Below are 69,956 nucleotides of genomic sequence, written 5' to 3' on the forward strand. Positions count from 1 at the left end.
TGCACACGTGGTGGGAGTCGATCCTCGGCTTGACCGTCAAGGCAGTGCAGGGAAAACAGGTTCCTCTGGAATGGACTGACACATCTGGGGGACTCTTGGAATGGTGGCACGACCCTGGAGTTCCTCTCGCCTTTCCTGTGGAGAGCGCCTCCTCTTGAGATGCGACGGGAACGCCGGGAATTCTTTCCCTACGAAACAGGGAAAGGATCCCTCATCTCGAGCTAGGAGGCGGAAGCGGGGCTCCCCTGGATGTGTGCGGGACACCACGTGCTTCCTCTCGAGTGGAGACGGGTATGTCGGGGAACTTCTTGAGTTGCAGCAAGGGTGTGAAGGACCCTTTGGAAGGTCCAGTGGTTAGACGTGATTGGCCTCGAGAAGCCTCAGCGGAAATGGGCCTCATCTCGCCTGGAGGGCAAAACCTCCTGGATTTTCTCGAGTTGCGGCAGGTGCTCTCGACTTACGACGGGGACCTCAGGGACCCGCTCTGGTGGCCTCAGGAAAGGCCAGTCCCCATGCGAGTTCCTCGGGGGCCTCTCGGGATTCTTTTCCCGTCGATTCCGTTGCCTAAGACCTTGTGTGGAGTCGGGGCCGAAACCTGAGGATTCCTCTCCAGTGCTGACATGGATCTTGGGGTACTTCTGGAGTCTCCCCAGGGGAGTCAGTCCTCGTCTCGAATGCGGGCATGCACTTGCGCTTTCCTCCAGAGCGGTTGCAGCAGTGTCACGCAGTCCGCCGCGTGGATCAAAGGATCTATGGTTTTCCTTCGTGTCTTTCCCACGAGGCTTTCCCACGAGGCTTTCCCACAGGGCTGTCCCACGTGCACACGTGGTGGGAGTCGATCCTCGGCTTGAACGTCAAGGCAGTGCAGGGAAAACAGGTTCCTCTGGAATGGACTGACACATCTGGGGGACTCTTGGAATGGTGGCACGACCCTGGAGTTCCTCTCGCCTTTCCTGTGGAGAGCGCCTCCTCTTGAGATGCGACGGGAACGCCGGGAATTCTTTCCCTACGAAACAGGGAAAGGATCCCTCATCTCGAGCTAGGAGGCGGAAGCGGGGCTCCCCTGGATGTGTGCGGGACACCACGTGCTTCCTCTCGAGTGGAGACGGGTATGTCAGGGAACTTCTTGAGTTGCAGCAATGGTGTGAAGGACCCTTTGGAAGTTCCAGTGGTTAGACGTGATTAGCCTCGAGAAGCCTCAGCGGAAATGGGCCTCATCTCGCCTGGAGGGCAAAACCTCCTGGATTTTCTAGAGTTGCGACAGGTGCTCTCGACTTACGACGGGGACCTCAGGGACCCGCTCTGGTGGCCTCAGGAAAGGCCAGTCCCCATGCGAGTTCCTCGGGGGCCTCTGGGGATTCCTCTCCCGTCGATGCCGGGGCCTAAGACCTTGTGTGGAGTCGGGGCCGGAACATGAGGATTCCTCTCCAGTGCTGACATGGATCTTGGGGTACTTCTGGAGTGTCCCCAGGGGAGTCAGTCCTCGTCTCGAATGCGGGCATGCACTTGCGCTTTCCTCCAGAGCGGTAGCAGCAGTGTCACGCAGTCCGCCGCGTGGATCAAAGGATCTATGGTTTTCCCTCGAGTCTTTCCCACGAGGCTTTCCCACGAGGCTTTCCCACAGGGCTGTCCCACGTGCACACGTGGTGGGAGTCGATCCTCGGCTTGAACGTCAAGGAAGTGCAGGGAAAACAGGTTCCTCTGGAATGGACTGACACATCTGGGGGACTCTTGGAATGGTGGCACGACCCTGGAGTTCCTCTCGCCTTTCCTGTGGAGAGAGCCTCCTCTTGAGATGCGACGGGAACGCCGGGAATTCTTTCCCTAAGAAACAGGGAAAGGATCCCTCATCTCGAGATAGGAGGCGGAAACGGGGCTCCCCTGGATGTGTGCGGGACCCCACGTGCTTCCTCTCGAGTGGAGACGGGTATGTCGGGGAACTTCTTGAGTTGCAGCAAGGGTGTGAAGGACCCTTTGGAAGTTCCAGTGGTTAGATGTGATTGGCCTCGAGAAGCCTCAGCGGAAATGGGCCTCATCGCGCCTGGAGGGCAAAACCTCCTGGATTTTCTCGAGTTGCGGCAGGTGCTCTCGGCTTACGACGGGGACCTCAGGGAACCGCTCTGGTGGCCTCAGGAAAGGCCAGTCCCCATGCCAGTTCCTCGGGGGCCTCTCGGGATTCCTCTCCCGTCGATGCCGGGCCTAAGACCTTGTGTGGAGTCGGGGCCGGAACCTGAGGATTCCTCTCCAGTGCTGACATGGATCTTGAGGTACGTCTGGAGTCTCCCCAGGGGAGTCAGTCCTCGTCTCGAATGCGGGCATGCATTGCGCTTTCCTCCAGAGCGGTAACAGCAGTGTCACGCAGTCCGCAGCGTGGATCAAAGGATCTATGGTTTTCCCTCGAGTCTTTCCCACGAGGCTTTCCCACGAGGCTTTCCCACAGGGCTGTCCCACGTGCACACGTGGTGGCAGTCGATCCTCGGCTTGAACGTCAAGGCAGTGCAGGGAAAACAGTTTCCTCTGGAATGGACTGACACATCTGGGGGACTCTTGGAATGGTGGCACGACCCTGGAGTTCCTCTCGCCTTTCCTGTGGAGAGCGCCTCCTCTTGAGATGCGACGGGAACGCCGGGAATTCTTTCCCTACGAAACAGGGAAAGGATCCCTCATCTCGAGCTAGGAGGCGGAAACGGGGCTCCCCTGGATGTGTGCGGGACCCACGTGCTTCCTCTCGATTGGAGACGGGTATGTCGGGGAACTTCTTGAGTTGCAGCAAGGGTGTGAAGGACCCTTTGGAAGTTCCAGTGGTTAGATGTGATTGGCCTCGAGAAGCCTCAGCGGAAATGGGCCTCATCTCGCCTGGAGGGCAAAACCTCCTGGATTTTCTCGAGTTGCGGCAGGTGCTCTCGACTTACGACGGGGACCTCAGGGAACCGCTCTGGTGGCCTCAGGAAAGGCCAGTCCCCATGCGAGTTCCTCGGGGGCGTCTCAGGATTCCTCTCCCGTCTATGGCGGGGCCTAAGACCTTGTGTGGAGTCGGGGCCGGAACCTGAGGATTCCTCTCCAGTGCTGACAGGGATCTTGGGGTACGTCTGGAGTCTCTCCAGGGGAGTCAGTCCTCGTCTCGAATGCGGGCATGCATTGCGCTTTCCTCCAGAGCGGTAGCAGCAGTGTCACGCAGTCCGCCGCGTGAATCAAAGGATCTATGGTTTTCCCTCAAGTCTTTCCCACGAGGCTTTCCCACGAGGCTTTCCCACAGGGCTGTCCCACGTGCACACGTGGTGGGAGTCGATCCTCGGCTTGACCGTCAAGGCAGTGCAGGGAAAACAGTTTCCTCTGGAATGGACTGACACATCTGGGGGACTCTTGGAATGGTGGAACGACCCTGGAGTTCCTCTCGCCTTTCCTGTGGAGAGCGCCTCCTCTTGAGATGCGACGGGAACGCCGGGAATTCTTTCCCTACGAAACAGGGAAAGGATCCCTCATCTCGAGCTAGGAGGCGGAAGCGGGGCTCCCCTGGATGTGTGCGGGACACCACGTGCTTCTTCTCGAGTGGAGACGGGTATGTCGGGGAACTTCTTGAGTTGCAGCAAGGGTGTGAAGGACCCTTTGGAAGGTCCAGTGGTTAGACGTGATTGGCCTCGAGAAGCCTCAGCGGAAATGGGCCTCATCTCGCCTGGAGGGCAAAACCTCCTGGATTTTCTCGAGTTGCGGCAGGTGCTCTCGACTTACGACGGGGACCTCAGGGACCCGCTCTGGTGGCCTCAGGAAAGGCCAGTCCCCATGCGAGTTCCTCGGGGGCCTCTCGGGATTCTTTTCCCGTCGATTCCGGTGCCTAAGACCTTGTGTGGAGTCGGGGCCGAAACCTGAGGATTCCTCTCCAGTGCTGACATGGATCTTGGGGTACTTCTGGAGTCTCCCCAGGGGAGTCAGTCCTCGTCTCGAATGCGGGCATGCACTTGCGCTTTCCTCCAGAGCGGTTGCAGCAGTGTCACGCAGTCCGCCGCGTGGATCAAAGGATCTATGGTTTTCCTTCGTGTCTTTCCCACGAGGCTTTCCCACGAGGCTTTCCCACAGGGCTGTCCCACGTGCACACGTGGTGGGAGTCGATCCTCGGCTTGAACGTCAAGGCAGTGCAGGGAAAACAGGTTCCTCTGGAATGGACTGACACATCTGGGGGACTCTTGGAATGGTGGCACGACCCTGGAGTTCCTCTCGCCTTTCCTGTGGAGAGCGCCTCCTCTTGAGATGCGACGGGAACGCCGGGAATTCTTTCCCTACGAAACAGGGAAAGGATCCCTCATCTCGAGCTAGGAGGCGGAAGCGGGGCTCCCCTGGATGTGTGCGGGACACCACGTGCTTCCTCTCGAGTGGAGACGGGTATGTCAGGGAACTTCTTGAGTTGCAGCAATGGTGTGAAGGACCCTTTGGAAGTTCCAGTGGTTAGACGTGATTAGCCTCGAGAAGCCTCAGCGGAAATGGGCCTCATCTCGCCTGGAGGGCAAAACCTCCTGGATTTTCTAGAGTTGCGACAGGTGCTCTCGACTTACGACGGGGACCTCAGGGACCCGCTCTGGTGGCCTCAGGAAAGGCCAGTCCCCATGCGAGTTCCTCGGGGGCCTCTGGGGATTCCTCTCCCGTCGATGCCGGGGCCTAAGACCTTGTGTGGAGTCGGGGCCGGAACATGAGGATTCCTCTCCAGTGCTGACATGGATCTTGGGGTACTTCTGGAGTGTCCCCAGGGGAGTCAGTCCTCGTCTCGAATGCGGGCATGCACTTGCGCTTTCCTCCAGAGCGGTAGCAGCAGTGTCACGCAGTCCGCCGCGTGGATCAAAGGATCTATGGTTTTCCCTCGAGTCTTTCCCACGAGGCTTTCCCACGAGGCTTTCCCACAGGGCTGTCCCACGTGCACACGTGGTGGGAGTCGATCCTCGGCTTGAACGTCAAGGAAGTGCAGGGAAAACAGGTTCCTCTGGAATGGACTGACACATCTGGGGGACTCTTGGAATGGTGTCACGACCCTGGAGTTCCTCTCGCCTTTCCTGTGGAGAGCGCCTCCTCTTGAGATGCGACGGGAACGCCGGGAATTCTTTCCCTACGAAACAGGGAAAGGATCCCTCATCTCGAGCTAGGAGGCGGAAACGGGGCTCCCCTGGATGTGTGCGGGACCCCACGTGCTTCCTCTCGAGTGGAGACGGGTATGTCGGGGAACTTCTTGAGTTGCAGCAATGGTGTGAAGGACCCTTTGAAAGTTCCAGTGGTTAGATGTGATTGGCCTCGAGAAGCCTCAGCGGAAATGGGCCTCATCTCGCCTGGAGGACAAAACCTCCTGGATTTTCTCGAGTTGCGGCAGGTGCTCTCGACTTACGACGGGGACCTCAGGGACCCGCTCTGTTGGCCTCAGGAAAGGCCAGTCCCCATGCGAGTTCCTCCGGGGCGTCTCGGGATTCCTCTCCCGTCGATGCCGGGGCCTAAGACCTTGTGTGGAGTCGGGGCCGGAACCTGAGGATTCCTCTCCAGTGCTGACAGGGATCTTGGGGTACGTCTGGAGTCTCCCGAGGGGAGTCAGTCCTCGTCTCGAATGCGGCATGCATTGCACTTTCCTCCAGAGCGGTAGCAGCAGTGTCACGCAGTCCGCCGCGTGGATCAAAGGATCTATGGTTTTCCCTCGAGTCTTACCCACGAGGCTTTCCCACGAGGCTTTCCCACAGGGCTGTCCCACGTGCACACGTGGTGGGAGTCGATCCTCGGCTTGAACGTCACGGCAGTGCAGGGAAAACAGGTTCCTCTGGAATGGACTGACACATCTGGGGGACTCTTGGAATGGTGGCACGACCCTGGAGTTCCTCTCGCCTTTCCTGTGGAGAGAGCCTCCTCTTGAGATGCGACGGGAACGCCGGGAATTCTTTCCCTAAGAAACAGGGAAAGGATCCCTCATCTCGAGATAGGAGGCGGAAACGGGGCTCCCCTGGATGTGTGCGGGACCCCACGTGCTTCCTCTCGAGTGGAGACGGGTATGTCGGGGAACTTCTTGAGTTGCAGCAAGGGTGTGAAGGACCCTTTGGAAGTTCCAGTGATTAGACGTGATTGGCCTCGAGAAGCCTCAGCGGAAATGGGCCTCATCTCGCCTGGAGGGCAAAACCTCCTGGATTTTCTCGAGTTGCGGCAGATGCTCTCGACTTACGACGGGGACCTCAGGGAACCGCTCTGGTGGCCTCAGGAAAGGCCAGTCCCCATGCGAGTTCCTCCGGGGCGTCTCGGGATTCCTCTTCCGTCGATGCGGGGGCGTAAGACCTTGTGTGGAGTCGGGGCCGGAACCTGAGGATTCCTCTCCAGTGCTGACATGGATCTTGGGGTACTTCTGGAGTCTCCCCATGGGAGTCAGTCCTCGTCTCGAATGCGGGCATGCACTTGCGCTTTCCTCCAGAGCGGTAGCAGCAGTGTCACGCAGTCCGCCGCGTGGATCAAAGGATCTATGGTTTTCCCTCGAGTCTTTCCCACGAGGCTTTCCCACGAGGCTTTCCCACAGGGCTGTCCCACGTGCACACGTGGTGGGAGTCGATCCTCGGCTTGAACGTCAAGGCAGTGCAGGAAAACAGGTTCCTCTGGAATGGACTGACACATCTGGGGGACTCTTGGAATGGTGGCACGACCCTGGAGTTCCTCTCCCCTTTCCTGTGGAGAGCACCTCCTCTTGAGATGCGACGGGAACGCCGGGAATTCTTTCCCTACGAAACAGGGAAAGGATCCCTCATCTCGAGCTAGGAGGCGGAAACGGGGCTCCCCTGGATGTGTGCGGGACCCACGTGCTTCCTCTCGAGTGGAGACGGGTATGTCGGGGAACTTCTTGAGTTGCAGCAAGGGTGTGAAGGACCCTTTGGAAGTTCCAGTGGTTAGACGTGATTAGCCTCGAGAAGCCTCAGCGGAAATGGGCCTCATCTCGCCTGGAGGGCAAAACCTCCTGGATTTTCTCGAGTTGCGGCAGGTGCTCTCGACTTACGACGGGGACCTCAGGGACCCGCTCTGGTGGCCTCAGGAAAGGCCAGTCCCCATGCGAGTTCCTCGGGGGCGTCTCGGGATTCCTCTCCCGTCGATGCCGGGGCCTAAGACCTTGTGTGGATTCGGGGCCGGAACCTGAGGATTCCTCTCCAGTGCTGACATGGATCTTGGGGTACTTCTGGAGTCTCCCCAGGGGAGTCAGTCCTCGTCTCGAATGCGGGCATGCACTTTCGCTTTCCTCCAGAGCGGTAGCAGCAGTGTCACGCAGTCCGCCGCGTGGATCAAAGGATCTATGGTTTTCCCTCGAGTCTTTCCCACGAGGCTTTCCCACGAGGCTTTCCCACAGGGCTGTCCCACGTGTACAAGTGGTGGGAGTCGATCCTCGGCTTGAACGTCAAGGCAGTGCAGGGAAAACAGGTTCCTCTGGAATGGACTGACACATCTGGGGGACTCTTGGAATGGTGTCTCGACCCTGGAGTTCCTCTCGCCTTTCCTGTGGAGAGCGCCTCCTCTTGAGATGCGACGGGAACGCCGGGAATTCTTTCCCTACGAAACAGGGAAAGGATCCCTCATCTCGAGCTAGGAGGCGGAAACTGGGCTCCCCTGGATGTGTGCGGGACACCACGTGCTTCCTCTCGAGTGGAGACGGGTATGTCGGAGAACTTCTTGAGTTGCAGCAAGGGTGTGAAGGACCCTTTGGAAGTTCCAGTGGTTAGATGTGATTGGCCTCGAGAAGCCTCAGCGGAAATGGGACTCATCTCGCCTGGAGGGCAAAACCTCCTGGATTTTCTCGAGTTGCGGCAGGTGCTCTCGACTTACGACGGGGACCTCAGGGAACCGCTCTGGTGGCCTCAGGAAAGGCCAGTCCCCATGCGAGTTCCTCGGGGGCCTCTCGGGATTCCTCTCCCGTCGATGCCGGGGCCTAAGACCTTGTGTGGAGTCGGGGCCGGAACCTGAGGATTCCTCTCCAGTGCTGACATGGATCTTGGGGTACTTCTGGAGTCTCCCCAGGGGAGTCAGTCCTCGTGTCGAACGCGGGCATGCACTTGCGCTTTCCTCCAGAGCGGTAGCAGCAGTGTCACGCAGTCCTCCGCGTGGATCAAAGGATCTATGGTTTTCCCTCGAGTCTTTCCCACGAGGCTTTCCCACGAGGCTTTCCCACAGGGCTGTCCCACGTGCACACGTGGTGGGAGTCGATCCTCGGCTTGAACGTCAAGGCAGTGCAGGGAAAACAGGTTCCTCTGGAATGGACTGACACATCTGGGGGACTCTTGGAATGGTGGCACGACCCTGGAGTTCCTCTCGCCTTTCCTGTGGAGAGCGCCTCCTCTTGAGATGCGACGGGAACGCCGGGAATTCTTTCCCTACGAAACAGGGAAAGGATCCCTCATCTCGAGCTAGGAGGCGGAAACGGGGCGCCCTTGGATGTGTGCGGGAACCCACCTGCTTTCTCTCCAGTGGAGACGGGTATGTCGGGGAACTTCTTGAGTTGCAGCAATGGTGTGAAGGACCCTTTGGAAGTTCCAGTGGTTAGATGTGATTGGCCTCGAGAAGCCTCAGCGGAAATGGGCCTCATCTCGCCTGGAGGGCAAAACCTCCTGGATTTTCTCGAGTTGCGGCAGGTGCTCTCGAATTACGACGGGGACCTCAGGGAACCGCTCTGGTGGCCTCAGGAAAGGCCAGTCCCCATGCGAGTTCCTCGGGGGCGTCTCGGGATTCCTCTCCCGTCGATGCCGGGGCCTAAGACATTGTGTGGAGTCGGGGCCGGAACCTGAGGATTCCTCTCCAGTGCTGACATGGATCTTGGGGTACTCCTGGAGTCGCCCCAGGGGAGTCAGTCCTCGTCTCGAATGCGGGCATGCACTAGCACTTTCCTCCAGAGCGGTAGCAGCAGTGTCACGCAGTCCGCCGCGTGGATCAAAGGATCTATGGTTTTCCCTCGAGTCTTTCCCACGAGGATTTCCCACGAGGCTTTCCCACAGGGCTGTCCCACGTGCACACGTGTTGGGAGTCGATCCTCGGCTTGAACGTCAAGGCAGTGCAGGGAAAACAGTTTCCTCTGGAATGGACTGACACATCTGGGGGACTCTTGGAATGGTGTCTCGACCCTGCAGTTCCTCTCGCCTTTCCTGTGGAGAGCGCCTCCTCTTGAGATGCGACGGGAACGCCGGGAATTCTTTCCCTACGAAACAGGGAAAGGATCCCTCATCTCGAGCTAGGAGGTCGAAACGGGGCTCCCCTGGATGTGTTTGGGACACCACGTGCTTCCGCTAGAGTGGAGACGGGTATGTCGGGGAACTTCTTGAGTTGCAGCAAGGGTGTGAAGGACCCTTTGGAAGTTCCAGTCGTTACATGTGATTGGCCTCGAGAAGCCTCAGCGGAAATGGGCCTCATCTCGCCTGGAGGCAAAACCGCCTGGATTTTGTCGAGTTACGGTAGGTGCTCTCGACTTACGACGGGGACCTCATGGACCCGCTCTGGTGGCCTCAGGAAAGGCCAGTCCCCATGCGAGTTCCTCGGGGGCCTCTCGGGATTCCTCTCCCGTCGATGCCGGGGCCTAAGACCTTGTGTGGAGTCGGGGCCGGAACCTGAGGATTCCTCTCCAGTGCTGACATGGATCTTGGGGTACTTCTGGAGTCTCCCCAGGGGAGTCAGTCCTCGTCTCGAATGCGGGCATGCACTTGCGCTTTCCTCCAGAGCGGTAGCAGCAGTGTCACGCAGTCTGCCGCGTGGATCAAAGGATCTATGGTTTTCCCTCGAGTCTTTCCCATGAGGCTTTCTCACGAGGCTTTCCCACAGGGCTGTACCACGTGCACACGTGGTGGGAGTCGATCCTCGGCTTGAACGTCAAGGCAGTGCAGGGAAAACAGGTTCCTCTTGAATGGACTGACACATCTGGGGGACTCTTGGAATGGTGGCACGACCATGGAGTTCCTCTCGCCTTTCCTGTGGAGAGCGCCTCCTCTTGAGATGCGACGGGAACGCCGGGAATTCTTTCCCTACGAAACAGGGAAAGGATCCCTCATCTCGAGCTAGGAGGCGGAAACGGGGCTCCCCTGGATGTGTGCAGGACCCACGTACTTCCTCTCGATTGGAGACGGGTATGTCGGGGAACTTCTTGAGTTGCAGCAAGGGTGTGAAGGACCCTTTGGAAGTTCCAGTGGTTAGATGTGATTTGCCTCGAGAAGCCTCAGCGGAAATGGGCCTCATCTCGCCTGGAGGGCAAAACCTCCTGGATTTTCTCGAGTTGCGGCAGGTGCTCTCGACTTACGACGGGGACCTCAGGGACCCGCTCTGGTGGCCTCAGGAAAGGCCAGTCCCCATGCGAGTTCCTCGGGGGCCTCTCGGGATTCCTCTCCCGTCGATGCCGGGGTCTAAGACCTTGTGTGGAGTCGGGGCCGGAACCTGAGGATTCATCTCCAGTGCTGACATGGATCTTGGGGTACTCCTGGAGTCTCCCCAGGGGAGTCAGTCCTCGTCTCGAATGCGGGCATGCACTTGCGCTTTCCTCCAGAGCGGTAGCAGCAGTGTCACGCAGTCCGCCGCGTGGATCAAAGGATCTATGGTTTTCCCTCGAGTCTTTCCCACGAGGCTTTCCCACGAGGCTTTCCCACAGGGCTGTCCCACGTGCACACGTGGTGGGAGTCGATCCTCGGCTTGAACGTCAAGGCAGTGCAGGGAAAACAGGTTCCTCTGGAATGGACTGACACATCTGGGGGACTCTTGGAATGGTGGCATGACCCTGGAGTTCCTCTCGCCTTTCCTGTGGAGAGCGCCTCCTCTTGCGATGCGACGGGAACGCCGGGAATTCTTTCCCTACGAAACAGGGAAAGGATCCCTCATCTCGAGCTAGGAGGCGGAAACGGGGCTCCCCTGGATGTATGCGGGACACCACGTGCTTCCTCTCGAGTGCAGTCGAGTATGTCGGGGAACTTCTTGAGTTGCAGCAAGGGTGTGAAGGACCCTTTGGAAGTTCCAGTGGTTAGATGTGATTGGCCTCGAGAAGCCTTAGCGGAAATGGGCCTCATCTCGCCTGGAGGGCAAAACCTCCTGGATTTTCTCGAGTTGCGGCAGGTGCTCTCGACTTACGACGGGGACCTCAGGGACCCGCTCTGGTGGCCTCAGGAAAGGCCAGTCCCCATGCGAGTTCCTCGGGGGCCTCTCGGGATTTTTCTCCCGTCGATGCCGGTGCCTAAGACCTTGTGTGGAGTCGGGGCCGGAACCTGAGGATTCCTCTCCAGTGCTGACATGGATCTTGGGGTACTTCTGGAGTCTCCCCAGCGGAGTCAGTCCTCGTCTCGAATGCGGGCATGCACTTGCACTTTCCTCCAGAGCGGTAGCAGCAGTGTCACGCAGTCCGCCGTGTGGATCAAAGGATCTATGGTTTTCCCTCGAGTCTTTCCCACGAGGCTTTCCCACGAGGCTTTCCCACAGGGCTGTCCCACGTGCACACGTGGTGGGAGTCGATCCTCGGCTTGAACGTCAAGGCAGTGCAGGGAAAACTGGTTCCTCTGGAATGGACTGACACATCTGGGGGACTCTTGGAATGGTGGCACGACCCTGGAGTTCCTCTCGCCTTTCCTGTGGAGAGCGCCTCCTCTTGAGATGCGACGGGAACGCCGGGAATTCTTTCCCTACGAAACAGGGAAAGGATCCCTCATCTCGAGATAGGAGGCGGAAACGGGGCTCCCCTGGATGTGTGCGGGACACCACGTGCTTCCTCTCGAGTGCAGACGGGTATGTCGGGGAACTTCTTGAGTTGCAGCAAGGGTGTGAAGGACCCTTTGGAAGTTCCAGTGGTTAGATGTGATTGGCCTCGAGAAGCCTCAGCGGAAATGGGCCTCATCTCGCCTGGAGGGCAAAACCTCCTGGATTTTCTCGAGTTGCGGCAGGTGCTCTCGACTTACGACGGGGACCTCAGGGACCCGCTCTGGTGGCCTCAGGAAAGGCCAGTCCCCATGCGAGTTCTTCGGGGGCGTCTCGGGATTCCTCTCCCGTCGATGCCAGGGCCTAAGACCTTGTGTGGAGTCGGGGCCGGAACCTGAGGATTCCTCTCCAGTGCTGACATGGATCTTGGGGTAATTCTGGAGTCTCCCCAGGGGAGTCAGTCCTCGTCTCGAATGCGGGCATGCACTTGCGCTTTCCTCCAGAGCGGTAGCAGCAGTGTCACGCAGTCCGCCGCGTGGATCAAAGGATCTATGGTTTTCCCTCGAGTCTTTCCCACGAGGCTTTCCCACGAGGCTTTCCCACAGGGCTGTCCCACGTGCACACGTGGTGGGAGTCGATCCTCGGCTTGAACGTCAAGGCAGTGCAGGGAAAACAGGTTCCTCTGGAATGGACTGACACATCTGGGGGACTCTTGGAATGGTGGCACGACCCTGGAGTTCCTCTCGCCTTTCCTGTGGAGAGCGCCTCCTCTTGAGATGCGACGGGAACGCCGGGAATTCTTTCCCTACGAAACAGGGAAAGGATCCCTCATCTCGAGCTAGGAGGCGGAAACGGGGCTCCCCTGGATGTGTGCGGGACCCACGTGCTTCCTCTCGAGTGGAGACGGGTATGTCGGGGAACATCTTGAGTTGCAGCAAGGGTGTGAAGGACCCTTTGGAAGTTCCAGTGGTTAGATGTGATTGGCCTCGAGAAGCCTCAGCGGAAATGGGCCTCATCTCGCCTGGAGGGCAAAACCTCCTGGATTTTCTCGAGTTGCGGCAGGTGCTCTCGACTTACGACGGGGACCTCAGGGACCCGCTCTGGTGGCCTCAGGAAAGGCCAGTCCCCATGCGAGTTCCTCGGGGGCGTCTCGGGATTCCTCTCCCGTCGATGCCAGGGCCTAAGACCTTGTGTGGAGTCGGGGCCGGAACCTGAGGATTCCTCTCCAGTGCTGACATGGATCTTGGGGTAATTCTGGAGTCTCCCCAGGGGAGTCAGTCCTCGTCTCGAATGCGGGCATGCACTTGCGCTTTCCTCCAGAGCGGTAGCAGCAGTGTCACGCAGTCCGCCGCGTGGATCAAAGGATCTATGGTTTTCCCTCGAGTCTTTCCCACGAGGCTTTCCCACGAGGCTTTCCCACAGGGCTGTCCCACGTGCACACGTGGTGGGAGTCGATCCTCGGCTTGAACGTCAAGGCAGTGCAGGGAAAACAGGTTCCTCTGGAATGGACTGACACATCTGGGGGACTCTTGGAATGGTGGCACGACCCTGGAGTTCCTCTCGCCTTTCCTGTGGAGAGCGCCTCCTCTTGAGATGCGACGGGAACGCCGGGAATTCTTTCCCTACGAAACAGGGAAAGGATCCCTCATCTCGAGCTAGGAGGCGGAAACGGGGCTCCCCTGGATGTGTGCGGGACCCACGTGCTTCCTCTCGAGTGGAGACGGGTATGTCGGGGAACTTCTTGAGTTGCAGCAAGGGTGTGAAGGACCCTTTGGAAGTTCCAGTGGTTAGATGTGATTGGCCTCGAGAAGCCTCAGCGGAAATGGGCCTCATCTCGCCTGGAGGGCAAAACCTCCTGGATTTTCTCGAGTTGCGGCAGGTGCTCTCGACTTACGACGGGGACCTCAGGGAACCGCTCTGGTGGCCTCAGGAAAGGCCAGTCCCCATGCGAGTTCCTCGGGGGCGTCTCAGGATTCCTCTCCCGTCTATGCCGGGGCCTAAGACCTTGTGTGGAGTCGGGGCCGGAACCTGAGGATTCCTCTCCAGTGCTGACAGGGATCTTGGGGTACGTCTGGAGTCTCTCCAGGGGAGTCAGTCCTCGTCTCGAATGCGGGCATGCATTGCGCTTTCCTCCAGAGCGGTAGCAGCAGTGTCACGCAGTCCGCCGCGTGAATCAAAGGATCTATGGTTTTCCCTCAAGTCTTTCCCACGAGGCTTTCCCACGAGGCTTTCCCACAGGGCTGTCCCACGTGCACACGTGGTGGGAGTCGATCCTCGGCTTGAACGTCAAGGCAGTGCAGGGAAAACAGTTTCCTCTGGAATGGACTGACACATCTGGGGGACTCTTGGAATGGTGGCACGACCCTGGAGTTCCTCTCGCCTTTCCTGTGGAGAGCGCCTTCTCTTGAGATGCGACGGGAACGCCGGGAATTCTTTCCCTACGAAACAGGGAAAGGATCCCTCATCTCGAGCTAGGAGGCGGAAACGGGGCTCCCCTGGATGTGTGCGGGACACCACGTGCTTCCTCTCGAGTGGAGACGGGTATGTCGGGGAACTTCTTGAGTTGCAGCAAGGGTGTGAAGGACCCTTTGGAAGGTCCAGTGGTTAGACGTGATTGGCCTCGAGAAGCCTCAGCGGAAATGGGCCTCATCTCGCCTGGAGGGCAAAACCTCCTGGATTTTCTCGAGTTGCGGCAGGTGCTCTCGACTTACGACGGGGACCTCAGGGACCCGCTCTGGTGGCCTCAGGAAAGGCCAGTCCCCATGCGAGTTCCTCGGGGGCCTCTCGGGATTCTTTTCCCGTCGATTCCGGTGCCTAAGACCTTGTGTGGAGTCGGGGCCGGAACCTGAGGATTCCTCTCCAGTGCTGACATGGATCTTGGGGTACTTCTGGAGTCTCCCCAGGGGAGTCAGTCCTCGTCTCGAATGCGGGCATGCACTTGCGCTTTCCTCCAGAGCGGTTGCAGCAGTGTCACGCAGTCCGCCGCGTGGATCAAAGGATCTATGGTTTTCCTTCGTGTCTTTCCCACGAGGCTTTCCCACGAGGCTTTCCCACAGGGCTGTCCCACGTGCACACGTGGTGGGAGTCGATCCTCGGCTTGAACGTCAAGGCAGTGCAGGGAAAACAGGTTCCTCTGGAATGGACTGACACATCTGGGGGACTCTTGGAATGGTGGCACGACCCTGGAGTTCCTCTCGCCTTTCCTGTGGAGAGCGCCTCCTCTTGAGATGCGACGGGAACGCCGGGAATTCTTTCCCTACGAAACAGGGAAAGGATCCCTCATCTCGAGCTAGGAGGCGGAAGCGGGGCTCCCCTGGATGTGTGCGGGACACCACGTGCTTCCTCTCGAGTGGAGACGGGTATGTCGGGGAACTTCTTGAGTTGCAGCAAGGGTGTGAAGGACCCTTTGGAAGGTCCAGTGGTTAGACGTGATTGGCCTCGAGAAGCCTCAGCGGAAATGGGCCTCATCTCGCCTGGAGGGCAAAACCTCCTGGATTTTCTCGAGTTGCGGCAGGTGCTCTCGACTTACGACGGGGACCTCAGGGACCCGCTCTGGTGGCCTCAGGAAAGGCCAGTCCCCATGCGAGTTCCTCGGTGGCCTCTCGGGATTCTTTTCCCGTCGATTCCGGTGCCTAAGACCTTGTGTGGAGTCGGGGCCGGAACCTGAGGATTCCTCTCCAGTGCTGACATGGATCTTGGGGTACTTCTGGAGTCTCCCCAGGGGAGTCAGTCCTCGTCTCGAATGTGGGCATGCACTTGCGCTTTCCTCCAGAGCGGTTGCAGCAGTGTCACGCAGTCCGCCGCGTGGATCAAAGGATCTATGGTTTTCCTTCGTGTCTTTCCCACGAGGCTTTCCCACGAGGCTTTCCCACAGGGCTGTCCCACGTGCACACGTGGTGGGAGTCGATCCTCGGCTTGAACGTCAAGGCAGTGCAGGGAAAACAGGTTCCTCTGGAATGGACTGACACATCTGGGGGACTCTTGGAATGGTGGCACGACCCTGGAGTTCCTCTCGCCTTTCCTGTGGAGAGCGCCTCCTCTTGAGATGCGACGGGAACGCCGGGAATTCTTTCCCTACGAAACAGGGAAAGGATCCCTCATCTCGAGCTAGGAGGCGGAAGCGGGGCTCCCCTGGATGTGTGCGGGACACCACGTGCTTCCTCTCGAGTGGAGACGGGTATGTCAGGGAACTTCTTGAGTTGCAGCAATGGTGTGAAGGACCCTTTGGAAGTTCCAGTGGTTAGACGTGATTAGCCTCGAGAAGCCTCAGCGGAAATGGGCCTCATCTCGCCTGGAGGGCAAAACCTCCTGGATTTTCTAGAGTTGCGACAGGTGCTCTCGACTTACGACGGGGACCTCAGGGACCCGCTCTGGTGGCCTCAGGAAAGGCCAGTCCCCATGCGAGTTCCTCGGGGGCCTCTGGGGATTCCTCTCCCGTCGATGCCGGGGCCTAAGACCTTGTGTGGAGTCGGGGCCGGAACATGAGGATTCCTCTCCAGTGCTGACATGGATCTTGGGGTACTTCTGGAGTGTCCCCAGGGTAGTCAGTCCTCGTCTCGAATGCGGGCATGCACTTGCGCTTTCCTCCAGAGCGGTAGCAGCAGTGTCACGCAGTCCGCCGCGTGGATCAAAGGATCTATGGTTTTCCCTCGAGTCTTTCCCACGAGGCTTTCCCACGAGGCTTTCCCACAGGGCTGTCCCACGTGCACACGTGGTGGGAGTCGATCCTCGGCTTGAACGTCAAGGAAGTGCAGGGAAAACAGGTTCCTCTGGAATGGACTGACACATCTGGGGGACTCTTGGAATGGTGTCACGACCCTGGAGTTCCTCTCGCCTTTCCTGTGGAGAGCGCCTCCTCTTGAGATGCGACGGGAACGCCGGGAATTCTTTCCCTACGAAACAGGGAAAGGATCCCTCATCTCGAGCTAGGAGGCGGAAACGGGGCTCCCCTGGATGTGTGCGGGACCCCACGTGCTTCCTCTCGAGTGGAGACGGGTATGTCGGGGAACTTCTTGAGTTGCAGCAATGGTGTGAAGGACCCTTTGAAAGTTCCAGTGGTTAGATGTGATTGGCCTCGAGAAGCCTCAGCGGAAATGGGCCTCATCTCGCCTGGAGGACAAAACCTCCTGGATTTTCTCGAGTTGCGGCAGGTGCTCTCGACTTACGACGGGGACCTCAGGGACCCGCTCTGTTGGCCTCAGGAAAGGCCAGTCCCCATGCGAGTTCCTCCGGGGCGCCTCGGGATTCCTCTCCCGTCGATGCCGGGGCCTAAGACCTTGTGTGGAGTCGGGGCCGGAACCTGAGGATTCCTCTCCAGTGCTGACAGGGATCTTGGGGTACGTCTGGAGTCTCCCGAGGGGAGTCAGTCCTCGTCTCGAATGCGGGCATGCATTGCACTTTCCTCCAGAGCGGTAGCAGCAGTGTCACGCAGTCCGCCGCGTGGATCAAAGGATCTATGGTTTTCCCTCGAGTCTTACCCACGAGGCTTTCCCACGAGGCTTTCCCACAGGGCTGTCCCACGTGCACACGTGGTGGGAGTCGATCCTCGGCTTGAACGTCACGGCAGTGCAGGGAAAACAGGTTCCTCTGGAATGGACTGACACATCTGGGGGACTCTTGGAATGGTGGCACGACCCTGGAGTTCCTCTCGCCTTTCCTGTGGAGAGAGCCTCCTCTTGAGATGCGACGGGAACGCCGGGAATTCTTTCCCTACGAAACAGGGAAAGGATCCCTCATCTCGAGATAGGAGGCGGAAACGGGGCTCCCCTGGATGAGTGCGGGACCCCACGTGCTTCCTCTCGAGTGGAGACGGGTATGTCGGGGAACTTCTTGAGTTGCAGCAAGGGTGTGAAGGACCCTTTGGAAGTTCCAGTGGTTAGATGTGATTGGCCTCGAGAAGCCTCAGCGGAAATGGGCCTCATCTCGCCTGGAGGGCAAAACCTCCTGGATTTTCTCGAGTTGCGGCAGGTGCTCTCGACTTACGACGGGGACCTCAGGGAACCGCTCTGGTGGCCTCAGGAAAGGCCAGTCCCCATGCGAGTTCCTCGGGGGCGACTCTGGATTCCTCTCCCATCGATGCCGGGGCCTAAGACCTTGTGTGGAGTCGGGGCCGGAACCTGAGGATTCCTCTCCAGTGCTGACATGGATCTTGGTGTACTTCTGGAGTCTCCCGAGGGGAGTCAGTCCTCGTCTCGAATGCGGGCATGCATTGCGCTTTCCTCCAGAGTGGTAGCAGCAGTGTCACGCAGTCCGCCGCGTGGATCAAAGGATCTATGGTTTTCCCTCGAGTCTTTCCCACGAGGCTTTCCCACGAGGCTTTCCGACAGGGCTGTCCCACGTGCACACGTGGTGGGAGTCGATCCTCGGCTTGAACGTCAAGGCAGTGCAGGGAAAACAGTTTCTCCTGGAATGGAATGACACATCTTGGGGACTCTTGGAATGGTGGCACGACCCTGGAGTTCCTCTCGCCTTTCCTGTGGAGAGCGCCTCCTCTTGAGATGCGACGGGAACGCCGGGAATTCTTTCCCTACGAAACAGGGAAAGGATCCCTCATCTCGAGCTAGGAGGCGGAAACGGGGCTCCCCTGGATGTGTGCGGGACCCCACGTGCTTCCTCTCGAGTGGAGACGGGTATGTCGGGGAACTTCTTGAGTTGCAGCAAGGGTGTGAAGGACCCTTTGGAAGTTCCAGTGATTAGATGTGATTGGCCTAGAGAAGCCTCAGCGGAAATGGGCCTCATCTCGCCTGGAGGGCAAAACCTCCTGGATTTTCTCGAGTTGCGGCAGGTGCTCTCGACTTACGACGGGGACCTCAGGGACCCGCTCTGGTGGCCTCAGGAAAGGCCAGTCCCCATGCGAGTTCCTCGGGGGCGTCTCGGGATTCCTCTCCCGTCGATTCCGGGGCCTAAGACCTTGTGTGGAGTCGGGGCCGGAACCTGAGGATTCCTCTCCAGTGCTGACATGGATCTTGGGGTACGTCTGGAGTCTCCCCAGGGGAGTCAGTCCTCGTCTCGAATGCGGGCATGCACTTGCGCTTTCCTCCAGAGCGGTAGCAGCAGTGTCACGCAGTCCGCCGCGTGGATCAAAGGATCTATGGTTTTCCCTCGAGTCTTTCCCACGAGGCTTTCCCACGAGGCTTTCCCACAGGGCTGTCCCACGTGCACACGTGGTGGGAGTCGATCCTCGGCTTGAACGTCAAGGCAGTGCAGGGAAAACAGTTTCCTCTGGAATGGACTGACACATCTGGGGGACTCTTGGAATGGTGGCACGACCCTGGAGTTCCTCTCGCCTTTCCTGTTGTGAGCGCCTCCTCTTGAGATGCGACGGGAACGCCGGGAATTCTTTCCCTACGAAACAGGGAAAGGATCCCTCATCTCGAGCTAGGAGGCGGAAACGGGGCTCCCCTGGATGTGTGCGGGACACCACGTGCTTCCTCTCGAGTGCAGACGGGTATGTCGGGGAACTTCTTGAGTTGCAGCAAGGGTGTGAAGGACCCTTTGGAAGTTCCAGTGGTTAGATGTGATTTGCCTCGAGAAGCCTCAGCGGAAATGGGCCTCATCTCGCCTGGAGGGCAAAACCTCCTGGATTTTCTCGAGTTGCGGCAGGTGCTCTTGACTTACGACGGGGACCTCAGGGACCCGCTCTGGTGGCCTCAGGAAAGGCCAGTCCCCATGCGAGTTCCTCGGGGGCCTCTCGGGATTTTTCTCCCGTCGATGCCGGTGCCTAAGACCTTGTGTGGAGTCGGGGCCGGAACCTGAGGATTCCTCTCCAGTGCTGACATGGATCTTGGGGTACTTCTGGAGTCTCCCCAGGGGAGTCAGTCCTCGTCTCGAATGCGGGCATGCACTTGCGCTTTCCTCCAGAGCGGTAGCAGCAGTGTCACGCAGTCCGCCGTGTGGATCAAAGGATCTATGGTTTTCCCTCGAGTCTTTCCCACGAGGCTTTCCCACGAGGCTTTCCCACAGGGCTGTCCAAGGTGCACACGTGGTGGGAGTCGATCCTCGGCTTGAACGTCAAGGCAGTGCAGGGAAAACAGGTTCCTCTGGAATGGACTGACACATCTGGGGGACTATTGGAATGGTGGCACGACCCTGGAGTTCCTCTCGCCTTTCCTGTGGAGAGCGCCTCCTCTTGAGATGCGACGGGAACGCCGGGAATTCTTTCCCTACGAAACAGGGAAAGGATCCCTTATCTCTAGCTAGGAGGCGGAAACGGGGCTCCCCTGGATGTCTGCGGGACCCCACGTGCTTCCTCTCGAGTGCAGACCGGTATGTCGGGGATCTTCTTGAGTTGCAGCAAGGGTGTGAAGGACCCTTTGGAAGTTCCAGTGGTTAGATGTGATTGGCCTCGAGAAGCCTCAGCGGAAATGGGCCTCATCTCGCCTGGAGGGCAAAACCTCCTGGATTTTCTCGAGTTGCGGCAGGTGCTCTCGACATACGACGGGAACCTCAGGGACCCGCTCTGGTGGCCTCAGGAAAGGCCAGTCCCCATGCGAGTTCCTCGGGGGCGTCTCGGGATTCCTCTCCCGTCGATGCCGGGGCCTAAGACCTTGTGTGGAGTCGGGGCCGGAACCTGAGGATTCCTCTCCAGTGCAGACATGGATCTTGGGGTACTTCTGGAGTCTCCCCAGGGGAGTCAGTCCTCGTCTCGAATGCGGGCATGCACTTGCGCTTTCCTCCAGAGCGGTAGCAGCAGTGTCACGCAGTCCGCCGCGTGGATCAAAGGATCTATGGTTTTCCCTCGAGTCTTTCCCACGAGGCTTTCCCACGAGGCTTTCCCACAGGGCTGTCCCACGTGCACACGTGGTGGGAGTCGATCCTCGGCTTGAACGTCAAGGCAGTGCAGGGAAAACAGGTTCCTCTGGAATGGACTGACTCATCTGGGGGACTCTTGGAATGGTGTCACGACCCTGGAGTTCCTCTCGCTTTTCCTGTGGAGAGCGCCTCCTCTTGAGATGCGACGGGAACGCCGGGAATTCTTTCCCTATGAAACAGGGAGAGGATACCTCATCTCGAGCTAGGAGGCGGTAACGGGGCTCCCCTGGATGTGTGCGGGACCCCACGTGCTTCTCTCGAGTGGAGACGGGTATGTCGGGGAACTTCTTGAGTTGCAGCAAGGGTGTGAAGGACCCTTTGGAAGTTCCAGTGATTAGACGTGATTGGCCTCGAGAAGCCTCAGCGGAAATGGGCCTCATCTCGCCTGGAGGGCAAAACCTCCTGGATTTTCTCGAGTTGCGGCAGGTGCTCTCGACTTACGACGGGGACCTCAGGGACCCGCTCTGGTGGCCTCAGGAAAGGCCAGTCCCCATGCGAGTTCCTCCGGGGCGTCTCGGGATTCCTCTTCCGTCGATGCCGGGGCGTAAGACCTTGTGTGGAGTCGGGGCCGGAACCTGAGGATTCCTCTCCAGTGCTGACATGGATCTTGGGGTACTTCTGGAGTCTCCCCATGGGAGTCAGTCCTCGTCTCGAATGCGGGCATGCACTTGCGCTTTCCTCCAGAGCGGTAGCAGCAGTGTCACGCAGTCCGCCGCGTGGATCAAAGGATCTATGGTTTTCCCTCGAGTCTTTCCCACGAGGCTTTCCCACGAGGCTTTCCCACAGGGCTGTCCCACGTGCACACGTGGTGGGAGTCGATCCTCGGCTTGAACGTCAAGGCAGTGCAGGAAAACAGGTTCCTCTGGAATGGACTGACACATCTGGGGGACTCTTGGAATGGTGGCACGACCCTGGAGTTCCTCTCCCCTTTCCTGTGGAGAGCACCTCCTCTTGAGATGCGACGGGAACGCCGGGAATTCTTTCCCTACGAAACAGGGAAAGGATCCCTCATCTCGAGCTAGGAGGCGGAAACGGGGCTCCCCTGGATGTGTGCGGGACCCACGTGCTTCCTCTCGAGTGGAGACGGGTATGTCGGGGAACTTCTTGAGTTGCAGCAAGGGTGTGAAGGACCCTTTGGAAGTTCCAGTGGTTAGACGTGATTAGCCTCGAGAAGCCTCAGCGGAAATGGGCCTCATCTCGCCTGGAGGGCAAAACCTCCTGGATTTTCTCGAGTTGCGGCAGGTGCTCTCGACTTACGACGGGGACCTCAGGGACCCGCTCTGGTGGCCTCAGGAAAGGCCAGTCCCCATGCGAGTTCCTCGGGGGCGTCTCGGGATTCCTCTCCCGTCGATGCCGGGGCCTAAGACCTTGTGTGGATTCGGGGCCGGAACCTGAGGATTCCTCTCCAGTGCTGACATGGATCTTGGGGTACTTCTGGAGTCTCCCCAGGGGAGTCAGTCCTCGTCTCGAATGCGGGCATGCACTTGCGCTTTCCTCCAGAGCGGTAGCAGCAGTGTCACGCAGTCCGCCGCGTGGATCAAAGGATCTATGGTTTTCCCTCGAGTCTTTCCCACGAGGCTTTCCCACGAGGCTTTCCCACAGGGCTGTCCCACGTGTACAAGTGGTGGGAGTCGATCCTCGGCTTGAACGTCAAGGCAGTGCAGGGAAAACAGGTTCCTCTGGAATGGACTGACACATCTGGGGGACTCTTGGAATGGTGTCTCGACCCTGGAGTTCCTCTCGCCTTTCCTGTGGAGAGCGCCTCCTCTTGAGATGCGACGGGAACGCCGGGAATTCTTTCCCTACGAAACAGGGAAAGGATCCCTCATCTCGAGCTAGGAGGCGGAAACGGGGCTCCCCTGGATGTGTGCGGGACACCACGTGCTTCCTCTCGAGTGGAGACGGGTATGTCGGAGAACTTCTTGAGTTGCAGCAAGGGTGTGAAGGACCCTTTGGAAGTTCCAGTGGTTAGATGTGATTGGCCTCGAGAAGCCTCAGCGGAAATGGGCCTCATCTCGCCTGGAGGGCAAAACCTCCTGGATTTTCTCGAGTTGTGGCAGGTGCTCTCGACTTACGACGGGGACCTCAGGGAACCGCTCTGGTGGCCTCAGGAAAGGCCAGTCCCCATGCGAGTTCCTCGGGGGCCTCTTGGGATTCCTCTCCCGTCGATGCCGGGGCCTAAGACCTTGTGTGGAGTCGGGGCCGGAACCTGAGGATTCCTCTCCAGTGCTGACATGGATCTTGGGGTACTTCTGGAGTCTCCCCAGGGGAGTCAGTCCTCGTGTCGAATGCGGGCATGCACTTGCGCTTTCCTCCAGAGCGGTAGCAGCAGTGTCACGCAGTCCTCCGCGTGGATCAAAGGATCTATGGTTTTCCCTCGAGTCTTTCCCACGAGGTTTTCCCACGAGGCTTTCCCACAGGGCTGTCCCACGTGCACACGTGGTGGGAGTCGATCCTCGGCTTGAACGTCAAGGCAGTGCAGGGAAAACAGGTTCCTCTGGAATGGACTGACACATCTGGGGGACTCTTGGAATGGTGTCACGACCCTGGAGTTCCTCTCGCCTTTCCTGTGGAGAGCGCCTCCTCTTGAAATGCGACGGGAACGCCGGGAATTCTTTCCCTACGAAACAGGGAAAGGATCCCTCATCTCGAGCTAGGAGGCGGAAACGGGGCGCCCTTGGATGTTTGCGGGACCCCACCTGCTTTCTCTCCAGTGGAGACGGGTATGTCGGGGAACTTCTTGAGTTGCAGCAATGGTGTGAAGGACCCTTTGGAAGTTCCAGTGGTTAGATGTGATTGGCCTCGAGAAGCCTCAGCGGAAATGGGCCTCATCTCGCCTGAAGGGCAAAACCTCCTGGATTTACTCGAGTTGCGGCAGGTGCTCTCGAATTACGACGGGGACCTCAGGGAACCGCTCTGGTGGCCTCAGGAAAGGCCAGTCCCCATGCGAGTTCCTCGGGGGCGTCTCGGGATTCCTCTCCCGTCGATGCCGGGGCCTAAGACATTGTGTGGAGTCGGGGCCGGAACCTGAGGATTCCTCTCCAGTGCTGACATGGATCTTGGGGTACTCCTGGAGTCGCTCCAGGGGAGTCAGTCCTCGTCTCGAATGCGGGCATGCACTAGCACTTTCCTCCAGAGCGGTAGCAGCAGTGTCACGCAGTCCGCCGCGTGGATCAAAGGATCTCTGGTTTTCCCTCGAGTCTTTCCCACGAGGATTTCCCACGAGGCTTTCCCACAGGGCTGTCCCACGTGCACACGTGGTGGGAGTCGATCCTCGGCTTGAACGTCAAGGCAGTGCAGGGAAAACAGTTTCCTCTGGAATGGACTGACACATCTGGGGGACTCTTGGAATGGTGTCTCGACCCTGCAGTTCCTCTCGCCTTTCCTGTGGAGAGCGCCTCCTCTTGAGATGCGACGGGAACGCCGGGAATTCTTTCCCTACGAAACAGGGAAAGGATCCCTAATCTCGAGCTAGGAGGTCGAAACGGGGCTCCCCTGGATGTGTGTGGGACACCACGTGCTTCCGCTAGAGTGGAGACGGGTATGTCGGGGAACTTCTTGAGTTGCAGCAAGGGTGTGAAGGACCCTTTGGAAGTTCCAGTCGTTACATGTGATTGGCCTCGAGAAGCCTCAGCGGAAATGGGCCTCATCTCGCCGGGAGGCAAAACCGCCTGGATTTTGTCGAGTTACGGTAGGTGCTCTCGACTTACGACGGGGACCTCATGGACCCGCTCTGGTGGCCTCAGGAAAGGCCAGTCCCCATGCGAGTTCCTCGGGGGCCTCTCGGGATTCCTCTCCCGTCGATGCCGGGGCCTAAGACCTTGTGTGGAGTCGGGGCCGGAACCTGAGGATTCCTCTCCAGTGCTGACATGGATCTTGGGGTACTTCTGGAGTCTCCCCAGGGGAGTCAGTCCTCGTCTCGAATGCGGGCATGCACTTGCGCTTTCCTCCAGAGCGGTAGCGGCAGTGTCACGCAGTCTGCCGCGTGGATCAAAGGATCTATGGTTTTCCCTCGAGTCTTTCCCATGAGGCTTTCCCACGAGGCTTTCCCACAGGGCTGTACCACGTGCACACGTGGTGGGAGTCGATCCTCGGCTTGAACGTCAAGGCAGTGCAGGGAAAATAGGTTCCTCTTGAATGGACTGACACATCTGGGGGACTCTTGGAATGGTGGCACGACCATGGAGTTCCTCTCGCCTTTCCTGTGGAGAGCGCCTCCTCTTGAGATGCGACGGGAACGCCGGGAATTCTTTCCTTACGAAACAGGGAAAGGATCCCTCATCTCGAGCTAGGAGGCGGAAACGGGGCTCCCCGGGATGTGTGCAGGACCCACGTGCTTCCTCTCGATTGGAGACGGGTATGTCGGGGAACTTCTTGAGTTGCAGCAAGGGTGTGAAGGACCCTTTGGAAGTTCCAGTCGTTAGATGTGATTGGCCTCGAGAAGCCTCAGCGGAAATGGGCCTCATCTCGCCTGGAGGGCAAAACCTCCTGGATTTTCTCGAGTTGCGGCAGGTGCTCTCGACTTGCGACGGGGACCTCAGGGACCCGCTCTGGTGGCCTCAGGAAAGGCCAGTCCCCATGCGAGTTCCTCGGGGGCCTCTCGGGATTCCTCTCCCGTCGATGCCGGGGCCTAAGACCTTGTGTGGAGTCGGGGCCGGAACCTGAGGATTCCTCTCCAGTGCTGACATGGATCTTGGGGTACTTCTGGAGTCTCCCCAGGGGAGTCAATCCTCGTTTCGAATGCGGGCATGCACTTGCGCTTTCCTCCAGAGCGGTAGCAGCAGTGTCACGCAGTCCGCCGCGTGGATCAAAGGATCTATGGTTTTCCCTCGAGTCTTTCCCACGGGGCTTTCCCACGAGGCTTTCCCACAGGGCTGTCCCACGTGCACACGTTGTGGGAGTCGATCCTCGGCTTGAACGTCAAGGCAGTGCAGGGAAAACAGGTTCCTCTGGAATGGACTGACACATCTGGGGGACTCTTGGAATGGTGGCACGACCCTGGAGTTCCTCTCCTCTTTCCTGTGGAGAGCGCCTCCTCTTGAGATGCGACGGGAACGCCGGGAATTCTTTCCCTACGAAACAGGGAAAGGATCCCTCATCTCGAGCTATGAGGCGGAAACGGGGCTACCCTGGATGTGTGCGGGACCCCACGTGCTTTCTCTCGAGTGGAGACGGGTATGTCGGGGAACTTCTTGAGTTGCAGCTATGGTGTGAAGGACCCTTTGGCATTTCCAGTGGTTAGATGTGATTGGCCTCGAGAAGCCTCAGCGGAAATGGGCCTCATCTCGCCTGGAGGGCAAAACCTCCTGGATTTTCTCGAGTTGCGGCAGGTGCTCTCGACTTGCGACGGGGACCTCAGGGACCCGCTCTGGTGGCCTCAGGAAAGGCCAGTCCCCATGCGAGTTCCTCGGGGGCCTCTCGGGATTCCTCTCCCGTCGATGCCGGGGCCTAAGACCTTGTGTGGAGTCGGGGCCGGAACCTGAGGATTCCTCTCCAGTGCTGACATGGATCTTGGGGTACTTCTGGAGTCTCCCCAGGGGAGTCAGTCCTCGTCTCGAATGCGGGCATGCACTTGCGCTTTCCTCCAGAGCGGTAGCAGCAGTGTAACGCAGTCCGCCGCGTGGATCAAAGGATCTATGGTTTTCCCTCGAGTCTTTCCCACGAGGCTTTCCCACGAAGCTTTCCCACAGGGCTGTCCCACGTGCACACGTGGTGGGAGTCGATCCTCGGCTTGAACGTCAAGGCAGTGCAGGGAAAACAGGTTCCTCTGGAATGGACTGACACATCTGGGGGACTCTTGGAATGGTGGCACGACCCTGGAGTTCCTCTCGCCTTTCCTGTGGAGAGCGCCTCCTCTTGAGATGCGACGGGCACGCCGGGAATTCTTTCCCTACGAAACAGGGAAAGGATCCCTCATCTCGAGCTAGGAGGCGGAAACGGGGCTCCCCTGGATGTGTGCGGGACACCATGTGCTTCCTCTCGAGTGGAGACGGCTATGTCGGGGAACTTCTTGAGTTGCAGCAATGGTGTGAAGGACCCTTTGGAAGTTCCAGTGGTTAGATGTCATTGGCCTCGAGAAGCCTCAGCGGAAATGGGCCTCATCTCACCTGGAGGGCAAAACCTCCTGGATTTTCTCGAGTTGCGGCAGGTGCTCTCGACTTACGACGGGGACCTCAGGGAACCGATCTGGTGGCCTCAGGAAAGGCCAGTCCCCATGAGAGTTCCTCGGGGGCCTCTCGGGATTCCTCTCCCGTCGATGCCGGGGCCTAAGACCTTGTGTGGAGTCGGGGCCGGAACCTGAGGATTCCTCTCCAGTGCTGACATGGATCTTGGGGTACTTCTGGAGTCTCCCCAGGGGAGTCAGTCCTCGTCTCGAATGCGGGCATGCATTGCTCTTTCCTCCAGAGCGGTAGCAGCAGTGTCACGCAGTACGCCGCGTGGATCAAAGAATCTATGGTTTTCCCTCGAGTCTTTCCCACGAGGCTTTCCCACGAGGCTTTCCCACAGGGCTGTCCCACGTGCACACGTGGTGGGAGTCGATCCTCGGCTTGAACGTCAAGGCAGTGCAGGGAAAACAGGTTCCTCTGGAATGGACTGACTCATCTGGGGGACTCTTGGAATGGTGGCACGAACTTGGAGTTCCTCTCGCCTTTCCTGTGGAGAGCGCCTCCTCTTGAGATGCGACGGGAACGCCGGGAATTCTTTCCCTACGAAACGGAAAGGATCCCTCATCTCGAGCTAGGAGGCGGAAACGGGGCTCCCCTGGATGTGTGCGGGACCCCACGTGCTTCCTCTCGAGTGCAGACGGGTATGTCGGGGAACTTCTTGAGTTGCAGCAATGGTGTGAAGGACCCTTTGGAAGTTCCAGTGGTTAGATGTGATTGGCCTCGAGAAGCCTCAGCGGAAATGGGCCTCATCTCGCCTGGAGGGCAAAACCTCCTGGATTTTCTCGAGTTGCGGCAGGTGCTCTCGACTTACGGCGGGGACCTCAGGGACCCGCTCTGGTGGCCTCAGGAAAGGCCAGTCCCCATGCGAGTTCCTCGGGGGCGTCTCGGGATTCCTCTCCCGTCGATGCCGGGGCCTAAGACCTTGTGTGGAGTCGGGGCCGGAACCTGAGGATTCCTCTCCAGTGCTGACATGGATCTTGGGGTACTTCTGGAGTCTCTCCAGGGGAGTCAGTCCTCGTCTCGAATGCGGGCATGCACTTCGCTTTCCTCCAGAGCGGTAGCAGCAGTGTCACGCAGTCCGCCGCGTGGATCAAAGGATCTATGGTTTTCCCTCGAGTCTTTCCCAGGAGGCTTTCCCCCGAGGCTTTCCCACAGGGCTGTCCCACGTGCACACGTGGTGGGAGTCGATCCTCGGCTTGAACGTCAAGGCAGTGCAGGGAAAACAGGTTCCTCTGGAATGGACTGACACATCTGGGGGACTCTTGGAATGGTGGCACGACCCTGGAGTTCCTCTCGCCTTTCCTGTGGAGAGCGCCTCCTCTTGAGATGCGACGGGAACGCCGGGAATTCTTTCCCTACGAAACAATGAAAGGATCCCTCATCTCGAGCTAGGAGGCGGAAACGGGGCTCCCCTGGATGTGTGCGGGACCCCACGTGCTTCCTCTCGAGTGGAGACGGGTATGTCGGGGAACTTCTTGAGTTGCAGCAATGGTGTGAAGGACCCTTTGGAAGTTCCAGTGGTTAGATGTGATTGGCCTCGAGAAGCCTCAGCGGAAATGGGCCTCATCGCGCCTGGAGGGCAAAACCTCCTGGATTTTCTCGAGTTGCGGCAGGTGCTCTCGACTTACGACGGGGACCTCAGGGACCCGCTCTGGTGGCCTCAGGAAAGGCCAGTCCCCATGCGAGTTCCTCCGGGGCCTCTCGGGATTCCTCTCCCGTCGATGCCGGGGCCTAAGACCTTGTGTGGAATCGGGGCCGGAACCTGAGGATTCCTCTCCAGTGCTGACATGGATCTTGGGGTACTTCTGGAGTCTCCCCAGGGGAGTCAGTCCTCGTCTCGAATGCGGGCATGCACTTGCGCTTTCCTCCAGAGCGGTAGCAGCAGTGTCACGCAGTCCGCCGCGTGGATCAAAGGATCTATGGTTTTCCCTCGAGTCTTTCCCACGAGGCTTTCCCACGAGGATTTCCCACAGGGCTGTCCCACGTGCACACGTGGTGGGAGTCGATCCTCGGCTTGAACATCAAGGCAGTGCAGGGAAAACAGGTTCCTCTGGAATGGACTGACACATCTTGGGGACTCTTGGAATGGTGGCACGACCCTGGAGTTCCTCTCGCCTTTCCTGTGGAGAGCGCCTCCTCTTGAGATGCGACGGGAACGCCGGGAATTCTTTCGCTAAGAAACAGGGAAAGGATCCCTCCTCTCGAGCTAGGAGGCGGAAACGGGGCTCCCCTGGATGTGTGCGGGACACCACGTGCTTCCTCTCGAGTGGAGACGGGTATGTCGGGGAACTTCTTGAGTTGCAGCAATGGTGTGAAGGACCCTTTGGAAGTTCCAGTGGTTAGATATGATTGGCCTCGAGAATCCTCATCGGAAATGGGCCTCATCTCGCCTGGAGGGCAAAACCTCCTGGATTTTCTCGAGTTGCGGCAGGTGCTCTCGACTTGCGACGGGGACCTCAGGGACCCGCTCTTGTGGCCTCAGGAAAGGCCAGTCCCCATGCGAGGTCCTCGGGGGCCTCTCGGGATTCCTCTCCCGTCTATGCCGGGGCCTAAGTCCTTGTGTGGAGTCGGGGCCGGAACCTGAGGATTCCTCTCCAGTGCTGACATGGATCTTGGGGTACTTCTGGAGTCTCCCCAGGGGAGTCAGTCCTCGTCTCGAATGCGGGCATGCACTTGCGCTTTCCTCCAGAGCGGTAGCAGCAGTGTCACGCAGTCCCCCGCGTGGAATAAAGGATCTATGGTTTTCCCTCGAGTCTTTCTCACGAGGCTTTCCCACGAGGCTTTCCCACAGGGCTGTCCCACGTGCACACGTGGTGGGAGTCGATCCTCGGCTTGAACGTCAAGGCAGTTCAGGGAAAACAGGTTCCTCTGGAATGGACTGACACATCTGGGGGACTCTTTGAATGGTGGCACGACCCTGGAGTTCCTCTCGCCTTTCCTGTGGAGAGCGCCTCCTCTTGAGATGCGTCGGGAACGCCGGGAATTCTTTCCCTACGAAACAGGGAAAGGATCCCTCATCTCGAGCTAGGAGGCGGAAACGGGGCTCCCCTGGATGTGTGCGGGACCCCACGTGCTTCCTCTCGAGCGGAGACGGGTATGTCGGAGAACTTCTTGAGTTGCAGCAAGGGTGTGAAGGACCCTTTGGAAGTTCCAGTGGTTAGATGTGATTGGCCTCGAGAAGCCTCAGCAGAAATGGGCCTCATCTTCCCTGGAGGGTAAAACCTCCTGGATTTTCTCGAGTTGCGGCAGGTGCTCTCGACTTACGACGGGGACCTCAGGGAACCGCTCTGGTGGCCTCAGGAAAGGCCAGTCCCCATGCGAGTTCCTCGGGGGCTTCTCGGGATTCCTCTCCCGTCGATGCCGGGGCCTAAGACCTTGTGTGGAGTCGGGGCCGGAACCTGAGGATTCCTCTCCAGTGCTGACATGGATCTTGGGGTACTTCTGGAGTCTCCCCAGGGGAGTCAGTCCTCGTGTCGAAAGCGGGCATGCACTTGCGCTTTCCTCCAGAGCGGTAGCAGCAGTGTCACGCAGTCCCCCGCGTGGATCAAAGGATCTATGGTTTTCCCTCGAGTCTTTCCCACGAGGCTTTCCCACGAGGCTTTCCACAGGGCTGTCCCACGTGCACACGTGGTGGGAGTCGATCCTCGGCTTGAACGTCAAGGCAGTGCAGGGAAAACAGGTTCCTCTGGAATGGACTGACACATCTGGGGGACTCTTGGAATGGTGGCACGACCCTGGAGTTCCTCTCGCCTTTCCTGTTGTGAGCGCCTCCTCTTGAGATGCGACGGGAACGCCGGGAATTCTTTCCCTACGAAACAGGGAAAGGATCCCTCATCTCGAGCTAGGAGGCGGAAACGGGGCTCCCCTGGATGTGTGCGGGACACCACGTGCTTCCTCTCGAGTGCAGACGGGTATGTCGGGGAACTTCTTGAGTTGCAGCAAGGGTGTGAAGGACCCTTTGGAAGTTCTAGTGGTTAGATGTGATTTGCCTCGAGAAGCCTCCGCGGAAATGGGCCTCATCTCGCCTGGAGGGCAAAACCTCCTGGATTTTCTCGAGTTGCGGCAGGTGCTCTCGACTTACGACGGGGACCTCAGGGAACCGCTCTGGTGGCCTCAGGAAAGGCCAGTCCCCATGCGAGTTCCTCGGGGGCCTCTCGGGATTTTTCTCCCGTCGATGCCGGTGCCTAAGACCTTGTGTGGAGTCGGGGCCGGAACCTGAGGATTCCTCTCCAGTGCTGACATGGATCTTGGGGTACTTCTGGAGTCTCCCCAGGGGAGTCAGTCCTCGTCTCGAATGCGGGCATGCACTTGCGCTTTCCTCCAGAGCGGTAGCAGCAGTGTCACGCAGTCCGCCGTGTGGATCAAAGGATCTATGGTTTTCCCTCGAGTCTTTCCCACGAGGCTTTCCCACGAGGCTTTCCCACAGGGCTGTCCCAGGTGCACACGTGGTGGGAGTCGATCCTCGGCTTGAACGTCAAGGCAGTGCAGGGAAAACAGGTTCCTCTGGAATGGACTGACACATCTGGGGGACTATTGGAATGGTGGCACGACCCTGGAGTTCCTCTCGCCTTTCCTGTGGAGAGCGCCTCCTCTTGAGTTGCGACGGGAACGCCGGGAATTCTTTCCCTACGAAACAGGGAAAGGATCCCTCATCTCTAGCTAGGAGGCGGAAACGGGGCTCCCCTGGATGTGTGCGGGACCCCACGTGCTTCCTCTCGAGTGCAGACGGGTATGTCGGGGATCTTCTTGAGTTGCAGCAAGGGTGTGAAGGACCCTTTGGAAGTTCCAGTGGTTAGATGTGATTGGCCTCGAGAAGCCTCAGCGGAAATGGGCCTCATCTCGCCTGGAGGGCAAAACCTCCTGGATTTTCTCGAGTTGCGGCAGGTGCTCTCGACATACGACGGGAACCTCAGGGACCCGCTCTGGTGGCCTCAGGAGAGGCCAGTCCCCATGCGAGTTCCTCGGGGGCGTCTCGGGATTCCTCTCCCGTCGATGCCGGGGCCTAAGACCTTGTGTGGAGTCGGGGCCGGAACCTGAGGATTCCTCTCCAGTGCTGACATGGATCTTGGGGTACTTCTGGAGTCTCCCCAGGGGAGTCAGTCCTCGTCTCGAATGCGGGCATGCACTTGCGCTTTCCTCCAGAGCGGTAGCAGCAGTGTCACGCAGTCCGCCGCGTGGATCAAAGGATCTATGGTTTTCCCTCGAGTCTTTCCCACGAGGCTTTCCCACGAGGCTTTCCCACAGGGCTGTCCCACGTGCACACGTGGTGGGAGTCGATCCTCGGCTTGAACGTCAAGGCAGTGCAGGGAAAACAGGTTCCTCTGGAATGGACTGACTCATCTGGGGGACTCTTGGAATGGTGTCACGACCCTGGAGTTCCTCTCGCTTTTCCTGTGGAGAGCGCCTCCTCTTGAGATGCGACGGGAACGCCGGGAATTCTTTCCCTACGAAACAGGGAGAGGATACCTCATCTCGAGCTAGGAGGCGGTAACGGGGCTCCCCTGGATGTGTGCGGGACCCCACGTGCTTCCTCTCGAGTGGAGACGGGTATGTCGGGGAACTTCTTGAGTTGCAGCAAGGGTGTGAAGGACCCTTTGGAAGTTCCAGTGATTAGACGTGATTGGCCTCGAGAAGCCTCAGCGGAAATGGGCCTCATCTCGCCTGGAGGGCAAAACCTCCTGGATTTTCTCGAGTTGCGGCAGGTGCTCTCGACTTACGACGGGGACCTCAGGGACCCGCTCTGGTGGCCTCAGGAAAGGCCAGTCCCCATGCGAGTTCCTCCGGGGCGTCTCGGGATTCCTCTTCCGTCGATGCCGGGGCGTAAGACCTTGTGTGGAGTCGCGGCCGGAACCTGAGGATTCCTCTCCAGTGCTGACATGGATCTTGGGGTACTTCTGGAGTCTCCCCATGGGAGTCAGTCCTCGTCTCGAATGCGGGCATGCACTTGCGCTTTCCTCCAGAGCGGTAGCAGCAGTGTCACGCAGTCCGCCGCGTGGATCAAAGGATCTATAGTTTTCCCTCGAGTCTTTCCCACGAGGCTTTCCCACGAGGCTTTCCCACAGGGCTGTCCCACGTGCACACGTGGTGGGAGTCGATCCTCGGCTTGAACGTCAAGGCAGTGCAGGAAAACAGGTTCCTCTGGAATGGACTGACACATCTGGGGGACTCTTGGAATGGTGGCACGACCCTGGAGTTCCTCTCCCCTTTCCTGTGGAGAGCACCTCCTCTTGAGATGCGACGGGAACGCCGGGAATTCTTTCCCTACGAAACAGGGAAAGGATCCCTCATCTCGAGCTAGGAGGCGGAAACGGGGCTCCCCTGGATGTGTGCGGGACCCACGTGCTTCCTCTCGAGTGGAGACGGGTATGTCGGGGAACTTCTTGAGTTGCAGCAAGGGTGTGAAGGACCCTTTGGAAGTTCCAGTGGTTAGACGTGATTAGCCTCGAGAAGCCTCAGCGGAAATGGGCCTCATCTCGCCTGGAGGGCAAAACCTCCTGGATTTTCTCGAGTTGCGGCAGGTGCTCTCGACTTACGACGGGGACCTCAGGGACCCGCTCTGGTGGCCTCAGGAAAGGCCAGTCCCCATGCGAGTTCCTCGGGGGCGTCTCGGGATTCCTCTCCCGTCGATGCCGGGGCCTAAGACCTTGTGTGGATTCGGGGCCGGAACCTGAGGATTCCTCTCCAGTGCTGACATGGATCTTGGGGTACTTCTGGAGTCTCCCCAGGGGAGTCAGTCCTCGTCTCGAATGCGGGCATGCACTTTCGCTTTCCTCCAGAGCGGTAGCAGCAGTGTCACGCAGTCCGCCGCGTGGATCAAAGGATCTATGGTTTTCCCTCGAGTCTTTCCCACGAGGCTTTCCCACGAGGCTTTCCCACAGGGCTGTCCCACGTGTACAAGTGGTGGGAGTCGATCCTCGGCTTGAACGTCAAGGCAGTGCAGGGAAAACAGGTTCCTCTGGAATGGACTGACACATCTGGGGGACTCTTGGAATGGTGTCTCGACCCTGGAGTTCCTCTCGCCTTTCCTGTGGAGAGCGCCTCCTCTTGAGATGCGACGGGAACGCCGGGAATTCTTTCCCTACGAAACAGGGAAAGGATCCCTCATCTCGAGCTAGGAGGCGGAAACGGGGCTCCCCTGGATGTGTGCGGGACACCACGTGCTTCCTCTCGAGTGGAGACGGGTATGTCGGAGAACTTCTTGAGTTACAGCAAGGGTGTGAAGGACCCTTTGGAAGTTCCAGTGGTTAGATGTGATTGGCCTCGAGAAGCCTCAGCGGAAATGGGCCTCATCTCGCCTGGAGGGCAAAACCTCCTGGATTTTCTCGAGTTGCGGCAGGTGCTCTCGACTTACGACGGGGACCTCAGGGAACCGCTCTGGTGGCCTCAGGAAAGGCCAGTCCCCATGCGAGTTCCTCGGGGGCCTCTCGGGATTCCTCTCCCGTCGATGCCGGGGCCTAAGACCTTGTGTGGAGTCGGGGCCGGAACCTGAGGATTCCTCTCCAGTGCTGACATGGATCTTGGGGTACTTCTGGAGTCTCCCCAGGGGAGTCAGTCCTCGTGTCGAATGCGGGCATGCACTTGCGCTTTCCTCCAGAGCGGTAGCAGCAGTGTCACGCAGTCCTCCGCGTGGATCAAAGGATCTATGGTTTTCCCTCGAGTCTTTCCCACGAGGCTTTCCCACGAGGCTTTCCCACAGGGCTGTCCCACGTGCACACGTGGTGGGAGTCGATCCTCGGCTTGAACGTCAAGGCAGTGCAGGGAAAACAGGTTCCTCTGGAATGGACTGACACATCTGGGGGACTCTTGGAATGGTGGCACGACCCTGGAGTTCCTCTCGCCTTTCCTGTGGAGAGCGCCTCCTCTTGAGATGCGACGGGAACGCCGGGAATTCTTTCCCTACGAAACAGGGAAAGGATCCCTCATCTCGAGCTAGGAGGCGGAAACGGGGCGCCCTTGGATGTGTGCGGGACCCCACCTGCTTTCTCTCCAGTGGAGACGGGTATGTCGGGGAACTTCTTGAGTTGCAGCAATGGTGTGAAGGACCCTTTGGAAGTTCCAGTGGTTAGATGTGATTGGCCTCGAGAAGCCTCAGCGGAAATGGGCCTCATCTCGCCTGAAGGGCAAAACCTCCTGGATTTTCTCGAGTTGCGGCAGGTGCTCTCGAATTACGACGGGGACCTCAGGGAACCGCTCTGGTGGCCTCAGGAAAGGCCAGTCCCCATGCGAGTTCCTCGGGGGCGTCTCGGGATTCCTCTCCCGTCGATGCCGGGGCCTAAGACATTGTGTGGAGTCGGGGCCGGAACCTGAGGATTCCTCTCCAGTGCTGACATGGATCTTGGGGTACTCCTGGAGTCGCACCAGGGGAGTCAGTCCTCGTCTCGAATGCGGGCATGCACTAGCACTTTCCTCCAGAGCGGTAGCAGCAGTGTCACGCAGTCCGCCGCGTGGATCAAAGGATCTATGGTTTTCCCTCGAGTCTTTCCCACGAGGATTTCCCACGAGGCTTTCCCACAGGGCTGTCCCACGTGCACACGTGGTGGGAGTCGATCCTCGGCTTGAACGTCAAGGCAGTGCAGGGAAAACAGTTTCCTCTGGAATGGACTGACACATCTGGGGGACTCTTGGAATGGTGTCTCGACCCTGCAGTTCCTCTCGCCTTTCCTGTGGAGAGCGCCTCCTCTTGAGATGCGACGGGAACGCCGGGAATTCTTTCCCTACGAAACAGGGAAAGGATCCCTCATCTCGAGCTAGGAGGTCGAAACGGGGCTCCCCTGGATGTGTGTGGGACACCACGTGCTTCCGCTAGAGTGGAGACGGGTATGTCGGGGAACTTCTTGAGTTGCAGCAAGGGTGTGAAGGACCCTTTGGAAGTTCCAGTCGTTACATGTGATTGGCCTCGAGAAGCCTCAGCGGAAATGGGCCTCATCTCGCCTGGAGGCAAAACCGCCTGGATTTTGTCGAGTTACGGTAGGTGCTCTCGACTTACGACGGGGACCTCATGGACCCGCTCTGGTGGCCTCAGGAAAGGCCAGTCCCCATGCGAGTTCCTCGGGGGCCTCTCGGGATTCCTCTCCCGTCGATGCCGGGGCCTAAGACCTTGTGTGGAGTCGGGGCCGGAACCTGAGGATTCCTCTCCAGTGCTGACATGGATCTTGGGGTACTTCTGGAGTCTCCCCAGGGGAGTCAGTCCTCGTCTCGAATGCGGGCATGCACTTGCGCTTTCCTCCAGAGCGGTAGCAGCAGTGTCACGCAGTCTGCCGCGTGGATCAAAGGATCTATGGTTTTCCCTCGAGTCTTTCCCATGAGGCTTTCTCACGAGGCTTTCCCACAGGGCTGTACCACGTGCACACGTGGTGGGAGTCGATCCTCGGCTTGAACGTCAAGGCAGTGCAGGGAAAACAGGTTCCTCTTGAATGGACTGACACATCTGGGGGACTCTTGGAATGGTGGCACGACCATGGAGTTCCTCTCGCCTTTCCTGTGGAGAGCGCCTCCTCTTGAGATGCGACGGGAACGCCGGGAATTCTTTCCCTACGAAACAGGGAAAGGATCCCTCATCTCGAGCTAGGAGGCGGAAACGGGGCTCCCCTGGATGTGTGCAGGACCCACGTACTTCCTCTCGATTGGAGACGGGTATGTCGGGGAACTTCTTGAGTTGCAGCAAGGGTGTGAAGGACCCTTTGGAAGTTCCAGTGGTTAGATGTGATTGGCCTCGAGAAGCCTCAGCGGAAATGGGCCTCATCTCGCCTGGAGGGCAAAACCTCCTGGATTTTCTCGAGTTGCGGCAGGTGCTCTCGACTTACGACGGGGACCTCAGGGACCCGCTCTGGTGGCCTCAGGAAAGGCCAGTCCCCATGCGAGTTCCTCGGGGGCGTCTCGGGATTCCTCTCCCGTCGATGCCAGGGCCTAAGACCTTGTGTGGAGTCGGGGCCGGAACCTGAGGATTCCTCTCCAGTGCTGACATGGATCTTGGGGTAATTCTGGAGTCTCCCCAGGGGAGTCAGTCCTCGTCTCGAATGCGGGCATGCACTTGCGCTTTCCTCCAGAGCGGTAGCAGCAGTGTCACGCAGTCCGCCGCGTGGATCAAAGGATCTATGGTTTTCCCTCGAGTCTTTCCCACGAGGCTTTCCCACGAGGCTTTCCCACAGGGCTGTCCCACGTGCACACGTGGTGGGAGTCGATCCTCGGCTTGAACGTCAAGGCAGTGCAGGGAAAACAGGTTCCTCTGGAATGGACTGACACATCTGGGGGACTCTTGGAATGGTGGCACGACCCTGGAGTTCCTCTCGCCTTTCCTGTGGAGAGCGCCTCCTCTTGAGATGCGACGGGAACGCCGGGAATTCTTTCCCTACGAAACAGGGAAAGGATCCCTCATCTCGAGCTAGGAGGCGGAAACGGGGCTCCCCTGGATGTGTGCGGGACCCACGTGCTTCCTCTCGAGTGGAGACGGGTATGTCGGGGAACTTCTTGAGTTGCAGCAAGGGTGTGAAGGACCCTTTGGAAGTTCCAGTGGTTAGATGTGATTGGCCTCGAGAAGCCTCAGCGGAAATGGGCCTCATCTCGCCTGGAGGGCAAAACCTCCTGGATTTTCTCGAGTTGCGGCAGGTGCTCTCGACTTACGACGGGGACCTCAGGGACCCGCTCTGGTGGCCTCAGGAAAGGCCAGTCCCCATGCGAGTTCCTCGGGGGCGTCTCGGGATTCCTCTCCCGTCGATGCCAGGGCCTAAGACCTTGTGTGGAGTCAGGGCCGGAACCTGAGGATTCCTCTCCAGTGCTGACATGGATCTTGGGGTAATTCTGGAGTCTCCCCAGGGGAGTCAGTCCTCGTCTCGAATGCGGGCATGCACTTGCGCTTTCCTCCAGAGCGGTAGCAGCAGTGTCACGCAGTCCGCCGCGTGGATCAAAGGATCTATGGTTTTCCCTCGAGTCTTTCCCACGAGGCTTTCCCACGAGGCTTTCCCACAGGGCTGTCCCACGTGCACACGTGGTGGGAGTCTATCCTCGGCTTGAACGTCAAGGCAGTGCAGGGAAAACAGGTTCCTCTGGAATGGACTGACACATCTGGGGGACTCTTGGAATGGTGGCACGACCCTGGAGTTCCTCTCGCCTTTCCTGTGGAGAGCGCCTCCTCTTGAGATGCGACGGGAACGCCGGGAATTCTTTCCCTACGAAACAGGGAAAGGATCCCTCATCTCGAGCTAGGAGGCGGAAACGGGGCTCCCCTGGATGTGTGCGGGACCCACGTGCTTCCTCTCGAGTGGAGACGGGTATGTCGGGGAACTTCTTGAGTTGCAGCAAGGGTGTGAAGGACCCTTTGGAAGTTCCAGTGGTTAGATGTGATTGGCCTCGAGAAGCCTCAGCGGAAATGGGCCTCATCTCGCCTGGAGGGCAAAACCTCCTGGATTTTCTCGAGTTGCGGCAGGTGCTCTCGACTTACGACGGGGACCTCAGGGAACCGCTCTGGTGGCCTCAGGAAAGGCCAGTCCCCATGCGAGTTCCTCGGGGGCGTCTCAGGATTCCTCTCCCGTCTATGCCGGGGCCTAAGACCTTGTGTGGAGTCGGGGCCGGAACCTGAGGATTCCTCTCCAGTGCTGACAGGGATCTTGGGGTACGTCTGGAGTCTCTCCAGGGGAGTCAGTCCTCGTCTCGAATGCGGGCATGCATTGCGCTTTCCTCCAGAGCGGTAGCAGCAGTGTCACGCAGTCCGCCGCGTGAATCAAAGTATCTATGGTTTTCCCTCAAGTCTTTCCCACGAGGCTTTCCCACGAGGCTTTCCCACAGGGCTGTCCCACGTGCACACGTGGTGGGAGTCGATCCTCGGCTTGAACGTCAAGGCAGTGCAGGGAAAACAGTTTCCTCTGGAATGGACTGACACATCTGGGGGACTCTTGGAATGGTGGCACGACCCTGGAGTTCCTCTCGCCTTTCCTGTGGAGAGCGCCTTCTCTTGAGATGCGACGGGAACGCTGGGAATTCTTTCCCTATGAAACAGGGAAAGGATCCCTCATCTCGAGCTAGGAGGCGGAAACGGGGCTCCCCTGGATGTGTGCGGGACACCACGTGCTTCCTCTCGAGTGGAGACGGGTATGTCGGGGAACTTCTTGAGTTGCAGCAATGGTGTGAAGGACCCTTTGGAAGTTCCAGTGGTTAGATGTGATTGGCCTCGAGAAGCCTCAGCGGAAATGGGCCTCATCGCGCCTGGAGGGCAAAACCTCCTGGATTTTCTCGAGTTGCGGCAGGTGCTCTCGACTTACGACGGGGACCTCAGGGAACCGCTCTGGTGGCCTCAGGAAAGGCCAGTCCCCATGCCAGTTCCTCGGGGGCCTCTCGGGATTCCTCTCCCGTCGATGCCGGGCCTAAGACCTTGTGTGGAGTCGGGGCCGGAACCTGAGGATTCCTCTCCAGTGCTGACATGGATCTTGAGGTACGTCTGGAGTCTCCCCAGGGGAGTCAGTCCTCGTCTCGAATGCGGGCATGCATTGCGCTTTCCTCCAGAGCGGTAACAGCAGTGTCACGCAGTCCGCAGCGTGGATCAAAGGATCTATGGTTTTCCCTCGAGTCTTTCCCACGAGGCTTTCCCACGAGGCTTTCCCACAGGGCTGTCCCACGTGCACACGTGGTGGCAGTCGATCCTCGGCTTGAACGTCAAGGCAGTGCAAGGAAAACAGTTTCCTCTGGAATGGACTGACACATCTGGGGGACTCTTGGAATGGTGGCACGACCCTGGAGTTCCTCTCGCCTTTCCTGTGGCGAGCGCCTCCTCTTGAGATGCGACGGGAACGCCGGGAATTCTTTCCCTACGAAACAGGGAAAGGATCCCTCATCTCGAGCTAGGAGGCGGAAACGGGGCTCCCCTGGATGTGTGCGGGACCCACGTGCTTCCTCTCGATTGGAGACGGGTATGTCGGGGAACTTCTTGAGTTGCAGCAAGGGTGTGAAGGACCCTTTGGAAGTTCCAGTGGTTAGATGTGATTGGCCTCGAGAAGCCTCAGCGGAAATGGGCCTCATCTCGCCTGGAGGGCAAAACCTCCTGGATTTTCTCGAGTTGCGGCAGGTGCTCTCGACTTACGACGGGGACCTCAGGGAACCGCTCTGGTGGCCTCAGGAAAGGCCAGTCCCCATGCGAGTTCCTCGGGGGCGTCTCAGGATTCCTCTCCCGTCTATGCCGGGGCCTAAGACCTTGTGTGGAGTCGGGGCCGGAACCTGAGGATTCCTCTCCAGTGCTGACAGGGATCTTGGGGTACGTCTGGAGTCTCTCCAGGGGAGTCAGTCCTCGTCTCGAATGCGGGCATGCATTGCGCTTTCCTCCAGAGCGGTAGCAGCAGTGTCACGCAGTCCGCCGCGTGAATCAAAGGATCTATGGTTTTCCCTCGAGTCTTTCCCACGAGGCTTTCCCACGAGGCTTTCCCACAGGGCTGTCCCACGTGCACACGTGGTGGGAGTCGATCCTCGGCTTGAACGTCAAGGCAGTGCAGGGAAAACAGGTTCCTCTGGAATGGACTGACACATCTGGGGGACTCTTGGAATGGTGGCACGACCCTGGAGTTCCTCTCGCCTTTCCTGTGGAGAGCGCCTCCTCTTGAGATGCGACGGGAACGCCGGGAATTCTTTCCCTACGAAACAGGGAAAGGATCCCTCATCTCGAGCTAGGAGGCGGAAACGGGGCTCCCCTGGATGTGTGCGGGACCCACGTGCTTCCTCTCGAGTGGAGACGGGTATGTCGGGGAACTTCTTGAGTTGCAGCAAGGGTGTGAAGGACCCTTTGGAAGTTCCAGTGGTTAGATGTGATTGGCCTCGAGAAGCCTCAGCGGAAATGGGCCTCATCTCGCCTGGAGGGAAAAACCTCCTGGATTTTCTCGAGTTGCGGCAGGTGCTCTCGACTTACGACGGGGACCTCAGGGAACCGCTCTGGTGGCCTCAGGAAAGGCCAGTCCCCATGCGAGTTCCTCGGGGGCGTCTCAGGATTCCTCTCCCGTCTATGCCGGGGCCTAAGACCTTGTGTGGAGTCGGGGCCGGAACCTGAGGATTCCTCTCCAGTGCTGACAGGGATCTTGGGGTACGTCTGGAGTCTCTCCAGGGGAGTCAGTCCTCGTCTCGAATGCGGGCATGCATTGCGCTTTCCTCCAGAGCGGTAGCAGCAGTGTCACGCAGTCCGCCGCGTGAATCAAAGTATCTATGGTTTTCCCTCAAGTCTTTCCCACGAGGCTTTCCCACGAGGCTTTCCCACAGGGCTGTCCCACGTGCACACGTGGTGGGAGTCGATCCTCGGCTTGAACGTCAAGGCAGTGCAGGGAAAACAGTTTCCTCTGGAATGGACTGACACATCTGGGGGACTCTTGGAATGGTGGCACGACCCTGGAGTTCCTCTCGCCTTTCCTGTGGAGAGCGCCTTCTCTTGAGATGCGACGGGAACGCTGGGAATTCTTTCCCTATGAAACAGGGAAAGGATCCCTCATCTCGAGCTAGGAGGCGGAAACGGGGCTCCCCTGGATGTGTGCGGGACACCACGTGCTTCCTCTCGAGTGGAGACGGGTATGTCGGGGAACTTCTTGAGTTGCAGCAATGGTGTGAAGGACCCTTTGGAAGTTCCAGTGGTTAGATGTGATTGGCCTCGAGAAGCCTCAGCGGAAATGGGCCTCATCGCGCCTGGAGGGCAAAACCTCCTGGATTTTCTCGAGTTGCGGCAGGTGCTCTCGACTTACGACGGGGACCTCAGGGAACCGCTCTGGTGGCCTCAGGAAAGGCCAGTCCCCATGCCAGTTCCTCGGGGGCCTCTCGGGATTCCTCTCCCGTCGATGCCGGGCCTAAGACCTTGTGTGGAGTCGGGGCCGGAACCTGAGGATTCCTCTCCAGTGCTGACATGGATCTTGAGGTACGTCTGGAGTCTCCCCAGGGGAGTCAGTCCTCGTCTCGAATGCGGGCATGCATTGCGCTTTCCTCCAGAGCGGTAACAGCAGTGTCACGCAGTCCGCAGCGTGGATCAAAGGATCTATGGTTTTCCCTCGAGTCTTTCCCACGAGGCTTTCCCACGAGGCTTTCCCACAGGGCTGTCCCACGTGCACACGTGGTGGCAGTCGATCCTCGGCTTGAACGTCAAGGCAGTGCAGGGAAAACAGTTTCCTCTGGAATGGACTGACACATCTGGGGGACTCTTGGAATGGTGGCACGACCCTGGAGTTCCTCTCGCCTTTCCTGTGGAGAGCGCCTCCTCTTGAGATGCGACGGGAACACCGGGAATTCTTTCCCTACGAAACAGGGAAAGGATCCCTCATCTCGAGCTAGGAGGCGGAAACGGGGCTCCCCTGGATGTGTGCGGGACCCACGTGCTTCCTCTCGATTGGAGACGGGTATGTCGGGGAACTTCTTGAGTTGCAGCAAGGGTGTGAAGGACCCTTTGGAAGTTCCAGTGGTTAGATGTGATTGGCCTCGAGAAGCCTCAGCGGAAATGGGCCTCATCTCGCCTGGAGGGCAAAACCTCCTGGATTTTCTCGAGTTGCGGCAGGTGCTCTCGACTTACGACGGGGACCTCAGGGAACCGCTCTGGTGGCCTCAGGAAAGGCCAGTCCCCATGCGAGTTCCTCGGGGGCGTCTCAGGATTCCTCTCCCGTCTATGCCGGGGCCTAAGACCTTGTGTGGAGTCGGGGCCGGAACCTGAGGATTCCTCTCCAGTGCTGACAGGGATCTTGGGGTACGTCTGGAGTCTCTCCAGGGGAGTCAGTCCTCGTCTCGAATGCGGGCATGCATTGCGCTTTCCTCCAGAGCGGTAGCAGCAGTGTCACGCAGTCCGCCGCGTGAATCAAAGGATCTATGGTTTTCCCTCAAGTCTTTCCCACGAGGCTTTCCCACGAGGCTTTCCCACAGGGCTGTCCCACGTGCACACGTGGTGGGAGTCGATCCTCGGCTTGAACGTCAAGGCAGTGCAGGGAAAACAGTTTCCTCTGGAATGGACTGACACATCTGGGGGACTCTTGGAATGGTGGCACGACCCTGGAGTTCCTCTCGCCTTTCCTGTGGAGAGCGCCTTCTCTTGAGATGCGACGGGAACGCCGGGAATTCTTTCCCTACGAAACAGGGAAAGGATCCCTCATCTCGAGCTAGGAGGCGGAAACGGGGCTCCCCTGGATGTGTGCGGGACACCACGTGCTTCCTCTCGAGTGGAGACGGGTATGTCGGGGAACTTCTTGAGTTGCAGCAAGGGTGTGAAGGACCCTTTGGAAGGTCCAGTGGTTAGACGTGATTGGCCTCGAGAAGCCTCAGCGGAAATGGGCCTCATCTCGCCTGGAGGGCAAAACCTCCTGGATTTTCTCGAGTTGCGGCAGGTGCTCTCGACTTACGACGGGGACCTCAGGGACCCGCTCTGGTGGCCTCAGGAAAGGCCAGTCCCCATGCGAGTTCCTCGGGGGCCTCTCGGGATTCTTTTCCCGTCGATTCCGGTGCCTAAGACCTTGTGTGGAGTCGGGGCCGGAACCTGAGGATTCCTCTCCAGTGCTGACATGGATCTTGGGGTACTTCTGGAGTCTCCCCAGGGGAGTCAGTCCTCGTCTCGAATGCGGGCATGCACTTGCGCTTTCCTCCAGAGCGGTTGCAGCAGTGTCACGCAGTCCGCCGCGTGGATCAAAGGATCTATGGTTTTCCTTCGTGTCTTTCCCACGAGGCTTTCCCACGAGGCTTTCCCACAGGGCTGTCCCACGTGCACACGTGGTGGGAGTCGATCCTCGGCTTGAACGTCAAGGCAGTGCAGGGAAAACAGGTTCCTCTGGAATGGACTGACACATCTGGGGGACTCTTGGAATGGTGGCACGACCCTGAAGTTCCTCTCGCCTTTCCTGTGGAGAGCGCCTCCTCTTGAGATGCGACGGGAACGCCGGGAATTCTTTCCCTACGAAACAGGGAAAGGATCCCTCATCTCGAGCTAGGAGGCGGAAGCGGGGCTCCCCTGGATGTGTGCGGGACACCACGTGCTTCCTCTCGAGTGGAGACGGGTATGTCGGGGAACTTCTTGAGTTGCAGCAAGGGTGTGAAGGACCCTTTGGAAGGTCCAGTGGTTAGACGTGATTGGCCTCGAGAAGCCTCAGCGGAAATGGGCCTCATCTCGCCTGGAGGGCAAAACCTCCTGGATTTTCTCGAGTTGCGGCAGGTGCTCTCGACTTACGACGGGGACCTCAGGGACCCGCTCTGGTGGCCTCAGGAAAGGCCAGTCCCCATGCGAGTTCCTCGGGGGCCTCTCGGGATTCTTTTCCCGTCGATTCCGTTGCCTAAGACCTTGTGTGGAGTCGGGGCCGAAACCTGAGGATTCCTCTCCAGTGCTGACATGGATCTTGGGGTACTTCTGGAGTCTCCCCAGGGGAGTCAGTCCTCGTCTCGAATGCGGGCATGCACTTGCGCTTTCCTCCAGAGCGGTTGCAGCAGTGTCACGCAGTCCGCCGCGTGGATCAAAGGATCTATGGTTTTCCTTCGTGTCTTTCCCACGAGGCTTTCCCACGAGGCTTTCCCACAGGGCTGTCCCACGTGCACACGTGGTGGGAGTCGATCCTCGGCTTGAACGTCAAGGCAGTGCAGGGAAAACAGGTTCCTCTGGAATGGACTGACACATCTGGGGGACTCTTGGAATGGTGGCACGACCCTGGAGTTCCTCTTGCCTTTCCTGTGGAGAGCGCCTCCTCTTGAGATGCGACGGGAACGCCGGGAATTCTTTCCCTACGAAACAGGGAAAGGATCCCTCATCTCGAGCTAGGAGGCGGAAGCGGGGCTCCCCTGGATGTGTGCGGGACACCACGTGCTTCCTCTCGAGTGGAGACGGGTATGTCAGGGAACTTCTTGAGTTGCAGCAATGGTGTGAAGGACCCTTTGGAAGTTCCAGTGGTTAGACGTGATTAGCCTCGAGAAGCCTCAGCGGAAATGGGCCTCATCTCGCCTGGAGGGCAAAACCTCCTGGATTTTCTAGAGTTGCGACAGGTGCTCTCGACTTACGACGGGGACCTCAGGGACCCGCTCTGGTGGCCTCAGGAAAGGCCAGTCCCCATGCGAGTTCCTCGGGGGCCTCTGGGGATTCCTCTCCCGTCGATGCCGGGGCCTAAGACCTTGTGTGGAGTCGGGGCCGGAACATGAGGATTCCTCTCCAGTGCTGACATGGATCTTGGGGTACTTCTGGAGTGTCCCCAGGGGAGTCAGTCCTCGTCTCGAATGCGGGCATGCACTTGCGCTTTCCTCCAGAGCGGTAGCAGCAGTGTCACGCAGTCCGCCGCGTGGATCAAAGGATCTATGGTTTTCCCTCGAGTCTTTCCCACGAGGCTTTCCCACGAGGCTTTCCCACAGGGCTGTCCCACGTGCACACGTGGTGGGAGTCGATCCTCGGCTTGAACGTCAAGGAAGTGCAGGGAAAACAGGTTCCTCTGGAATGGACTGACACATCTGGGGGACTCTTGGAATGGTGTCACGACCCTGGAGTTCCTCTCGCCTTTCCTGTGGAGAGCGCCTCCTCTTGAGATGCGACGGGAACGCCGGGAATTCTTTCCCTACGAAACAGGGAAAGGATCCCTCATCTCGAGCTAGGAGGCGGAAACGGGGCTCCCCTGGATGTGTGCGGGACCCCACGTGCTTCCTCTCGAGTGGAGACGGGTATGTCGGGGAACTTCTTGAGTTGCAGCAATGGTGTGAAGGACCCTTTGAAAGTTCCAGTGGTTAGATGTGATTGGCCTCGAGAAGCCTCAGCGGAAATGGGCCTCATCTCGCCTGGAGGACAAAACCTCCTGGATTTTCTCGAGTTGCGGCAGGTGCTCTCGACTTACGACGGGGACCTCAGGGACCCGCTCTGTTGGCCTCAGGAAAGGCCAGTCCCCATGCGAGTTCCTCCGGGGCGTCTCGGGATTCCTCTCCCGTCGATGCCGGGGCCTAAGACCTTGTGTGGAGTCGGGGCCGGAACCTGAGGATTCCTCTCCAGTGCTGACAGGGATCTTGGGGTACGTCTGGAGTCTCCCGAGGGGAGTCAGTCCTCGTCTCGAATGCGGGCATGCATTGCACTTTCCTCCAGAGCGGTAGCAGCAGTGTCACGCAGTCCGCCGCGTGGATCAAAGGATCTATGGTTTTCCCTCGAGTCTTACCCACGAGGCTTTCCCACGAGGCTTTCCCACAGGGCTGTCCCACGTGCACCCGTGGTGGGAGTCGATCCTCGGCTTGAACGTCACGGCAGTGCAGGGAAAACAGGTTCCTCTGGAATGGACTGACACATCTGGGGGACTCTTGGAATGGTGGCACGACCCTGGAGTTCCTCTCGCCTTTCCTGTGGAGAGAGCCTCCTCTTGAGATGCGACGGGAACGCCGGGAATTCTTTCCCTAAGAAACAGGGAAAGGATCCCTCATCTCGAGATAGGAGGCGGAAACGGGGCTCCCCTGGATGTGTGCGGGACCCCACGTGCTTCCTCTCGAGTGGAGACGGGTATGTCGGGGAACTTCTTGAGTTGCAGCAAGGGTGTGAAGGACCCTTTGGAAGTTCCAGTGGTTAGATGTGATTGGCCTCGAGAAGCCTCAGCGGAAATGGGCCTCATCGCGCCTGGAGGGCAAAACCTCCTGGATTTTCTCGAGTTGCGGCAGGTGCTCTCGACTTACGACGGGGACCTCAGGGAACCGCTCTGGTGGCCTCAGGAAAGGCCAGTCCCCATGCCAGTTCCTCGGGGGCCTCTCGGGATTCCTCTCCCGTCGATGCCGGGCCTAAGACCTTGTGTGGAGTCGGGGCCGGAACCTGAGGATTCCTCTCCAGTGCTGACATGGATCTTGAGGTACGTCTGGAGTCTCCCCAGGGGAGTCAGTCCTCGTCTCGAATGCGGGCATGCATTGCGCTTTCCTCCAGAGCGGTAACAGCAGTGTCACGCAGTCCGCAGCGTGGATCAAAGGATCTATGGTTTTCTCTCGAGTCTTTCCCACGAGGCTTTCCCACGAGGCTTTCCCACAGGGCTGTCCCACGTGCACACGTGGTGGCAGTCGATCCTCGGCTTGAACGTCAAGGCAGTGCAGGGAAAACAGTTTCCTCTGGAATGGACTGACACATCTGGGGGACTCTTGGAATGGTGGCACGACCCTGGAGTTCCTCTCGCCTTTCCTGTGGAGAGCGCCTCCTCTTGAGATGCGACGGGAACGCCGGGAATTCTTTCCCTACGAAACAGGGAAAGGATCCCTCATCTCGAGCTAGGAGGCGGAAACGGGGCTCCCCTGGATGTGTGCGGGACCCACGTGCTTCCTCTCGATTGGAGACGGGTATGTCGGGGAACTTCTTGAGTTGCAGCAAGGGTGTGAAGGACCCTTTGGAAGTTCCAGTGGTTAGATGTGATTGGCCTCGAGAAGCCTCAGCGGAAATGGGCCTCATCTCGCCTGGAGGGCAAAACCTCCTGGATTTTCTCGAGTTGCGGCAGGTGCTCTCGACTTACGACGGGGACCTCAGGGAACCGCTCTGGTGGCCTCAGGAAAGGCCAGTCCCCATGCGAGTTCCTCGGGGGCGTCTCAGGATTCCTCTCCCGTCTATGCCGGGGCCTAAGACCTTGTGTGGAGTCGGGGCCGGAACCTGAGGATTCCTCTCCAGTGCTGACAGGGATCTTGGGGTACGTCTGGAGTCTCTCCAGGGGAGTCAGTCCTCGTCTCGAATGCGGGCATGCATTGCGCTTTCCTCCAGAGCGGTAGCAGCAGTGTCACGCAGTCCGCCGCGTGAATCAAAGGATCTATGGTTTTCCCTCAAGTCTTTCCCACGAGGCTTTCCCACGAGGCTTTCCCACAGGGCTGTCCCACGTGCACACGTGGTGGGAGTCGATCCTCGGCTTGAACGTCAAGGCAGTGCAGGGAAAACAGTTTCCTCTGGAATGGACTGACACATCTGGGGGACTCTTGGAATGGTGGCACGACCCTGGAGTTCCTCTCGCCTTTCCTGTGGAGAGCGCCTTCTCTTGAGATGCGACGGGAACGCCGGGAATTCTTTCCCTACGAAACAGGGAAAGGATCCCTCATCTCGAGCTAGGAGGCGGAAACGGGGCTCCCCTGGATGTGTGCGGGACACCACGTGCTTCCTCTCGAGTGGAGACGGGTATGTCGGGGAACTTCTTGAGTTGCAGCAAGGGTGTGAAGGACCCTTTGGAAGGTCCAGTGGTTAGACGTGATTGGCCTCGAGAAGCCTCAGCGGAAATGGGCCTCATCTCGCCTGGAGGGCAAAACCTCCTGGATTTTCTCGAGTTGCGGCAGGTGCTCCCGACTTACGACGGGGACCTCAGGGACCCGCTCTGGTGGCCTCAGGAAAGGCCAGTCCCCATGCGAGTTCCTCGGGGGCCTCTCGGGATTCTTTTCCCGTCGATTCCGGTGCCTAAGACCTTGTGTGGAGTCGGGGCCGGAACCTGAGGATTCCTCTCCAGTGCTGACATGGATCTTGGGGTACTTCTGGAGTCTCCCCAGGGGAGTCAGTCCTCGTCTCGAATGCGGGCATGCACTTGTGCTTTCCTCCAGAGCGGTTGCAGCAGTGTCACGCAGTCCGCCGCGTGGATCAAAGGATCTATGGTTTTCCTTCGTGTCTTTCCCACGAGGCTTTCCCACGAGGCTTTCCCACAGGGCTGTCCCACGTGCACACGTGGTGGGAGTCGATCCTCGGCTTGACCGTCAAGGCAGTGCAGGGAAAACAGGTTCCTCTGGAATGGACTGACACATCTGGGGGACTCTTGGAATGGTGGCACGACCCTGGAGTTCCTCTCGCCTTTCCTGTGGAGAGCGCCTCCTCTTGAGATGCGACGGGAACGCCGGGAATTCTTTCCCTACGAAACAGGGAAAGGATCCCTCATCTCGAGCTAGGAGGCGGAAGCGGGGCTCCCCTGGATGTGTGCGGGACACCACGTGCTTCCTCTCGAGTGGAGACGGGTATGTCGGGGAACTTCTTGAGTTGCAGCAAGGGTGTGAAGGACCCTTTGGAAGGTCCAGTGGTTAGACGTGATTGGCCTCGAGAAGCCTCAGCGGAAATGGGCCTCATCTCGCCTGGAGGGCAAAACCTCCTGGATTTTCTCGAGTTGCGGCAGGTGCTCTCGACTTACGACGGGGACCTCAGGGACCCGCTCTGGTGGCCTCAGGAAAGGCCAGTCCCCATGCGAGTTCCTCGGGGGCCTCTCGGGATTCTTTTCCCGTCGATTCCGTTGCCTAAGACCTTGTGTGGAGTCGGGGCCGAAACCTGAGGATTCCTCTCCAGTGCTGACATGGATCTTGGGGTACTTCTGGAGTCTCCCCAGGGGAGTCAGTCCTCGTCTCGAATGCGGGCATGCACTTGCGCTTTCCTCCAGAGCGGTTGCAGCAGTGTCACGCAGTCCGCCGCGTGGATCAAAGGATCTATGGTTTTCCTTCGTGTCTTTCCCACGAGGCTTTCCCACGAGGCTTTCCCACAGGGCTGTCCCACGTGCACACGTGGTGGGAGTCGATCCTCGGCTTGAACGTCAAGGCAGTGCAGGGAAAACAGGTTCCTCTGGAATGGACTGACACATCTGGGGGACTCTTGGAATGGTGGCACGACCCTGGAGTTCCTCTCGCCTTTCCTGTGGAGAGCGCCTCCTCTTGAGATGCGACGGGAACGCCGGGAATTCTTTCCCTACGAAACAGGGAAAGGATCCCTCATCTCGAGCTAGGAGGCGGAAGCGGGGCTCCCCTGGATGTGTGCGGGACACCACGTGCTTCCTCTCGAGTGGAGACGGGTATGTCAGGGAACTTCTTGAGTTGCAGCAATGGTGTGAAGGACCCTTTGGAAGTTCCAGTGGTTAGACGTGATTAGCCTCGAGAAGCCTCAGCGGAAATGGGCCTCATCTCGCCTGGAGGGCAAAACCTCCTGGATTTTCTAGAGTTGCGACAGGTGCTCTCGACTTACGACGGGGACCTCAGGGACCCGCTCTGGTGGCCTCAGGAAAGGCCAGTCCCCATGCGAGTTCCTCGGGGGCCTCTGGGGATTCCTCTCCCGTCGATGCCGGGGCCTAAGACCTTGTGTGGAGTCGGGGCCGGAACATGAGGATTCCTCTCCAGTGCTGACATGGATCTTGGGGTACTTCTGGAGTGTCCCCAGGGGAGTCAGTCCTCGTCTCGAATGCGGGCATGCACTTGCGCTTTCCTCCAGAGCGGTAGCAGCAGTGTCACGCAGTCCGCCGCGTGGATCAAAGGATCTATGGTTTTCCCTCGAGTCTTTCCCACGAGGCTTTCCCACGAGGCTTTCCCACAGGGCTGTCCCACGTGCACACGTGGTGGGAGTCGATCCTCGGCTTGAACGTCAAGGAAGTGCAGGGAAAACAGGTTCCTCTGGAATGGACTGACACATCTGGGGGACTCTTGGAATGGTGGCACGACCCTGGAGTTCCTCTCGCCTTTCCTGTGGAGAGAGCCTCCTCTTGAGATGCGACGGGAACGCCGGGAATTCTTTCCCTAAGAAACAGGGAAAGGATCCCTCATCTCGAGATAGGAGGCGGAAACGGGGCTCCCCTGGATGTGTGCGGGACCCCACGTGCTTCCTCTCGAGTGGAGACGGGTATGTCGGGGAACTTCTTGAGTTGCAGCAAGGGTGTGAAGGACCCTTTGGAAGTTCCAGTGGTTAGATGTGATTGGCCTCGAGAAGCCTCAGCGGAAATGGGCCTCATCGCGCCTGGAGGGCAAAACCTCCTGGATTTTCTCGAGTTGCGGCAGGTGCTCTCGGCTTACGACGGGGACCTCAGGGAACCGCTCTGGTGGCCTCAGGAAAGGCCAGTCCCCATGCCAGTTCCTCGGGGGCCTCTCGGGATTCCTCTCCCGTCGATGCCGGGCCTAAGACCTTGTGTGGAGTCGGGGCCGGAACCTGAGGATTCCTCTCCAGTGCTGACATGGATCTTGAGGTACGTCTGGAGTCTCCCCAGGGGAGTCAGTCCTCGTCTCGAATGCGGGCATGCATTGCGCTTTCCTCCAGAGCGGTAACAGCAGTGTCACGCAGTCCGCAGCGTGGATCAAAGGATCTATGGTTTTCCCTCGAGTCTTTCCCACGAGGCTTTCCCACGAGGCTTTCCCACAGGGCTGTCCCACGTGCACACGTGGTGGCAGTCGATCCTCGGCTTGAACGTCAAGGCAGTGCAGGGAAAACAGTTTCCTCTGGAATGGACTGACACATCTGGGGGACTCTTGGAATGGTGGCACGACCCTGGAGTTCCTCTCGCCTTTCCTGTGGAGAGCGCCTCCTCTTGAGATGCGACGGGAACGCCGGGAATTCTTTCCCTACGAAACAGGGAAAGGATCCCTCATCTCGAGCTAGGAGGCGGAAACGGGGCTCCCCTGGATGTGTGCGGGACCCACGTGCTTCCTCTCGATTGGAGACGGGTATGTCGGGGAACTTCTTGAGTTGCAGCAAGGGTGTGAAGGACCCTTTGGAAGTTCCAGTGGTTAGATGTGATTGGCCTCGAGAAGCCTCAGCGGAAATGGGCCTCATCTCGCCTGGAGGGCAAAACCTCCTGGATTTTCTCGAGTTGCGGCAGGTGCTCTCGACTTACGACGGGGACCTCAGGGAACCGCTCTGGTGGCCTCAGGAAAGGCCAGTCCCCATGCGAGTTCCTCGGGGGCGTCTCAGGATTCCTCTCCCGTCTATGGCGGGGCCTAAGACCTTGTGTGGAGTCGGGGCCGGAACCTGAGGATTCCTCTCCAGTGCTGACAGGGATCTTGGGGTACGTCTGGAGTCTCTCCAGGGGAGTCAGTCCTCGTCTCGAATGCGGGCATGCATTGCGCTTTCCTCCAGAGCGGTAGCAGCAGTGTCACGCAGTCCGCCGCGTGAATCAAAGGATCTATGGTTTTCCCTCAAGTCTTTCCCACGAGGCTTTCCCACGAGGCTTTCCCACAGGGCTGTCCCACGTGCACACGTGGTGGGAGTCGATCCTCGGCTTGACCGTCAAGGCAGTGCAGGGAAAACAGTTTCCTCTGGAATGGACTGACACATCTGGGGGACTCTTGGAATGGTGGAACGACCCTGGAGTTCCTCTCGCCTTTCCTGTGGAGAGCGCCTCCTCTTGAGATGCGACGGGAACGCCGGGAATTCTTTCCCTACGAAACAGGGAAAGGATCCCTCATCTCGAGCTAGGAGGCGGAAGCGGGGCTCCCCTGGATGTGTGCGGGACACCACGTGCTTCTTCTCGAGTGGAGACGGGTATGTCGGGGAACTTCTTGAGTTGCAGCAAGGGTGTGAAGGACCCTTTGGAAGGTCCAGTGGTTAGACGTGATTGGCCTCGAGAAGCCTCAGCGGAAATGGGCCTCATCTCGCCTGGAGGGCAAAACCTCCTGGATTTTCTCGAGTTGCGGCAGGTGCTCTCGACTTACGACGGGGACCTCAGGGACCCGCTCTGGTGGCCTCAGGAAAGGCCAGTCCCCATGCGAGTTCCTCGGGGGCCTCTCGGGATTCTTTTCCCGTCGATTCCGGTGCCTAAGACCTTGTGTGGAGTCGGGGCCGAAACCTGAGGATTCCTCTCCAGTGCTGACATGGATCTTGGGGTACTTCTGGAGTCTCCCCAGGGGAGTCAGTCCTCGTCTCGAATGCGGGCATGCACTTGCGCTTTCCTCCAGAGCGGTTGCAGCAGTGTCACGCAGTCCGCCGCGTGGATCAAAGGATCTATGGTTTTCCTTCGTGTCTTTCCCACGAGGCTTTCCCACGAGGCTTTCCCACAGGGCTGTCCCACGTGCACACGTGGTGGGAGTCGATCCTCGGCTTGAACGTCAAGGCAGTGCAGGGAAAACAGGTTCCTCTGGAATGGACTGACACATCTGGGGGACTCTTGGAATGGTGGCACGACCCTGGAGTTCCTCTCGCCTTTCCTGTGGAGAGCGCCTCCTCTTGAGATGCGACGGGAACGCCGGGAATTCTTTCCCTACGAAACAGGGAAAGGATCCCTCATCTCGAGCTAGGAGGCGGAAGCGGGGCTCCCCTGGATGTGTGCGGGACACCACGTGCTTCCTCTCGAGTGGAGACGGGTATGTCAGGGAACTTCTTGAGTTGCAGCAATGGTGTGAAGGACCCTTTGGAAGTTCCAGTGGTTAGACGTGATTAGCCTCGAGAAGCCTCAGCGGAAATGGGCCTCATCTCGCCTGGAGGGCAAAACCTCCTGGATTTTCTAGAGTTGCGACAGGTGCTCTCGACTTACGACGGGGACCTCAGGGACCCGCTCTGGTGGCCTCAGGAAAGGCCAGTCCCCATGCGAGTTCCTCGGGGGCCTCTGGGGATTCCTCTCCCGTCGATGCCGGGGCCTAAGACCTTGTGTGGAGTCGGGGCCGGAACATGAGGATTCCTCTCCAGTGCTGACATGGATCTTGGGGTACTTCTGGAGTGTCCCCAGGGGAGTCAGTCCTCGTCTCGAATGCGGGCATGCACTTGCGCTTTCCTCCAGAGCGGTAGCAGCAGTGTCACGCAGTCCGCCGCGTGGATCAAAGGATCTATGGTTTTCCCTCGAGTCTTTCCCACGAGGCTTTCCCACGAGGCTTTCCCACAGGGCTGTCCCACGTGCACACGTGGTGGGAGTCGATCCTCGGCTTGAACGTCAAGGAAGTGCAGGGAAAACAGGTTCCTCTGGAATGGACTGACACATCTGGGGGACTCTTGGAATGGTGTCACGACCCTGGAGTTCCTCTCGCCTTTCCTGTGGAGAGCGCCTCCTCTTGAGATGCGACGGGAACGCCGGGAATTCTTTCCCTACGAAACAGGGAAAGGATCCCTCATCTCGAGCTAGGAGGCGGAAACGGGGCTCCCCTGGATGTGTGCGGGACCCCACGTGCTTCCTCTCGAGTGGAGACGGGTATGTCGGGGAACTTCTTGAGTTGCAGCAATGGTGTGAAGGACCCTTTGAAAGTTCCAGTGGTTAGATGTGATTGGCCTCGAGAAGCCTCAGCGGAAATGGGCCTCATCTCGCCTGGAGGACAAAACCTCCTGGATTTTCTCGAGTTGCGGCAGGTGCTCTCGACTTACGACGGGGACCTCAGGGACCCGCTCTGTTGGCCTCAGGAAAGGCCAGTCCCCATGCGAGTTCCTCCGGGGCGTCTCGGGATTCCTCTCCCGTCGATGCCGGGGCCTAAGACCTTGTGTGGAGTCGGGGCCGGAACCTGAGGATTCCTCTCCAGTGCTGACAGGGATCTTGGGGTACGTCTGGAGTCTCCCGAGGGGAGTCAGTCCTCGTCTCGAATGCGGCATGCATTGCACTTTCCTCCAGAGCGGTAGCAGCAGTGTCACGCAGTCCGCCGCGTGGATCAAAGGATCTATGGTTTTCCCTCGAGTCTTACCCACGAGGCTTTCCCACGAGGCTTTCCCACAGGGCTGTCCCACGTGCACACGTGGTGGGAGTCGATCCTCGGCTTGAACGTCACGGCAGTGCAGGGAAAACAGGTTCCTCTGGAATGGACTGACACATCTGGGGGACTCTTGGAATGGTGGCACGACCCTGGAGTTCCTCTCGCCTTTCCTGTGGAGAGAGCCTCCTCTTGAGATGCGACGGGAACGCCGGGAATTCTTTCCCTAAGAAACAGGGAAAGGATCCCTCATCTCGAGATAGGAGGCGGAAACGGGGCTCCCCTGGATGTGTGCGGGACCCCACGTGCTTCCTCTCGAGTGGAGACGGGTATGTCGGGGAACTTCTTGAGTTGCAGCAAGGGTGTGAAGGACCCTTTGGAAGTTCCAGTGATTAGACGTGATTGGCCTCGAGAAGCCTCAGCGGAAATGGGCCTCATCTCGCCTGGAGGGCAAAACCTCCTGGATTTTCTCGAGTTGCGGCAGATGCTCTCGACTTACGACGGGGACCTCAGGGAACCGCTCTGGTGGCCTCAGGAAAGGCCAGTCCCCATGCGAGTTCCTCCGGGGCGTCTCGGGATTCCTCTTCCGTCGATGCGGGGGCGTAAGACCTTGTGTGGAGTCGGGGCCGGAACCTGAGGATTCCTCTCCAGTGCTGACATGGATCTTGGGGTACTTCTGGAGTCTCCCCATGGGAGTCAGTCCTCGTCTCGAATGCGGGCATGCACTTGCGCTTTCCTCCAGAGCGGTAGCAGCAGTGTCACGCAGTCCGCCGCGTGGATCAAAGGATCTATGGTTTTCCCTCGAGTCTTTCCCACGAGGCTTTCCCACGAGGCTTTCCCACAGGGCTGTCCCACGTGCACACGTGGTGGGAGTCGATCCTCGGCTTGAACGTCAAGGCAGTGCAGGAAAACAGGTTCCTCTGGAATGGACTGACACATCTGGGGGACTCTTGGAATGGTGGCACGACCCTGGAGTTCCTCTCCCCTTTCCTGTGGAGAGCACCTCCTCTTGAGATGCGACGGGAACGCCGGGAATTCTTTCCCTACGAAACAGGGAAAGGATCCCTCATCTCGAGCTAGGAGGCGGAAACGGGGCTCCCCTGGATGTGTGCGGGACCCACGTGCTTCCTCTCGAGTGGAGACGGGTATGTCGGGGAACTTCTTGAGTTGCAGCAAGGGTGTGAAGGACCCTTTGGAAGTTCCAGTGGTTAGACGTGATTAGCCTCGAGAAGCCTCAGCGGAAATGGGCCTCATCTCGCCTGGAGGGCAAAACCTCCTGGATTTTCTCGAGTTGCGGCAGGTGCTCTCGACTTACGACGGGGACCTCAGGGACCCGCTCTGGTGGCCTCAGGAAAGGCCAGTCCCCATGCGAGTTCCTCGGGGGCGTCTCGGGATTCCTCTCCCGTCGATGCCGGGGCCTAAGACCTTGTGTGGATTCGGGGCCGGAACCTGAGGATTCCTCTCCAGTGCTGACATGGATCTTGGGGTACTTCTGGAGTCTCCCCAGGGGAGTCAGTCCTCGTCTCGAATGCGGGCATGCACTTTCGCTTTCCTCCAGAGCGGTAGCAGCAGTGTCACGCAGTCCGCCGCGTGGATCAAAGGATCTATGGTTTTCCCTCGAGTCTTTCCCACGAGGCTTTCCCACGAGGCTTTCCCACAGGGCTGTCCCACGTGTACAAGTGGTGGGAGTCGATCCTCGGCTTGAACGTCAAGGCAGTGCAGGGAAAACAGGTTCCTCTGGAATGGACTGACACATCTGGGGGACTCTTGGAATGGTGTCTCGACCCTGGAGTTCCTCTCGCCTTTCCTGTGGAGAGCGCCTCCTCTTGAGATGCGACGGGAACGCCGGGAATTCTTTCCCTACGAAACAGGGAAAGGATCCCTCATCTCGAGCTAGGAGGCGGAAACTGGGCTCCCCTGGATGTGTGCGGGACACCACGTGCTTCCTCTCGAGTGGAGACGGGTATGTCGGAGAACTTCTTGAGTTGCAGCAAGGGTGTGAAGGACCCTTTGGAAGTTCCAGTGGTTAGATGTGATTGGCCTCGAGAAGCCTCAGCGGAAATGGGACTCATCTCGCCTGGAGGGCAAAACCTCCTGGATTTTCTCGAGTTGCGGCAGGTGCTCTCGACTTACGACGGGGACCTCAGGGAACCGCTCTGGTGGCCTCAGGAAAGGCCAGTCCCCATGCGAGTTCCTCGGGGGCCTCTCGGGATTCCTCTCCCGTCGATGCCGGGGCCTAAGACCTTGTGTGGAGTCGGGGCCGGAACCTGAGGATTCCTCTCCAGTGCTGACATGGATCTTGGGGTACTTCTGGAGTCTCCCCAGGGGAGTCAGTCCTCGTGTCGAACGCGGGCATGCACTTGCGCTTTCCTCCAGAGCGGTAGCAGCAGTGTCACGCAGTCCTCCGCGTGGATCAAAGGATCTATGGTTTTCCCTCGAGTCTTTCCCACGAGGCTTTCCCACGAGGCTTTCCCACAGGGCTGTCCCACGTGCACACGTGGTGGGAGTCGATCCTCGGCTTGAACGTCAAGGCAGTGCAGGGAAAACAGGTTCCTCTGGAATGGACTGACACATCTGGGGGACTCTTGGAATGGTGGCACGACCCTGGAGTTCCTCTCGCCTTTCCTGTGGAGAGCGCCTCCTCTTGAGATGCGACGGGAACGCCGGGAATTCTTTCCCTACGAAACAGGGAAAGGATCCCTCATCTCGAGCTAGGAGGCGGAAACGGGGCGCCCTTGGATGTGTGCGGGAACCCACCTGCTTTCTCTCCAGTGGAGACGGGTATGTCGGGGAACTTCTTGAGTTGCAGCAATGGTGTGAAGGACCCTTTGGAAGTTCCAGTGGTTAGATGTGATTGGCCTCGAGAAGCCTCAGCGGAAATGGGCCTCATCTCGCCTGGAGGGCAAAACCTCCTGGATTTTCTCGAGTTGCGGCAGGTGCTCTCGAATTACGACGGGGACCTCAGGGAACCGCTCTGGTGGCCTCAGGAAAGGCCAGTCCCCATGCGAGTTCCTCGGGAGCGTCTCGGGATTCCTCTCCCGTCGATGCCGGGGCCTAAGACATTGTGTGGAGTCGGGGCCGGAACCTGAGGATTCCTCTCCAGTGCTGACATGGATCTTGGGGTACTCCTGGAGTCGCCCCAGGGGAGTCAGTCCTCGTCTCGAATGCGGGCATGCACTAGCACTTTCCTCCAGAGCGGTAGCAGCAGTGTCACGCAGTCCGCCGCGTGGATCAAAGGATCTATGGTTTTCCCTCGAGTCTTTCCCACGAGGATTTCCCACGAGGCTTTCCCACAGGGCTGTCCCACGTGCACACGTGTTGGGAGTCGATCCTCGGCTTGAACGTCAAGGCAGTGCAGGGAAAACAGTTTCCTCTGGAATGGACTGACACATCTGGGGGACTCTTGGAATGGTGTCTCGACCCTGCAGTTCCTCTCGCCTTTCCTGTGGAGAGCGCCTCCTCTTGAGATGCGACGGGAACGCCGGGAATTCTTTCCCTACGAAACAGGGAAAGGATCCCTCATCTCGAGCTAGGAGGTCGAAACGGGGCTCCCCTGGATGTGTTTGGGACACCACGTGCTTCCGCTAGAGTGGAGACGGGTATGTCGGGGAACTTCTTGAGTTGCAGCAAGGGTGTGAAGGACCCTTTGGAAGTTCCAGTCGTTACATGTGATTGGCCTCGAGAAGCCTCAGCGGAAATGGGCCTCATCTCGCCTGGAGGCAAAACCGCCTGGATTTTGTCGAGTTACGGTAGGTGCTCTCGACTTACGACGGGGACCTCATGGACCCGCTCTGGTGGCCTCAGGAAAGGCCAGTCCCCATGCGAGTTCCTCGGGGGCCTCTCGGGATTCCTCTCCCGTCGATGCCGGGGCCTAAGACCTTGTGTGGAGTCGGGGCCGGAACCTGAGGATTCCTCTCCAGTGCTGACATGGATCTTGGGGTACTTCTGGAGTCTCCCCAGGGGAGTCAGTCCTCGTCTCGAATGCGGGCATGCACTTGCGCTTTCCTCCAGAGCGGTAGCAGCAGTGTCACGCAGTCTGCCGCGTGGATCAAAGGATCTATGGTTTTCCCTCGAGTCTTTCCCATGAGGCTTTCTCACGAGGCTTTCCCACAGGGCTGTACCACGTGCACACGTGGTGGGAGTCGATCCTCGGCTTGAACGTCAAGGCAGTGCAGGGAAAACAGGTTCCTCTTGAATGGACTGACACATCTGGGGGACTCTTGGAATGGTGGCACGACCATGGAGTTCCTCTCGCCTTTCCTGTGGAGAGCGCCTCCTCTTGAGATGCGACGGGAATGCCGGGAATTCTTTCCCTACGAAACAGGGAAAGGATCCCTCATCTCGAGCTAGGAGGCGGAAACGGGGCTCCCCTGGATGTGTGCAGGACCCACGTACTTCCTCTCGATTGGAGACGGGTATGTCGGGGAACTTCTTGAGTTGCAGCAAGGGTGTGAAGGACCCTTTGGAAGTTCCAGTGGTTAGATGTGATTTGCCTCGAGAAGCCTCAGCGGAAATGGGCCTCATCTCGCCTGGAGGGCAAAACCTCCTGGATTTTCTCGAGTTGCGGCAGGTGCTCTCGACTTACGACGGGGACCTCAGGGACCCGCTCTGGTGGCCTCAGGAAAGGCCAGTCCCCATGCGAGTTCCTCGGGGGCCTCTCGGGATTCCTCTCCCGTCGATGCCGGGGTCTAAGACCTTGTGTGGAGTCGGGGCCGGAACCTGAGGATTCATCTCCAGTGCTGACATGGATCTTGGGGTACTCCTGGAGTCTCCCCAGGGGAGTCAGTCCTCGTCTCGAATGCGGGCATGCACTTGCGCTTTCCTCCAGAGCGGTAGCAGCAGTGTCACGCAGTCCGCCGCGTGGATCAAAGGATCTATGGTTTTCCCTCGAGTCTTTCCCACGAGGCTTTCCCACGAGGCTTTCCCACAGGGCTGTCCCACGTGCACACGTGGTGGGAGTCGATCCTCGGCTTGAACGTCAAGGCAGTGCAGGGAAAACAGGTTCCTCTGGAATGGACTGACACATCTGGGGGACTCTTGGAATGGTGGCATGACCCTGGAGTTCCTCTCGCCTTTCCTGTGGAGAGCGCCTCCTCTTGCGATGCGACGGGAACGCCGGGAATTCTTTCCCTACGAAACAGGGAAAGGATCCCTCATCTCGAGCTAGGAGGCGGAAACGGGGCTCCCCTGGATGTATGCGGGACACCACGTGCTTCCTCTCGAGTGCAGTCGAGTATGTCGGGGAACTTCTTGAGTTGCAGCAAGGGTGTGAAGGACCCTTTGGAAGTTCCAGTGGTTAGATGTGATTGGCCTCGAGAAGCCTTAGCGGAAATGGGCCTCATCTCGCCTGGAGGGCAAAACCTCCTGGATTTTCTCGAGTTGCGGCAGGTGCTCTCGACTTACGACGGGGACCTCAGGGACCCGCTCTGGTGGCCTCAGGAAAGGCCAGTCCCCATGCGAGTTCCTCGGGGGCCTCTCGGGATTTTTCTCCCGTCGATGCCGGTGCCTAAGACCTTGTGTGGAGTCGGGGCCGGAACCTGAGGATTCCTCTCCAGTGCTGACATGGATCTTGGGGTACTTCTGGAGTCTCCCCAGCGGAGTCAGTCCTCGTCTCGAATGCGGGCATGCACTTGCACTTTCCTCCAGAGCGGTAGCAGCAGTGTCACGCAGTCCGCCGTGTGGATCAAAGGATCTATGGTTTTCCCTCGAGTCTTTCCCACGAGGCTTTCCCACGAGGCTTTCCCACAGGGCTGTCCCACGTGCACACGTGGTGGGAGTCGATCCTCGGCTTGAACGTCAAGGCAGTGCAGGGAAAACTGGTTCCTCTGGAATGGACTGACACATCTGGGGGACTCTTGGAATGGTGGCACGACCCTGGAGTTCCTCTCGCCTTTCCTGTGGAGAGCGCCTCCTCTTGAGATGCGACGGGAACGCCGGGAATTCTTTCCCTACGAAACAGGGAAAGGATCCCTCATCTCGAGATAGGAGGCGGAAACGGGGCTCCCCTGGATGTGTGCGGGACACCACGTGCTTCCTCTCGAGTGCAGACGGGTATGTCGGGGAACTTCTTGAGTTGCAGCAAGGGTGTGAAGGACCCTTTGGAAGTTCCAGTGGTTAGATGTGATTGGCCTCGAGAAGCCTCAGCGGAAATGGGCCTCATCTCGCCTGGAGGGCAAAACCTCCTGGATTTTCTCGAGTTGCGGCAGGTGCTCTCGACTTACGACGGGGACCTCAGGGACCCGCTCTGGTGGCCTCAGGAAAGGCCAGTCCCCATGCGAGTTCTTCGGGGGCGTCTCGGGATTCCTCTCCCGTCGATGCCAGGGCCTAAGACCTTGTGTGGAGTCGGGGCCGGAACCTGAGGATTCCTCTCCAGTGCTGACATGGATCTTGGGGTAATTCTGGAGTCTCCCCAGGGGAGTCAGTCCTCGTCTCGAATGCGGGCATGCACTTGCGCTTTCCTCCAGAGCGGTAGCAGCAGTGTCACGTAGTCCGCCGCGTGGATCAAAGGATCTATGGTTTTCCCTCGAGTCTTTCCCACGAGGCTTTCCCACGAGGCTTTCCCACAGGGCTGTCCCACGTGCACACGTGGTGGGAGTCGATCCTCGGCTTGAACGTCAAGGCAGTGCAGGGAAAACAGGTTCCTCTGGAATGGACTGACACATCTGGGGGACTCTTGGAATGGTGGCACGACCCTGGAGTTCCTCTCGCCTTTCCTGTGGAGAGCGCCTCCTCTTGAGATGCGACGGGAACGCCGGGAATTCTTTCCCTACGAAACAGGGAAAGGATCCCTCATCTCGAGCTAGGAGGCGGAAACGGGGCTCCCCTGGATGTGTGCGGGACCCACGTGCTTCCTCTCGAGTGGAGACGGGTATGTCGGGGAACATCTTGAGTTGCAGCAAGGGTGTGAAGGACCCTTTGGAAGTTCCAGTGGTTAGATGTGATTGGCCTCGAGAAGCCTCAGCGGAAATGGGCCTCATCTCGCCTGGAGGGCAAAACCTCCTGGATTTTCTCGAGTTGCGGCAGGTGCTCTCGACTTACGACGGGGACCTCAGGGACCCGCTCTGGTGGCCTCAGGAAAGGCCAGTCCCCATGCGAGTTCCTCGGGGGCGTCTCGGGATTCCTCTCCCGTCGATGCCAGGGCCTAAGACCTTGTGTGGAGTCGGGGCCGGAACCTGAGGATTCCTCTCCAGTGCTGACATGGATCTTGGGGTAATTCTGGAGTCTCCCCAGGGGAGTCAGTCCTCGTCTCGAATGCGGGCATGCACTTGCGCTTTCCTCCAGAGCGGTAGCAGCAGTGTCACGCAGTCCGCCGCGTGGATCAAAGGATCTATGGTTTTCCCTCGAGTCTTTCCCACGAGGCTTTCCCACGAGGCTTTCCCACAGGGCTGTCCCACGTGCACACGTGGTGGGAGTCGATCCTCGGCTTGAACGTCAAGGCAGTGCAGGGAAAACAGGTTCCTCTGGAATGGACTGACACATCTGGGGGACTCTTGGAATGGTGGCACGACCCTGGAGTTCCTCTCGCCTTTCCTGTGGAGAGCGCCTCCTCTTGAGATGCGACGGGAACGCCGGGAATTCTTTCCCTACGAAACAGGGAAAGGATCCCTCATCTCGAGCTAGGAGGCGGAAACGGGGCTCCCCTGGATGTGTGCGGGACCCACGTGCTTCCTCTCGAGTGGAGACGGGTATGTCGGGGAACTTCTTGAGTTGCAGCAAGGGTGTGAAGGACCCTTTGGAAGTTCCAGTGGTTAGATGTGATTGGCCTCGAGAAGCCTCAGCGGAAATGGGCCTCATCTCGCCTGGAGGGCAAAACCTCCTGGATTTTCTCGAGTTGCGGCAGGTGCTCTCGACTTACGACGGGGACCTCAGGGAACCGCTCTGGTGGCCTCAGGAAAGGCCAGTCCCCATGCGAGTTCCTCGGGGGCGTCTCAGGATTCCTCTCCCGTCTATGCCGGGGCCTAAGACCTTGTGTGGAGTCGGGGCCGGAACCTGAGGATTCCTCTCCAGTGCTGACAGGGATCTTGGGGTACGTCTGGAGTCTCTCCAGGGGAGTCAGTCCTCGTCTCGAATGCGGGCATGCATTGCGCTTTCCTCCAGAGCGGTAGCAGCAGTGTCACGCAGTCCGCCGCGTGAATCAAAGGATCTATGGTTTTCCCTCAAGTCTTTCCCACGAGGCTTTCCCACGAGGCTTTCCCACAGGGCTGTCCCACGTGCACACGTGGTGGGAGTCGATCCTCGGCTTGAACGTCAAGGCAGTGCAGGGAAAACAGTTTCCTCTGGAATGGACTGACACATCTGGGGGACTCTTGGAATGGTGGCACGACCCTGGAGTTCCTCTCGCCTTTCCTGTGGAGAGCGCCTTCTCTTGAGATGCGACGGGAACGCCGGGAATTCTTTCCCTACGAAACAGGGAAAGGATCCCTCATCTCGAGCTAGGAGGCGGAAACGGGGCTCCCCTGGATGTGTGCGGGACACCACGTGCTTCCTCTCGAGTGGAGACGGGTATGTCGGGGAACTTCTTGAGTTGCAGCAAGGGTGTGAAGGACCCTTTGGAAGGTCCAGTGGTTAGACGTGATTGGCCTCGAGAAGCCTCAGCGGAAATGGGCCTCATCTCGCCTGGAGGGCAAAACCTCCTGGATTTTCTCGAGTTGCGGCAGGTGCTCTCGACTTACGACGGGGACCTCAGGGACCCGCTCTGGTGGCCTCAGGAAAGGCCAGTCCCCATGCGAGTTCCTCGGGGGCCTCTCGGGATTCTTTTCCCGTCGATTCCGGTGCCTAAGACCTTGTGTGGAGTCGGGGCCGGAACCTGAGGATTCCTCTCCAGTGCTGACATGGATCTTGGGGTACTTCTGGAGTCTCCCCAGGGGAGTCAGTCCTCGTCTCGAATGCGGGCATGCACTTGCGCTTTCCTCCAGAGCGGTTGCAGCAGTGTCACGCAGTCCGCCGCGTGGATCAAAGGATCTATGGTTTTCCTTCGTGTCTTTCCCACGAGGCTTTCCCACGAGGCTTTCCCACAGGGCTGTCCCACGTGCACACGTGGTGGGAGTCGATCCTCGGCTTGAACGTCAAGGCAGTGCAGGGAAAACAGGTTCCTCTGGAATGGACTGACACATCTGGGGGACTCTTGGAATGGTGGCACGACCCTGGAGTTCCTCTCGCCTTTCCTGTGGAGAGCGCCTCCTCTTGAGATGCGACGGGAACGCCGGGAATTCTTTCCCTACGAAACAGGGAAAGGATCCCTCATCTCGAGCTAGGAGGCGGAAGCGGGGCTCCCCTGGATGTGTGCGGGACACCACGTGCTTCCTCTCGAGTGGAGACGGGTATGTCGGGGAACTTCTTGAGTTGCAGCAAGGGTGTGAAGGACCCTTTGGAAGGTCCAGTGGTTAGACGTGATTGGCCTCGAGAAGCCTCAGCGGAAATGGGCCTCATCTCGCCTGGAGGGCAAAACCTCCTGGATTTTCTCGAGTTGCGGCAGGTGCTCTCGACTTACGACGGGGACCTCAGGGACCCGCTCTGGTGGCCTCAGGAAAGGCCAGTCCCCATGCGAGTTCCTCGGTGGCCTCTCGGGATTCTTTTCCCGTCGATTCCGGTGCCTAAGACCTTGTGTGGAGTCGGGGCCGGAACCTGAGGATTCCTCTCCAGTGCTGACATGGATCTTGGGGTACTTCTGGAGTCTCCCCAGGGGAGTCAGTCCTCGTCTCGAATGTGGGCATGCACTTGCGCTTTCCTCCAGAGCGGTTGCAGCAGTGTCACGCAGTCCGCCGCGTGGATCAAAGGATCTATGGTTTTCCTTCGTGTCTTTCCCACGAGGCTTTCCCACGAGGCTTTCCCACAGGGCTGTCCCACGTGCACACGTGGTGGGAGTCGATCCTCGGCTTGAACGTCAAGGCAGTGCAGGGAAAACAGGTTCCTCTGGAATGGACTGACACATCTGGGGGACTCTTGGAATGGTGGCACGACCCTGGAGTTCCTCTCGCCTTTCCTGTGGAGAGCGCCTCCTCTTGAGATGCGACGGGAACGCCGGGAATTCTTTCCCTACGAAACAGGGAAAGGATCCCTCATCTCGAGCTAGGAGGCGGAAGCGGGGCTCCCCTGGATGTGTGCGGGACACCACGTGCTTCCTCTCGAGTGGAGACGGGTATGTCAGGGAACTTCTTGAGTTGCAGCAATGGTGTGAAGGACCCTTTGGAAGTTCCAGTGGTTAGACGTGATTAGCCTCGAGAAGCCTCAGCGGAAATGGGCCTCATCTCGCCTGGAGGGCAAAACCTCCTGGATTTTCTAGAGTTGCGACAGGTGCTCTCGACTTACGACGGGGACCTCAGGGACCCGCTCTGGTGGCCTCAGGAAAGGCCAGTCCCCATGCGAGTTCCTCGGGGGCCTCTGGGGATTCCTCTCCCGTCGATGCCGGGGCCTAAGACCTTGTGTGGAGTCGGGGCCGGAACATGAGGATTCCTCTCCAGTGCTGACATGGATCTTGGGGTACTTCTGGAGTGTCCCCAGGGTAGTCAGTCCTCGTCTCGAATGCGGGCATGCACTTGCGCTTTCCTCCAGAGCGGTAGCAGCAGTGTCACGCAGTCCGCCGCGTGGATCAAAGGATCTATGGTTTTCCCTCGAGTCTTTCCCACGAGGCTTTCCCACGAGGCTTTCCCACAGGGCTGTCCCACGTGCACACGTGGTGGGAGTCGATCCTCGGCTTGAACGTCAAGGAAGTGCAGGGAAAACAGGTTCCTCTGGAATGGACTGACACATCTGGGGGACTCTTGGAATGGTGTCACGACCCTGGAGTTCCTCTCGCCTTTCCTGTGGAGAGCGCCTCCTCTTGAGATGCGACGGGAACGCCGGGAATTCTTTCCCTACGAAACAGGGAAAGGATCCCTCATCTCGAGCTAGGAGGCGGAAACGGGGCTCCCCTGGATGTGTGCGGGACCCCACGTGCTTCCTCTCGAGTGGAGACGGGTATGTCGGGGAACTTCTTGAGTTGCAGCAATGGTGTGAAGGACCCTTTGAAAGTTCCAGTGGTTAGATGTGATTGGCCTCGAGAAGCCTCAGCGGAAATGGGCCTCATCTCGCCTGGAGGACAAAACCTCCTGGATTTTCTCGAGTTGCGGCAGGTGCTCTCGACTTACGACGGGGACCTCAGGGACCCGCTCTGTTGGCCTCAGGAAAGGCCAGTCCCCATGCGAGTTCCTCCGGGGCGCCTCGGGATTCCTCTCCCGTCGATGCCGGGGCCTAAGACCTTGTGTGGAGTCGGGGCCGGAACCTGAGGATTCCTCTCCAGTGCTGACAGGGATCTTGGGGTACGTCTGGAGTCTCCCGAGGGGAGTCAGTCCTCGTCTCGAATGCGGGCATGCATTGCACTTTCCTCCAGAGCGGTAGCAGCAGTGTCACGCAGTCCGCCGCGTGGATCAAAGGATCTATGGTTTTCCCTCGAGTCTTACCCACGAGGCTTTCCCACGAGGCTTTCCCACAGGGCTGTCCCACGTGCACACGTGGTGGGAGTCGATCCTCGGCTTGAACGTCACGGCAGTGCAGGGAAAACAGGTTCCTCTGGAATGGACTGACACATCTGGGGGACTCTTGGAATGGTGGCACGACCCTGGAGTTCCTCTCGCCTTTCCTGTGGAGAGAGCCTCCTCTTGAGATGCGACGGGAACGCCGGGAATTCTTTCCCTACGAAACAGGGAAAGGATCCCTCATCTCGAGATAGGAGGCGGAAACGGGGCTCCCCTGGATGAGTGCGGGACCCCACGTGCTTCCTCTCGAGTGGAGACGGGTATGTCGGGGAACTTCTTGAGTTGCAGCAAGGGTGTGAAGGACCCTTTGGAAGTTCCAGTGGTTAGATGTGATTGGCCTCGAGAAGCCTCAGCGGAAATGGGCCTCATCTCGCCTGGAGGGCAAAACCTCCTGGATTTTCTCGAGTTGCGGCAGGTGCTCTCGACTTACGACGGGGACCTCAGGGAACCGCTCTGGTGGCCTCAGGAAAGGCCAGTCCCCATGCGAGTTCCTCGGGGGCGACTCTGGATTCCTCTCCCATCGATGCCGGGGCCTAAGACCTTGTGTGGAGTCGGGGCCGGAACCTGAGGATTCCTCTCCAGTGCTGACATGGATCTTGGTGTACTTCTGGAGTCTCCCGAGGGGAGTCAGTCCTCGTCTCGAATGCGGGCATGCATTGCGCTTTCCTCCAGAGTGGTAGCAGCAGTGTCACGCAGTCCGCCGCGTGGATCAAAGGATCTATGGTTTTCCCTCGAGTCTTTCCCACGAGGCTTTCCCACGAGGCTTTCCGACAGGGCTGTCCCACGTGCACACGTGGTGGGAGTCGATCCTCGGCTTGAACGTCAAGGCAGTGCAGGGAAAACAGTTTCTCCTGGAATGGAATGACACATCTTGGGGACTCTTGGAATGGTGGCACGACCCTGGAGTTCCTCTCGCCTTTCCTGTGGAGAGCGCCTCCTCTTGAGATGCGACGGGAACGCCGGGAATTCTTTCCCTACGAAACAGGGAAAGGATCCCTCATCTCGAGCTAGGAGGCGGAAACGGGGCTCCCCTGGATGTGTGCGGGACCCCACGTGCTTCCTCTCGAGTGGAGACGGGTATGTCGGGGAACTTCTTGAGTTGCAGCAAGGGTGTGAAGGACCCTTTGGAAGTTCCAGTGATTAGATGTGATTGGCCTAGAGAAGCCTCAGCGGAAATGGGCCTCATCTCGCCTGGAGGGCAAAACCTCCTGGATTTTCTCGAGTTGCGGCAGGTGCTCTCGACTTACGACGGGGACCTCAGGGACCCGCTCTGGTGGCCTCAGGAAAGGCCAGTCCCCATGCGAGTTCCTCGGGGGCGTCTCGGGATTCCTCTCCCGTCGATTCCGGGGCCTAAGACCTTGTGTGGAGTCGGGGCCGGAACCTGAGGATTCCTCTCCAGTGCTGACATGGATCTTGGGGTACGTCTGGAGTCTCCCCAGGGGAGTCAGTCCTCGTCTCGAATGCGGGCATGCACTTGCGCTTTCCTCCAGAGCGGTAGCAGCAGTGTCACGCAGTCCGCCGCGTGGATCAAAGGATCTATGGTTTTCCCTCGAGTCTTTCCCACGAGGCTTTCCCACGAGGCTTTCCCACAGGGCTGTCCCACGTGCACACGTGGTGGGAGTCGATCCTCGGCTTGAACGTCAAGGCAGTGCAGGGAAAACAGTTTCCTCTGGAATGGACTGACACATCTGGGGGACTCTTGGAATGGTGGCACGACCCTGGAGTTCCTCTCGCCTTTCCTGTTGTGAGCGCCTCCTCTTGAGATGCGACGGGAACGCCGGGAATTCTTTCCCTACGAAACAGGGAAAGGATCCCTCATCTCGAGCTAGGAGGCGGAAACGGGGCTCCCCTGGATGTGTGCGGGACACCACGTGCTTCCTCTCGAGTGCAGACGGGTATGTCGGGGAACTTCTTGAGTTGCAGCAAGGGTGTGAAGGACCCTTTGGAAGTTCCAGTGGTTAGATGTGATTTGCCTCGAGAAGCCTCAGCGGAAATGGGCCTCATCTCGCCTGGAGGGCAAAACCTCCTGGATTTTCTCGAGTTGCGGCAGGTGCTCTTGACTTACGACGGGGACCTCAGGGACCCGCTCTGGTGGCCTCAGGAAAGGCCAGTCCCCATGCGAGTTCCTCGGGGGCCTCTCGGGATTTTTCTCCCGTCGATGCCGGTGCCTAAGACCTTGTGTGGAGTCGGGGCCGGAACCTGAGGATTCCTCTCCAGTGCTGACATGGATCTTGGGGTACTTCTGGAGTCTCCCCAGGGGAGTCAGTCCTCGTCTCGAATGCGGGCATGCACTTGCGCTTTCCTCCAGAGCGGTAGCAGCAGTGTCACGCAGTCCGCCGTGTGGATCAAAGGATCTATGGTTTTCCCTCGAGTCTTTCCCACGAGGCTTTCCCACGAGGCTTTCCCACAGGGCTGTCCAAGGTGCACACGTGGTGGGAGTCGATCCTCGGCTTGAACGTCAAGGCAGTGCAGGGAAAACAGGTTCCTCTGGAATGGACTGACACATCTGGGGGACTATTGGAATGGTGGCACGACCCTGGAGTTCCTCTCGCCTTTCCTGTGGAGAGCGCCTCCTCTTGAGATGCGACGGGAACGCCGGGAATTCTTTCCCTACGAAACAGGGAAAGGATCCCTTATCTCTAGCTAGGAGGCGGAAACGGGGCTCCCCTGGATGTCTGCGGGACCCCACGTGCTTCCTCTCGAGTGCAGACCGGTATGTCGGGGATCTTCTTGAGTTGCAGCAAGGGTGTGAAGGACCCTTTGGAAGTTCCAGTGGTTAGATGTGATTGGCCTCGAGAAGCCTCAGCGGAAATGGGCCTCATCTCGCCTGGAGGGCAAAACCTCCTGGATTTTCTCGAGTTGCGGCAGGTGCTCTCGACATACGACGGGAACCTCAGGGACCCGCTCTGGTGGCCTCAGGAAAGGCCAGTCCCCATGCGAGTTCCTCGGGGGCGTCTCGGGATTCCTCTCCCGTCGATGCCGGGGCCTAAGACCTTGTGTGGAGTCGGGGCCGGAACCTGAGGATTCCTCTCCAGTGCAGACATGGATCTTGGGGTACTTCTGGAGTCTCCCCAGGGGAGTCAGTCCTCGTCTCGAATGCGGGCATGCACTTGCGCTTTCCTCCAGAGCGGTAGCAGCAGTGTCACGCAGTCCGCCGCGTGGATCAAAGGATCTATGGTTTTCCCTCGAGTCTTTCCCACGAGGCTTTCCCACGAGGCTTTCCCACAGGGCTGTCCCACGTGCACACGTGGTGGGAGTCGATCCTCGGCTTGAACGTCAAGGCAGTGCAGGGAAAACAGGTTCCTCTGGAATGGACTGACTCATCTGGGGGACTCTTGGAATGGTGTCACGACCCTGGAGTTCCTCTCGCTTTTCCTGTGGAGAGCGCCTCCTCTTGAGATGCGACGGGAACGCCGGGAATTCTTTCCCTATGAAACAGGGAGAGGATACCTCATCTCGAGCTAGGAGGCGGTAACGGGGCTCCCCTGGATGTGTGCGGGACCCCACGTGCTTCTCTCGAGTGGAGACGGGTATGTCGGGGAACTTCTTGAGTTGCAGCAAGGGTGTGAAGGACCCTTTGGAAGTTCCAGTGATTAGACGTGATTGGCCTCGAGAAGCCTCAGCGGAAATGGGCCTCATCTCGCCTGGAGGGCAAAACCTCCTGGATTTTCTCGAGTTGCGGCAGGTGCTCTCGACTTACGACGGGGACCTCAGGGACCCGCTCTGGTGGCCTCAGGAAAGGCCAGTCCCCATGCGAGTTCCTCCGGGGCGTCTCGGGATTCCTCTTCCGTCGATGCCGGGGCGTAAGACCTTGTGTGGAGTCGGGGCCGGAACCTGAGGATTCCTCTCCAGTGCTGACATGGATCTTGGGGTACTTCTGGAGTCTCCCCATGGGAGTCAGTCCTCGTCTCGAATGCGGGCATGCACTTGCGCTTTCCTCCAGAGCGGTAGCAGCAGTGTCACGCAGTCCGCCGCGTGGATCAAAGGATCTATGGTTTTCCCTCGAGTCTTTCCCACGAGGCTTTCCCACGAGGCTTTCCCACAGGGCTGTCCCACGTGCACACGTGGTGGGAGTCGATCCTCGGCTTGAACGTCAAGGCAGTGCAGGAAAACAGGTTCCTCTGGAATGGACTGACACATCTGGGGGACTCTTGGAATGGTGGCACGACCCTGGAGTTCCTCTCCCCTTTCCTGTGGAGAGCACCTCCTCTTGAGATGCGACGGGAACGCCGGGAATTCTTTCCCTACGAAACAGGGAAAGGATCCCTCATCTCGAGCTAGGAGGCGGAAACGGGGCTCCCCTGGATGTGTGCGGGACCCACGTGCTTCCTCTCGAGTGGAGACGGGTATGTCGGGGAACTTCTTGAGTTGCAGCAAGGGTGTGAAGGACCCTTTGGAAGTTCCAGTGGTTAGACGTGATTAGCCTCGAGAAGCCTCAGCGGAAATGGGCCTCATCTCGCCTGGAGGGCAAAACCTCCTGGATTTTCTCGAGTTGCGGCAGGTGCTCTCGACTTACGACGGGGACCTCAGGGACCCGCTCTGGTGG

This window comes from Ovis canadensis, chromosome 7 (genome assembly GCF_042477335.2).
Source record: "Ovis canadensis isolate MfBH-ARS-UI-01 breed Bighorn chromosome 7, ARS-UI_OviCan_v2, whole genome shotgun sequence".
Lineage (NCBI taxonomy): Eukaryota > Metazoa > Chordata > Mammalia > Artiodactyla > Bovidae > Ovis > Ovis canadensis.